Raw genomic sequence first — 71,370 nt, 5'->3', positions numbered from 1 at the left:
TTACCTTCACCGCAAGGGGCTGAACCAGTATAAACTCCATGTGTCCTTTGTCCCGTTTAACCCCTTTAATCTAACCTCATTGCGATGGCTCCACGACTAAGTCCTCACACTAGGACATCTGCCGTGACAATTCCACGACAGGAAAGAAATGGAACTTCAAGAAAGAATGGCAAGCAAGTTGCCACTGGCATGAAGAAACCCAAAGCTAGACCTAAGCCTGAAACTGAGTGCTTCTACTGCAAAGCGAATGGTCACTGGAAGCAGAACTACCCCAAATACTTGGCGGATAAGAAAGATGGCAAAGTGAACAAAGGTATATTTGATATACATGTTATTGATGTGTACTTTACTAGTGTTCATAGTAACCCCAGGGTATTTGATACCGGTTCAGTTGCTAAGATTAGTAACTCGAAACAGGAATTGCAAAATGAACAGAGACTAGTTAAGGGCGAGGTGACGATGTGTGTTGGAAGTGATTCCAAGGTTGATAAGATCGCCATCGCACACTCCCTCTACCTTCGAGATTAGTGTTGGACCAAAATAAATGTTATTTAGTGTTTGCGTTGAGCATGCATGAATATGATTGGATCATGTTTATTGCGATACGGTTATTCATTTAAGTCACAGAACAATTGTTGTTCTGTTTACATGAATAAAACCTTCTATGGTCATACACCCAATGTAAATGGTTTATTGAATCTCGATCGTAGTGATACACATATTCATAATATTGATGCCAAAAGATGCAAAGTTGATAATGATAGTGCAACATATTTGTGGCACTGTCGTTTAGGTCATATTGGTGTAAAGCGCATGAAGAAAACTCCATACGGATGGATTTTTGGAATCACTTGATTATGAATCATTTGATACTTGCGAACCATGCCTCATGGGCAAGATGACTAAAACTCTGTTCTCCGAAACAATGGAGCGAGCCACTAACTTATTGGAAATAATACATACCAATGTATGCGGTCCAATGAGTGTTGAGGCTCGTGGCGTGTATCGTTATTTTCTGACCTTCACAGATGATTTGAGCAGATATGGGTATATCTACTTGATGAAACACAAGTCTGAAATTTTTGAAAAGTTCAAAGAATTTCAGAGTGAAGTGGAGAATAATCGTAACAAGAAAATAAAGTTTCTATGATCTGATCGTGGAGGCGAATATTTGAGTTATGAGTTTAGCCTTCGTTTAAAACAATGTGGAATAGTTTCACAACTCACGCCACCTGGAACACCACAGCATAATGGTGTGTCCGAACGTCGTAACAATACTTTATTAGATATGGTGTGATCTATGATGTCTCTTACCGATTTACCACTATCGTTTTGGGGTTATGCATTAGAGACAGTTGTATTCACGTTAAATAGGGCATCATCTAATTCCGTTGAGACGACACCGTATGAACTGTGGTTTAGCAAGAAACCTAAGTTGTCGTTTCTTAAAGTTTGGGGTTGCAATGCTTATGTGAAAAAGCTTCAGCCTGATAAGCTCGAACCCAAATCGGAGAAGTGCGTCTTCATAGGATACCAACAGAAACTATTGGGTACACCTTCTATCACAGATCCGAAGGCAAGATTTTTGTTGCTAAGAATGGATCCTTTCTAGAGAAGGAGTTTCTCTCGAAAGAAGTGAGTGGGAGGAAAGTAGAACTTGATGAGGTAATTGTACCTTCTCTCGAATTGGAAATTAGCTCATCACAGAAACCGTTCCCGTGATGCCTGCACAAACTAGTGAGGAAGCTAATGATAATGATCATGAAACTTCGGATCAAGTTACTACCGAACCTCGTAGGTCAACCAAAGCACGTTCCGCACCAGAGTGGTACGGTAATCCTGTTCTGGAAGTCATGCTATTAGACCATGACGAACCTACGAACTATGAGGAAGCGATGATGAGCCCAGATTCCGATAAATGGCTTGAGGCCATGAAATCTGAGATAGGATCCATGTATGAGAACAAAGTATGGACTTTGATTGACTTGCCCGATGGTCGGCGAGTCATTGAGAATAAATGGATCTTCAAGAGGAAGACGGACGTTAATAGTAGTGTTACTATCTACAAAGCTCGAATTGTCGCAAAAGGTTTTCGACTAGTTCAAGGTGTTGACTACGATGAGATTTTCTCACTCGTATCGATGCTTAAAGTCTGTCTGAATCATGTTAGCAATTGCCGCATTTTATGAAATCTGGCAAATGGATGTCAAAACTGCATTCCTTAATGGATTTATTAAAGAAGAGTTGTATATGATGCAACCAGAAGGTTTTCTCAATCCTAAAGGTGCTAACAAAGTGTGCAAGCTCCAGCGATCCATCTATGGACTGGTGCAAGCCACTACTGGAATCAGGATCTTTGCCGTCAGCTGGCTCTTTGCCGTCAGCTAGCTGATGGCAAAGAAGGTCTTTGCCATAAGGTTAAATAAAACTAACGGCAAAGAAGAAGCTGACGGCAAAGATATTGTTTGCCATCAGCCATCTCTTTGTCGTCCGCTAGCTGACGGCATAGATGCATTGCCGTCAGCGAGCAGACGGCAAAGAGGGAGGGTGGCCCACTAGCGACAGCCACCTAACGGCCACTTTCTTTGCCGTCCGCTAGCAGACGGCAAAGAAAGTGCACAAACTCACGTTCGTTAGCTAGGCTCTTTGACGTCTGCTAGCAGACGGCAAAGAACCGTGCCCTAACTAAAAAGCAAACACACCCGTCCCGACCCCTCTCTCTCTGTCCCCTCTCTCCGCCCCGTGCCCGAGCTGCCGCCGCCCCGCGCCACCCCCGTCGCCGGCCGGCCCGACCCCGTGCCGCCGCCGCCCCGCGCCACCCACATCGCCGCGCCGCCCCGACGACCCCCTCTCCGCCCCCGCGCCAACCCCGCCGCCGCCCCGGTGACCCCCTCCTCCACCCCGCGCCACCCCGACCTCGACCTCGACCGCTCCTCGCCCTCAAGTATGTGTGCCATGGCAGAAGTACTTATCTCTTATTTTGTTGCTGATTGAAGCCATGGCAGAAGTTGTGTGCTGCTAATTTAAAGGAATCACTGGGAAACAGAACAAGAATCATATAGGTTTAGGCTTGAGAGGAAATTAAGAGATAAGTACTTGGAGATTAGTATTGCCGTGTGTTGTTTTAATAGGGGTCCAATTTGACACAGTAAAAAAACAGTTATATATGATTTTTATTTCATGAGCACCTTGATTGGTCTGGGACATCGAGATCTCAAGCCAATACGATCCATCATTGCCATGTGAGAGCTTTGCCTTCAGCAGCTAACCATGCGATAGCAACTTAGCAAGTGTGCTCGTAGAAAAATGCACCCAATGTCTCCACTTGCAGTTAATTAACATGTGCCCATCTCGAGACCAAGATTAAGATATTACTGGCACTTGTAGCAAGAAATAGTTATTTATTGATGCAAATATCGTTGTTTTCGTATCCAATGGTTTTTGGGTTCCAGGAAATCGGTCAAAGCATCTCTAGTAGCAAAATTTCCACTAACTAACTACCCAAAGTAGAGTGCCAACACTAGTGCTTGTTATTCTCTCTTCAAACTTGTTTCTCAGTTTTGTAACACATACCTGAGCAATATCATCCCTTGCATATTATAGTTAAATTAAAACCAAATGTTACTCCAAGTAACTGCAACTTGTTAATTTGGTTTACATTTTCAGTTTTGTCTCATGTATAAAGAAATCCCTAGTTTTGAAGGGTTCAAGTTGTTGCCATCATATGTCCACAAGTGCATTGCTTTTTGAATGTGAAATGATAACTTCGTGTAGTTGATTATCTTCTGCTCAAAACTTCTGCTGTTGTAATGTTGTATGATAATGTTGTAAGGGTAGTAATTGGTCTCTTCTGCTGCTTATCAGAGATGGGGGGAGGCCGCCACCGCAGGCTGCGCTCTGCCACACCAGAGTACGAGTTGGATGCTTTCGAGTTCTTCAGTATCATACTTGAGAATTCGTCCAGGAGGCAGGTATATAAAAGGAGAGATCTCCCCTTCACCCATCTCTTTATGATAACTCTGCTGTTTGCTACATTACTCCTTGTCCCAAACTGCGGAGGCTGCCTGACACTTTTATGAAGATGCTGGACGGCCATCGGCCAAAGAATGTGAAGCTGCGACAGGCTGGCAGCGGGCTTCGCAGGCATTGGGACGTGGAGGTGGTGATCAAGTACGGCCACATGTACATGTGTCGTGGCTGGGAGCAGTTCTACCGTGCCTACGACCTGCGGCACGTGTACTTCCTTCTCTTCAGGTACGACGACGACGCCATGCTCACCGTGAAGGTGTTCAACACGACTATGTGTCGCATGCGCTACCAGGACGACGACGATGCCAGTACGTTCTGCCTCTTCTTCCTGTACATTTGTCTTTGTCTCACATCGATTGTTAACGGTCATTGTTGCATTTGGTCAGGCAATGGGAGCAGCAGCAGCGACTCTGGCTACGGCCAAAGCAACATCGACTCTGGCTACAGCAAAAGCAGCAGTGAGGATGATCCAGAATGGAGTGGGGAAGAAGAGGAGCAGAGTGGGGATGAGGAGGTGCAGCCTATTCTGTCTGACGATGACCTTGCGATGGTGGTGGCTGACGAGGGCCAAGCGATGGTGTTGGCTGACAATGGGCAAGCGATGGTGGTGGCCAACGATGGGCAAGAGATGGTGGTGGCTGACGATGACCTAGCGATGGTGCTGCCTGAAGATGGCCTCGCGATGGTGGTGGTGCCTGACAATGACCTCGCGATCCCACAACTGGGCGACATGACCATGCCAATTGTGGTAGAAGACTACATCCCACTGCCTCGCCGCTCTAAGCGCATCAGGATGATGAAGGAGAAGGAGAAGAAGGAGGAGTGAAGTATGTCAGATCTCCAAAATGATCTATACTTAGCTTTGTTTCCTCCGTAATGACCTAAGTTAGCTCTAATATGCTTAGTTACCTGGGTTTGCTCAATAATTACATACACTTAGCTTACTTATGTAAAAAATGGCATAATTAGCTTACTTAGGTTTGAAATGGCATAACAATCTTGGTAACCTCATATATGTCATATAGTTAGCTTATTTTCCTCGAAAAATGACATAATAAGCCTAATTAGCTCCAAAATGATCAATTTTGCCTAAGTTAGCTCCAAAATGACCTAAGTTAGCTCTAAAATGCTAAATTAGCTCTAATATGCTTAGTTACCTGGGTTAGCTCAAGAAAGACCTATGCTTACCTTACTTATGTCAAAAATGGCATAATATGCTTAGTTAACTCATAATATGCTAGGTTAGCTCCAAAATGACCAATTTTACCTAGGTAGCTCCAATATGATCCATTTTACTTAGGTTATCTCCAAAATGACCAAGTTTACATAGGTTAGCTCCAATATGATCCATTTTACCTAGGTTAGCTCCAAAATGACCTATACTTAGCTTACTTATGTCAAAAATGGCATAATATGCTTAGTTAACTCATAATATGCTAGGTTAGCTCCAAAATGACCAATTTTTAGCTTCTAAATTGACCTACACTTAGCATTTTGTCCTACAAAATGAATAAATATGCTTAGTTAGCTCAAAAATGTCATAACTACGTAGGTTAGCTCCAAAATGACCTATTTGCCTAGCTTAGCTCTAAAATGACCCACACACTTAGCATTTTTACCTACCTTAGCTAAAAATGGCATTTTTATCTACCTTAGTTAGCTCCAAAATGGCATTTTTATCTTCTTCTTCTTTTTCTTCTTCTTCTTCTTCTTCTTCTTCTTCTTCTTCTTCTTCTTTTTCTTCTAGCTAGTCTTCTTCTTCTTCTAACTTTCATCTTTCCTAATTTGCAGATTTGCTTGAGATGAGGAAGCTAGCATTGATGGAAACTTGTTGCAAACTTTTACTTGTGCTTGTGCTTCCTTTTTATTAATGGAAACTTGTTGCAAACTTGGTGGATATGTTGTTGGAAACTTGTTGGATATGTTGTTGCAAACTTGTATGGAAATGTTGTTGGAAACTTGTATATATATGTTCATGTTGTTGGAAACGTGTATATGTTGTTGGAACTTATTTGTTGGTATGATTGTTGAAAATATTTTGAAATGTGTGTATATATATGTGTGTGTGTGTGTGTGTGTGTGTGAAATTCTATCAAATTGAATGAATTTAGGAAAAAACAGGAAAAACAGGGGCCTGAACTGCCACGTGTGCCATCCAGGCTCTTTGCCGTCTGTCAGCAGTCGGCAAAGCCCTCTGCAGCTTTGCCGTCAGCTAGCAGATGGCAAAGAGGCCTTTGCTTTAGCCTATTCAGCCGGGCCTGTTGCCGTCTGATGGCTGACGGCAAAGGACTTTGCCGTCAGCCATACATGCCTTTGCCGTCAGCCATGGCTAACGGCAAAGTGCCTGATTCCTGTAGTGAGCATCTCGGAGTTGGAATATACGCTTTGATGAGTTGATCAAAGCATATAGTTTTATACAGACTTGCGGTGAAGCCTGTATTTACAAGAAAGTGAGTGGGATCACTACAGCCTTTCTGATAAGTATATGTGAATGACATATTGTTGATCGGAAATGATGTAGAATTTTCTGGAAAGCATAAAGGAGTGTTTGAAAGGAGTTTTTCAAAGAAAGACCTCGGTGAAGCTACTTACATATTGGGCACCAAGATCTATAAAGATAGATCAAGACGCTTGATAAGACTTTCGATGAGTACATACCTTGATAAGATTTTGAAGGAGTTCAAAATGGACCAGTCAAAGAAGGAGGTCTTGCCTGAGTTGTAAGGTATGAACTTGAGTAAGACTCAAAACCCGACCACGGCAGAAGATAGAGAGAGGATGAAAGTCATTCCCTATGCCTCGGCCATTGGTTCTATAAAGTATGCCATGCTGTATACCAGACCTATTGTGTACCTTGACATGAGTTTGACAAAGGGTTACAATAGTGATTCAGGAGTAGATCACTGGACAGCGGTCAAAATTATCCTTAGAGGACTAAGGAAATATTTCTCGGTTATGGAGGTGATAAAGAGTTCATCGTAAAGATTTACGTTGATGCAAGCTTTAACACCGATCTGGATGACTCTGAGTCTCAATCTAGATACATATTGAAAGTGGGAGCAATTAGCTAGAGTAGCTCCATGCAAAGCATTGTAGACATAGAAATTTGCAAAATACATACGGATCTGAATGTGGCAGACCCGTTGACTAAACTTCTCTCACAAGCAAAATATGATCACACCTTAGTACTCTTTGGGTGTTAATCACATGGCGATGTGAACTAGATTATTGACTCTAGTAAACCCTTTGGGTGTTGGTCACATGGCGATGTGAACTATGGGTGTTAATCACATGGTGATGTGAACTATTGGTGTTAAATCACATGGCGATGTGAACTAGATTATTGACTCTAGTGCAAGTGGGAGACTGAAGGAAATATGCCCTAGAGGCAATAATAAAGTTGTTATTTTATATTTCCTTATATCATGATAAATGTTTATTATTCATGCTAGAATTGTATTAACCAAACACTTGATGCATGTGTGGATACATAGACAAAACACCGTGTCCCTAGTAAGCCTCTACTAGACTAGCTCGTTAATCAAAGATGGTTAAGTTTCCTAACCATAGACATGTGTTGTCATTTGATGAACGGGATCACATCATTAGGAGAATGATGTGATGGACAAGACCCATCCGTTAGCTTAGCATAATGATCATTCAGTTTTATTGCTATAGCTTTCTTCATGTCATATACATATTCCTTTGACTATGCGATTATGCAACTCCCGGATACCGGAGGAATGCCTTGTGTGCTATCAAACGTTACAACGTAACTGGGTGATTATAAAGATGCTCTACAGGTATCTCCGAAGGTGTCTTGTTGGGTTGGCTTGAATCAACATTAGGATTTGTCATTCCGAGTATCGGAGAGGTATCTCTGGGCCCTCTCTTTAATGCACATCATAATAAGCCTTGCAAGCAATGTGACTAATGAGTTAGTTATGGGGTGATGCATTACGGAACGAGTAAAGAGACTTGCCGGTAATGAGATTGAACTAGGTATGAGGATACCGACGATCGAATCTCGGGCAAGTAACATACCGATGACAAAGGGAATAACGTATGTTCTCATAACGGTTTGACTGATAAAGATCTTCGTAGAATATGTGGGAACCAATATGAGCATCCAGGTTCCGCTATTGGTTATTGACCGGAGAGGTGTCTCGGTCATGTCTACATAGTTCTCGAACCCGTAGGGTCCGCACACTTAACGTTCGATGACGATTCACGGACATGACGAGGAATCTCAAAATGGTCGAGAGGTAAAGATTGATATATTGGACGATAGTATTCGGACACCGGAATGTTTCGGATATTTGAGTACCGAGGGGTTACCGGAACCCTCCGGGGAAAGTAACGGGCCAACATGGGCCATAGGGGAGAGAGAGGGCAGCCCACAAGGGGTGGCGCGCACCCCCCCCCCATGGGCAGTCCGAATTGGACAAGGGGAGGGGGCGCGGCCCCCCTTTCCTTCTCCCTCTCCCTCTCCTTCCCCCTTTCCCCCTCCGAAAGAAGGAAGGGGCGACTAGGACTAGGAGTCCAAGTCGATTTCCCCCCATGGCGCGCCCCTAGGGCCGGCCTCCTCCCTCTCCTCCTTTATATACGATGGCAGGGGGCACCCCAAAGCACATCAACTGTTTCTTAGCCATGTGCGGTGCCTGTTGGGGATCGTAGCAGAATTTTAAAATTTCCTACGCATCACCAAGATCCATCTATGGAGTATACTAGCAACGAGGGGAAAGGAGTGCATCTACATACCCTTGTAGATCGCGAGCGGAAGCGTTCCAATGAACGGGGTTGATGGAGTCGTACTCGCCGTGATCCAAATCACCGATGACCGAGTGCCGAACGGACGGCACCTCCGCGTTCAACACACGTACGGAGCAGCGACGTCTCCTCCTTCTTGATCCAGCAAGGGGGAAGGAGAGGTTGATGGAGATCCAGCAGCACGACGGCGTGGTGGTGGATGTAGCGGGATCTCGGCAGGGCTTCGCCGAGCTTCTGCGAGAGGGAGAGGTGTTGCAGGGGAGGAGGGAGGCGCCAAAGGCTGTCGTACTGCTGCCCTCCCTCCCCCCTTTATATAGGCCCCCTGGGAGGGGGGCGGTGGCCAGGAACCCATCTACATGGGGGGCGGCGGCCAGGGGGAAGACTTGCCCCCCAAGGCAAGTGGGGCGCCCCCCCCCCCACCCTAGGGTTTCCAACCCTAGGCGCAGGGGGAGGCCCATGGGGGGCGCCCCAGCCCACTAAGGGCTGGTTCCCTTCCAACTTCAGCCCATGGGGCCCTCCGGGATAGGTGGCCCCACCCGGTGGACCCCCGGGACCCTTCCGGTGGTCCCGGTACAATACCGGTGACCCCCGAAACTTTCCCGGTGGCCGAAACTTGACTTCCTATATATAATTCTTCACCTCCGGACCATTCCGGAACTCCTCGTGACGTCCGGGATCTCATCCGGGACTCCGAACAACTTTCGGGTTTCCGCATACTCATATCTCTACAACCCTAGCGTCACCGAACCTTAAGTGTGTAGACCCTACGGGTTCGGGAGACATGCAGACATGACCGAGACGCCTCTCCGGTCAATAACCAACAGCGGGATCTGGATACCCATGTTGGCTCCCACATGTTCCACGATGATCTCATCGGATGAACCACGATGTCGAGGATTCAATCAATCCCGTATACAATTCGCTTTGTCAATCGGTATGTTACTTGCCCGAGATTCGATCGTCGGTATCCCAATGCCTTGTTCAATCTCGTTACCGGCAAGTCTCTTTACTCGTACCGCAATGCATGATCCCGTGACTAACGCCTTAGTCACATTGAGCTCATTATGATGATGCATTACCGAGTGGGCCCAGAGATACCTCTCCGTCATACGGAGTGACAAATCCCAGTCTTGATCCGTGCCAACCCAACAAACACTTTCGGAGATACCCGTAGTGTACCTTTATAGTCACCCAGTTACGTTGTGACGTTTGGCACACCCAAAGTACTCCTACGGTATCCGGGAGTTGCACGATCTCATGGTCTAAGGAGAAGATACTTGACATTGGAAAAGCTCTAGCAAACGAACTACACGATCTTTGAGCTATGCTTAGGATTGGGTCTTGTCCATCACATCATTCTCCTAATGATGTGATCCCGTTATCAATGACATCCAATGTCCATAGTCAGGAAACCATGACTATCTGTTGATCAACGAGCTAGTCAACTAGAGGCTTACTAGGGACACGTTGTGGTCTATGTATTCACACATGCATTACGATTTCCGGATAACACAATTATAGCATGAACAATAGACAATTACCATGAACAAAGAAATATAATAATAACCTTTTATTATTGCCTCTAGGGCATATTTCCAACAGTCTCCCACTTGCAATAGAGTCAATAATCTAGTTACATTGTGATGAATCGAACACCCATTGCGTCCTGGTGTTGATCATGTTTTGCTCTAGGGAGAGGTTTAGTCAATGGATCTGCTACATTCAGGTCCGTATGTACTTTACAAATATCTATGTCTCCATTTTGAACACTTTCACAAATGGAGTTGAAGCGGCGCTTGATATGCCTGGTCTTCCTATGAAACCTGGGCTCCTTCGCAAGGGCAATAGCTCCAGTGTTGTCACAGAAGAGAGTCATCGAGCCCGACGCATTGGGAATCACCCCTAGATCGGTAATGAACTCCTTCATCCAGACTGCTTCCTGTGCTGCCTCCGAGGCTGCCATGTACTCCGCTTCACATGTAGATCCCGCCACGACGCTTTGCTTGCAACTGCACCAGCTTACTGCTCCTCCATTCAAAATATACACGTATCCGGTTTGTGACTTCGAGTCATCCAGATCTGTGTCGAAGCTAGCGTCGACGTAACCCTTTACGACGAGCTCTTCGTCACCTCCATAAACGAGAAACATATCCTTAGTCCTCTTCAGGTACTTTAGGATATTCTTGACCGCTGTCCAGTGTTCCATGCCGGGATTACTTTGGTACCTTCCTACCAAACTTACGGCAAGGTTTACATCAGGTCTGGTACACAGCATGGCATACATAATAGACCCTATGGCCAAGGCATAGGGGATGACACTCATCTTTTCTCTATCTTCTGCCGTGGTCGGGCATTGAGCCGTGCTCAATTGCACACCTTGCAATACAGGCAAGAACCCCTTCTTGGACTGATCCATATTGAACTTCTTCAATATCTTGTCAAGGTACGTACTCTGTGAAAGACCAATGAGGCGTCTTGATCTATCTCTATAGATCTTGATGCCTAATATATAAGCAGCTTCTCCAAGGTCCTTCATTGAAAAACACTTATTCAAATAGGCCTTTATACTTTCCAAGAATTCTATATCATTTCCCATCAATAGTATGTCATCCACATATAATAAGAGAAATGCTACAGAGCTCCCACTCACTTTTTTGTAAACACAGGCTTCTCCATAAGTCTGTGTAAACCCAAACGCTTTGATCATCTCATCAAAGCGAATGCTCCAACTCCGAGATGCTTGCACCAGCCCATAGATTGAGCGCTGGAGCTTGCATACTTTGTTAGCATTCTTAGGATCGACAAAACCTTCCGGCTGCATCATATACGATTCTTCCTTAAGGAAGACGTTAAGGAATGCCGTTTTGACGTCCATCTGCCATATCTCATAATCATAGTATGCGGCAATTGCTAACATGATTCGGACGGACTTCAGCTTCGCTACGGGTGAGAAAGTCTCATCGTAGTCAACCCCTTGAACTTGTCGATAACCCTTAGCGACAAGTCGAGCCTTATAGATGGTCACATTACCATCCTCGTCTGTCTTCTTCTTAAAGATCCATTTATTTTCTATGGCTCGCCGATCATCGGGCAAGTCAGTCAAAGTCCATACTTCGTTTTCATACATGGATCCTATCTCGGATTTCATGGATTCTAGCCATTTGTCGGAATCCGGGCCCGCCATCGCTTCTTCATAGTTCGAAGGTTCACCGTTGTCTAACAACATGATTTCCAGGACAGGGTTGCCATACCACTCTGGTGCGGAATGTGTCCTTGTGGACCTACGAAGTTCAGCAGTAACTTGATCCGAAGCTTCATGATCATCATCATTAACTTCCTCCCCAGTCGGTGTAGGCACCACGGGAACATCTTCCCGCGCTGCGCTACTTTCCGGTTCGGAAGGGGTGACTATCACCTCATCAAGTTCCACTTTCCTCCCACTTACTTCCTTCGAGAGAAACTCTTTCTCCAAAAAGGACACGTTCTTGGCAACGAAGATCTTGCCTTCGGATCTGAGGTAGAAGGTATACCCAATAGTTTCCTTAGGGTACCTATGAAGACGCATTTCTCCGACTTGGGTTCGAGCTTTTCAGGTTGAAGTTTCTTGACATAAGCATCGCATCCCCAAACTTTTAGAAATGACAGCTTAGGTTTCTTCCCAAACCATAATTCATACGGTGTCGTCTCAACGGATTTCAACGGAGCCCTATTTAAAGTGAATGCGGCAGTCTCTATAGCATAGCCCCAAAATGAGAGCGGTAAATCGGTAAGAGAAATCATAGATCGCACAATATCCAATAGAGTGCGATTACGACGTTCGGACACACCGTTTCGCTGAGGTGTTCCAGGCGGCGTGAGTTGTGAAACGATTCCACATTTCCTTAAGTGCGTACCAAATTCGTGACTTAAATATTCTCCACCACGATCTGATCGTAAGAACTTTATTTCTCTGTCACATTGATTCTCAACCTCACTCTGAAATTCCTTGAACTTTTCAAAGGTTTCAGATTTGTGTTTCATTAGGTAGACATATCCATATCTACTTAAGTCATCAGTGAGAGTGAGAACATAACGATATCCTCCGCGAGCCTCAACACTCATTGGACCGCACACATCGGTATGTATGATTTCCAATAAGTTGGTTGCTCGCTCCATTGTTCCGGAGAACGGAGTCTTGGTCATCTTACCCATGAGGCATGGTTCGCACGTGTCAAATGATTCGTAATCAAGAGACTCCAAAAGTCCATCTGCATGGAGCTTCTTCATGCGCTTGACACCAATGTGACCAAGGCGGCAGTGCCACAAGTATGTGGGACTATCGTTATCAACTTTACATCTTTTGGTATTCACACTATGAATATGTGTAACATCACGTTCGAGATTCATCAAGAATAAACCATTGACCAGCGGGGCATGACCATAAAACATATCTCTCATATAAATAGAACAACCATTATTCTCGGATTTAAATGAGTAGCCATCTCGAATTAAACGAGATCCAGATACAATGTTCATGCTCAAAGCTGGCACTAAATATAATTATTGAGGTTTAAAACTAATCCCGTAGGTAGATGCAGAGGTAGCGTGCCGACGGCGATCACATCGACCTTGGAACCATTCCCGACGCGCATCGTCACCTCGTCCTTTGCCAATCTCCGTTTATTCCGCAGTTCCTGTTTTGAGTTACAAATATGAGCAACCGCACCGGTATCAAATACCCAGGAGCTACTACGAGTACTGGTAAGGTACACATCAATTACATGTATATCACATATACCTTTGGTGTTGCCGGCCTTCTTGTCCGCTAAGTATTTGGGGCAGTTCCGCTTCCAGTGACCACTTCCCTTGCAATAAAAGCACTCAGTCTCAGGCTTGGGTCCATTCCTTGGCTCCTTCCCGGTAACTGGCTTACCGGGCACGGCAACTCCCTTGCCGTCCTTCTTGAAGTTCTTCTTACCCTTGCCCTTCTTGAACTTAATGGTTTTATTCACCATCAACACTTGATGCTCTTTTCTGATCTCCACCTCCGCTGATTTCAGCATTGAATATACCTCGGGAATGGTCTTTTCCATCCCCTGCATATTGAAGTTCATCACAAAGCTCTTGTAGCTTGGTGGAAGCGACTGAAGGATTCTGTCAATGATCGCGTCATCCGGGAGATTAACTCCCAGCTGAGACAAGCGGTTGTGTAACCCAGACATTCTGAGTATGTGCTCACTAACAGAACTATTTTCCTCCATTTTACAGCTGAAGAACTTGTCGGAGACTTCATATCTCTCGGCCCGGGCATGAGCTTGGAAAACCATTTTCAGCTCTTCGAACATCTCATATGCTCCATGTTTCTCAAAACGCTTTTGGAGCCCCGGTTCTAAGCTGTAAAGCATGCCGCACTGAACGAGGGAGTAATCATCAGCACGTGATTGCCAAGCGTTCATAACGTCTTGGTTCTCTGGGATGGGTGCTTCACCTAGCGGTGCTTCTAAGACATAATCTTTCTTGGCAGCTATGAGGATGATCCTCAGGTTCCGGACCCAGTCCGTATAGTTGCTGCCATCATCTTTCAGCTTGGTTTTCTCTAGGAACGCGTTGAAGTTGAGGACAACATGGGCCATTTGATCTACAAGACATATTGTAAAGATTTTAGACTAAGTTCATGATAATTAAGTTCATATAATCAAATTATTCAATGAACTCCCACTCAGATAGACATCCCTCTAGTCATCTAAGTGAAACATGATCCGAGTTAACTAGGCCGTGTCCGATCATCACGTGAGACGGACTAGTCAAGATCGGTGAACATCTCCATGTTGATCGTATCTTCTATACGACTCATGCTCGACCTTTCGGTCCTCCGTGTTCCGAGGCCATGTCTGTACATGCTAGGCTCGTCAAGTCAACCTAAGTGTATTGCGTGTGTCCCGAGGCCATGTCTGTACATGCTAGGCTCGTCAACACCCGTTGTATGCGAACATTAGAATCTATCACACCCGATCATCACGTGGTGCTTCGAAACAATGAACCTTCGCAACGGTGCACAGTTAGGGGAAACACTTTCTTGAAATTATCATAAGGGATCATCTTACTTACTACCGTCGTTCTAAGCAAATAAGATGCAAAACATGATAAACATCACATGCAATCAAATAGTGACATGATATGGCCAATATCATTTTGCTCCTTTGATCTCCATCTTCGGGGCACCATGATCATCTTCGTCACCGGCATGACACCATGATCTCCATCATTGTGTCTTCATGAAGTTGTCACGCCAACGATTACTTCTACTTCTATGGCTAACGTGTTTAGCAACAAAGTAAAGTAATTTACATGGCGTTATTCAATGACTCGCAGGTCATACAAAAAATAAAGACAACTCCTATGGCTCCAGCCGGTTGTCATACTCATCGACATGCAAGTCGTGATTCCTATTACAAGAATATGATCAATCTCATACATCACATACATCATTCATCACATCTTCTGGCCATATCACATCACATAGCACATGCTGCAAAAACAAGTTAAACGTCCTCTAATTGTTGTTGCAAGTTTTTACGTGGCTTGTATAGGTTTCTAGCAAGAACGTTTCTTACCTACGTAAAACCACAACGTGATATGCCAATTTCTATTTACCCTTCATAAGGACCCTTTTCATCGAATCCGTTCTGACTAAAGTGGGAGAGACAGACACCCGCTAGCCACCTTATGCAACTAGTGCATGTCAGTCGGTGGAACCTGTCTCACGTAAGCGTACGTGTAAGGTCGGTCCGGGCCGCTTCATCCCACAATACCGCCGAAACAAGATAAGACTAGTAGCGGCAAGAAGAATTGGCAACATCTACGCCCACAACTGCTTTGTGTTCTACTCGTGCATAGTAACTACGCATAGGCCTGGCTCATGATGCCACTGTTGGGGATCGTAGCAGAATTTTAAAATTTCCTACGCATCACCAAGATCCATCTATGGAGTATACTAGCAACGAGGGGAAAGGAGTGCATCTACATACCCTTGTAGATCGCGAGCGGAAGCGTTCCAATGAACGGGGTTGATGGAGTCGTACTCGTCGTGATCCAAATTACCGATGACCGAGTGCCGAACGGACGGCACCTCCGCGTTCAACACACGTACGGAGCAGCGACGTCTCCTCCTTCTTGATCCAGCAAGGGGGAAGGAGAGGTTGATGGAGATCCAGCAGCACGACGGCGTGGTGGTGGATGTAGCGGGATCTCGGTAGGGCTTCGCCGAGCTTCTGCGAGAGGGAGAGGTGTTGCAGGGGAGGAGGGAGGCGCCAAAGGCTGTCGTACTGCTGCCCTCCCTCCCCCCTTTATATAGGACCCCTGGGAGGGGGGGGCGCCGGCCAGGAACCCATCTACATGGGGGGCGGCGACCAGGGGGAAGACTTGCCCCCCAAGGCAAGTGGGGCGCCCCCCCACCCTAGGGTTTCCAACCCTAGGCGTAGGGGGAGGCCCATGGGGGGCACCCCAGCCCACTAAGGGCTGGTTCCCTTCCCACTTCAGCTCATGGGGCCCTCCGGGATAGGTGGCCCCGCCCGGTGGACCCCCGGGACCCTTCCGGTGGTCCCGGTACAATACCGGTGACCCCCGAAACTTTCCCGGTGGCCGAAACTTGACTTCCTATATATAATTCTTCACCTCCGGACCATTCCGGAACTCCTCGTGACGTCCGGGATCTCATCCGGGACTCCGAACAACTTTCGGGTTTCCGCATACTCATATCTCTACAACCCTAGCGTCACCGAACCTTAAGTGTGTAGACCCTACGGGTTCGGGAGACATGCAGACATGACCGAGACGCCTCTCCGGTCAATAACCAACAGCGGGATCTGGATACCCATGTTGGCTCCCACATGTTCCACGATGATCTCATCGGATGAACCACGATGTCGAGGATTCAATCAATCCCGTATACAATTCCCGTTGTCAATCGGTATGTTACTTGCCCGAGATTCGATCGTCGGTATCCCAATACCTTGTTCAATCTCGTTACCGGCAAGTCTCTTTACTCGTACCGCAATGCATGATCCCGTGACTAACGCCTTAGTCACATTGAGCTCATTATGATGATGCATTATCGAGTGGGCCCAGAGATACCTCTCCGTCATACGGAGTGACAAATCCCAGTCTCGATCCGTGCCAACCCAACAAACACTTTCGGAGATACCCGTAGTGTACCTTTATAGTCACCCAGTTACGTTGTGACGTTTGGCACACCCAAAGTACTCCTACGGTATCCGGGAGTTGCACGATCTCATGGTCTAAGGAGAAGATACTTGACATTGGAAAAGCTCTAGCAAACGAACTACACGATCTTTGAGCTATGCTTAGGATTGGGTCTTGTCCATCACATCATTCTCCTAATGATGTGATCCCGTTATCAATGACATCCAATGTCCATAGTCAGGAAACCATGACTATCTGTTGATCAACGAGCTAGTCAACTAGAGGCTTACTAGGGACACGTTGTGGTCTATGTATTCACACATGCATTACGATTTCCGGATAACACAATTATAGCATGAACAATAGACAATTACTATGAACAAAGAAATATAATAATAACCTTTTATTATTGCCTCTAGGGCATATTTCCAACAGTGCCCCCCTCCACCGTTTACTCCTCCGGTCATATTGTCGTAGTGCTTAGGTGAAGCCCTGCGCGGATAACTTCACCGTCATCACGTCGTCGTGCTGACGAAACTCTCCCTCGGCACTTTGCTGGATCAAGAGTTCGAGGGACGTCATCGAGCTGAACGTGTGCAGAACTCGGAGGTGCCGCACGTCCGGTGCTTGATCGGTTGGATCGAGAAGACGTTCGACTACATCAACCGCATTAAGCTAACGCTTCCGCTTTCGGTCTACGAGGGTACGTGGACACACTCTCCCCCTCTCGTTGCTATGCATCTCCTAGATAGATCTTGCGTGATCGTAGGAATTTTTTTGAAATTGCATGTTACGTTCCCAACAAGAAGATCTTTGTGCAACACACATGGTCTTTCCATTATATTAACCAAGGATTATGCAATACTCATGATCTCGCCAGAATGGAAGGAGTATAAGTGGTGACACTGAGAGGTCGTAGTGTTGATATAAAGGGCATAGACCTATGAATGGTCTCGAGACATGCTTATCGGGCTATACGGACATATGCTATTATTTTCTTCTGTTGCAATGCAAGTCTTTTTGCTAGTAGAAGATAAATAAAAAACAAAGCAAAAACCAAGGACCGCCATAGCTGGTGAACAGGCGGCCAGCAGTGATGGCATTTGCGAACGTTGGGGGATGTAGTTTATGTGGCTGGTGCAGAACTGTCATGGCAGTTTGTTTAAATCGTGGATAAATTTTTGCAAAAACTGCCACCGTCTGATCTGGATCTGACGGCTCTGGTGGCGTTCCCTGGGATCCCATCCCAGCGAACGTTCGCCAGATAGCATTTCCCAAAACCAAAGCTGACTGGTAGAAACCTCGATGAACCCTCGGCCCTCGCCGCTCTACCATTCCGTGTTCCTCCTCCCTTGCCCCGGCCCGGCCAGGCGGCCGCTTCTTCCTCTTCCCACACCTCCGTGCTGCCGCCCGGCGGTCCTCCCCGCCTCCCGCTTCTGCCCAACCTCTCGTCCCCGACGCGCCACTCCCCTGGAGTTGTGCTGCCGCCGATCCCAACCCTAGACGCCCCCCTCCACTGAAGCAGCGCCGCCGCCGCCCAGGCCCCTGACGCCGCCCTCTACCTGCTGCGCCGCCACGCAGCCTCCACACCGAGGCGTGTAAGGCTATTCTCACTCTTTACTTTTTGGCCACTCTAAGATTGGATGGGTTGTGTGTAAAGAATACAATTTGGTTGATTCTTTTGCTTTTCACTAACTGGACTGGGTTTACCGATCTTGGAATTAGAGAGATTTAAAATTTAATTTAGTGGTGTGTGTTAGAATGCAACTAGCACTACATTATTGGATTCAAATGCCTTGCATCATGTTGTCAACCATAGATGTGTCCTCTAATTCTGCTGATGCATCCACATTTTGAGTTGACGAGGCTGCTCTTGCTCTGCTGCCATTGCTCCTGAGCCACCACTACTTGTGGGGGACAAGCCAAGAAAGCTGCTCGATGCCGTCCTAAGAAGTGGTACTATACTTACTACTACTGCGTTGGGACTAGGGGATTCACGCGGAACATTGGTCAGGACGCTGTTGCCAGCGGCATAACTATGTGCTTTCAAAGATCTCAACACTTTTTTTGAGTTGAAAGCTTAGTTTAGTTTCATTGTTGTAACTTCATGGTCGATTTTGAATTGGGAGTTAAAATTCAGTGTGTTGAATTTTAGTCTTCCCGCACTGAACATTTAATCCTAGAAATCAAAAGTAGTGCCTGAATGTATTGATATTTGTTCGGACTGGAATACAGCCTGTCCTGCTCCCGTGTTTGACCTCCAGAGTAAGTGCACACACAGTTCAGAAGCAGGTCGCCCCTTGCCTGCTAGTTGTAATGCTCCAACTGTAAATGTGTTGTTAGATTGGAACTGGGTAGAAAAATAATCCAAATCGAAGTCTACTATTCCTTACTTGTATTTACTTCACAATCTGAATAGATTCCTTTTTTTCCTTTTGAAGGTTGAAGACCACATTCCTTGTAATCCTCTTATTTGAAGGCTAATTGGAGTTGGATCATTCTCCTAGGTCTACTACTTCTGTTCACCAATGGTTTACTGTACTCACTGTGCTGATTATTGCCCATACATAAAGGATCCTGACAAAGGATATATGTGAGATCCTCTTTCCTGTTCTTTCTTTGTTATTCTTATTGCATCTGCAATCAGGCCGTATAATTGTTTGTATACATGATTTTGTTGATCAGCCTGTTACTTCTTGCTTAATAGATTTCTATTAAGCAGCTTCAGCGATTGTTCATGTGTCTTGTCATGTTTGATGGTCAGATGTTGTGGGACGTGTGGAAAGGTTCTTGATCAGGAGATTTACACCGATGAGCCTACTTTTGTCAAGGACAGTTCCGGAGCGGTTGGTCTTATTATTGTGCTTCTCATTATTCACTTTCTTAATTTATCTGTGTAGTTTGTGAGGTTGACTTTCTTGGATGTGTGCAGAGCAGGCTGGCTGGAAACATACTGAGCAGCATCGAGAGTGGGAGTTCATTATCCCATGAAAGGACTTTAATGAAAGGTATGGCTTCTAGGGCACTCCTTTTTTGTATTGATTGTTCTTCCCACTTTGTGAATTAAGCCTGTGATTAATTTCTGTAGGGAGAGACGAGATTTGGCAGATTGTCACTAGCTTACATGTTGGTGGTGGAGATACTATCATTGATATGGCTCATAAATTTTATACAGTATGGATTTTTGTTATCACTCAGTAACTATCTTCTCTGAAATAGTTATGGTAAATTATGAAAATGACATTTCTTTTTGTTGAAGTGTAGCTAGCTGTGGACCATAATTTTACAAGGGGCCGTCGAACAACTCATGTTGCAGCAGCTTGTCTTTACATTGCCTGCCGGTACGCTATCACCTAATTAACAGTTTGTCTCTTGTTGCTTTATTGTAAGCCTTCCTATCCATTTTGCTCTTGTTCATATATGGCCTTGTCCTCCCCCATTTTGGGTGGGGCTAGGAATCTTCCTTAGTTTATTAGTCATTGATTGCTTCATTGCCGCAAGTCTAATTTCCTCTAAAGAAACTGCAAAACCATCTTTACTATATGGTTTATAAAAATCGCAATACATTATTGGCGCATTATGTTTTACTTTCATTATATATCTCTGGTTTCTTACTAGAAAATTAGATGCTTGATCTAGATAAACTTCTGTCCTGGTGAGTTCGTAAAACAACAAGCGAGAAAACCAAGAGACAAGCGCCTAAGCTGTATGAACCTATGGGACAACCAAGCTTCTTCTATAGACATGCACGGCGAATCCATGCCTCTCAGATATACATCTTCTATATAGTAAGGAATGGTCTACTCTCAAGACTGTTTCCTAAATTCTCTAGTTCAGAGCTCTTCTGAGTAGCCCAGTGATGTTAGTTTTTGTTTGTTTATTATTCTTAAAATACTTCCTGCAAATGGAAATACCTATCCTCAAATATGTGCTAGTAATAAAAAATTAACTTGGTCATCTATCTATGTATAAAAAAGGGCATCTACATCGTCCACTGAAACGGATATTACTACTTACTAGACTAGGTATAGTCTGTGGGTGTATAAATGGACTTATTATATGTGCAGCAAGCACTATCACCACACGTCATGATTTATTGCTGTGCTGAAAAAGTCTTGTTTCCCTTTTATGTTCTTTGTGGTTCACCGAAATCTGTTCTCTTTAACCCAATGGTTGTCACTTGGTTTCAGCAAACTATATGGTTAGTACTTACATCCATGCTTAATTACTTCTCTTGTCAGGCAAAGTAAAAAGGCTTATCTCCTTATCGATTTCTCGGACTATTTGAAGATTAGCGTGTAAGTGAACCATTCTCTTGCCATTTATCTTGTAATCTGTAGTAAAAAGGCTCATCTATATATTTTTTCAGTTATGTCCTAGGTGCTGTTTTTCTGCAACTTTGCCAAGTCTTGCTACTTGCAGAACATCCAATTGTTCAGAAACTCATAGATCCCAGCCTTTTCATCCATCGTTTTACAGAACGTAAGTTAATCATATATTTCTATGTACCTCTTTGTTTAGTTGAGATTTTTTTCTTTTGTTCCATAGATGTACACTCTTGTTCTACACATGAATTCATTTTTTCGTCTTTCTCAAGCCTGCCCGCCTCTCCATGTTTCCGCTAACTACCCCAATACTGGTCTGGTTTTTGTTGGTTCAGTTTTTGCGTGAATTCTAACTCCAAACAACATAATCTCATGAGTACCTGACAAATCGTATCAAAAAGTCTAAAAATGAGTTCCCCCTTCTATTGTAACTGTGCTATTTCTTTTTAGTATCTTAGACTAAATTATAATGTTCCAAGATTCTGAATCATACTTCAACCCTTGTTTTTAAAGATATGTTTCTCCTTTGAGCTTTCCTCCGGGATCTCATTCATCTTCCAACTCTTCTTCTAGGCACAATAAACTTACTGGAACTGTTGCCCTTGCTTCTTCCTTCCTTTCACTAATAGTCCGACTCAAATCTCCTGGCCACTAGATTACCGTTGCTTCCGCTACACCCTCTCGATATGACTGGCTTCGTATGAATGGGTGCAGTGACTCTCCTGCCGTCGAGATCTGCCCCTGATTTGGGGGTTTGGTTTTGCATGCGAGAGCCTAATTGATGCAGAAAAGTTATGTTCTTTTATTGCAAGATCACTTCGATTTCGTATGAATGAGGCATCACCCTGTCTTGATTCCAGTGCAGTGGTTTGTTAGAAAATGCCTCAATTGAGAGTTTCTTGGACTTGAGGAGTTCCTTACCTGAATTTTCTAATTGTCATCCTATGATCCATCTAAGCTCCTAGCAGCACCGTGGCCGCAACTTTCACAGTGACATGGAAGCATGCGGGAGTAGGTGGCCGCAGGAGCGGGGCATCTACTGTATATCCAATGCGGGAACAACAATTAGACGCTGGCTCTGCAGTAGCAGATAAAAGAAGAGAAGGGGGATAAAACTATATTATTTAGTTAGTAAGGATATATATATATTTAGTGCGGAACGAGATCGTCTTAGTTAGGAAGACAAATATATGGTTTGTTAGGGAAGTTGAGATTTTATGCATTTATATTCTGAGGCGTCAAGTTGAGTCTACTATATATAAGGGACACAATCGCCATGTACCAAGGAATGTGAATAAACCAGTAAAGATCTAATCCACATCCAACGTTCTCTCCCTCTCATCTCCAGCGCCATGGCCGCACAACCCTTAGTCGTTTGATCCATGCCTGCAGCGTACGATGAACCTCTGTCCCGGTCATTGGACCGCTATCCACCATAATACTGAGAAAAACTCATGGCATAGGGTCTAGTGGAAGGCCGGCGGGGCCAGTGGCACCTCTGTTTAGATGGTGACAGCAAGAGATCTGTGGGAAATGAAGATCTGTGTAAGAGGAAATGTTTTTGTCACTGAAATGTGCGGCCCATTGCACAGTACATGGGATAGGCTTACAAGGATCCTGTGAGTGCCATGTTAGACTGCAGCCAGGGTGCTTAGGGCAAGGGATAAACGGTACTGAGGCTTACAAGGGGCCAAAGATTCTTCATGAATAGTTGAGGGGCAAAACTAGAGTTTTGCTACTTAATACCTGCATGGCTTACTGGTCAGTTGTAGTTAATTGTTCAGTTGTACCGTATGCCATTGCATGGAAAGAAGAGATTTACTGCATCTTATGGTGCGAAGAGAAAAGGCTACACAAAATAAGAGCTAGTGACATGCTAATGACAGAGAATATGTGTCCTCGGCTGTATATGTAGATTTAACGTTAATAGGCTACAGAGGCTATGAAGTATGTGTAATCGAAAGTTGGTCACATGCGAGCTAATTTGGCTCTTGAATGAGCTTTTCCTTGCCCACATGGGTGTTTTTGCTTGTAAGCACGATTAGGCGGACAACTGCACCTCTTGGCAAGAAAATTAACCATGTTTTTATTTATTTGTTTGTTTGTGTTTTTGTTCTAATTAACTGGTTTTGTCTGCAGGTTTACTTGGGAAAAGGGACAATGCTGTCTCAGACACAGCTTTACGCATCGTAGCTAGCATGAAGCGAGACTGGATGCAGGTTAGCATCTTCTCCCTTTTAGTTTTGTTTAAGGTTCGTTTGTAAGATTGTAATAGTTTGTCACGTGTTGCAGACTGGGAGGAAGCCAAGTGGTTTATGTGGTGCAGCATTATATATTGCTGCACTTTCACATGGCTATAATTATACCAAGTCAAATATCGTAAGCTCAGATTCTCAGGACAAATCTACTTATTCGAGAATTGTGTTCTAAATGGCTTCCTTTTTGTTAATCAGCATTTATTGTGTAAATCCAGTACTTTTGATGCACAATGTAGGCTTGAATATGAATTGACACATTTGTGCTATGTTTGTCAGGTTGCGGTTGTGCATGTATGTGAGGCGACACTAACTAAGCGCTTGATAGAGTTTGAAAATACAGATTCTGGCAGCTTAACGGTATGTATATGGTTTTCTTGAAGTTGTCTAATGGGGCTGTGTATTCATCCGATGACTTCAGTTTTACTAGATATTACTCACTTCTCCAAGTTCAAACCCTTTGGCGAAGATCAATCCACTTAGGTCGCTCCTCTCACTTCTATAAAACCATTTTCTACAGAATACAAAGAGAAAAAACATATCTAAGCTGGATAAAAAATTTCTAATCTTTACAAGAAAAACAAGTACCTAGGCTAACCCCTAAAAAGTACTGAAACAAATAGAACTAAAAATTGCATTAAATGTTCACAGAAAGTGCATATTACTTATGCACTGCAATTTTAGGCTTAGTACTGTGAAGTTAACAAAAATCAGGCAACTGAAAAGTGAAATTTAGCAAAATTGTTATTTGATGTTGCTACACTAGAATGGTCAACGATCAGTCCGTGCAAATTGTTTGATTATCACCATCTTGTGGAAGTCGTTCTTAAGCTGTCCATTCTGAAGCATACCAAGTGATTATCATCCAGCAGTGAGTGGGGCAAGAATTGGACTGCATGTGATATCACTAAAGCAAATAATCTTTACTTTTTAGCCTTTCAGACAGCAAATTATAGGTGATAATGTTTTTACTCCCTCTGTTTCAAAATATAAGGTGTATTAATTTTCCAAAAGTCAAACATCTCTCTGTTTAACCAAGATTGTAGAAAACAATATCAAAATCTACAATACCAAATAGATAAAATATGAAAATATGTTTCACGATGAATCTAATGATACTGATTTGGTATTCTAGATATCCAATATTTTTCTCTCTTTTTTGCGATGAGATATTGACATTTTTCTCAATGAACTTCGTCAAACATAGATAAGTTTGACTTTTGAAAATATCGACACACCTTATGTTTTGAAACGGAAGGAGTATCTGCTAGAGCATTGGGACATGCCATTTCATGTCGCTACCTTCTCTTATCACATCTACTACAAATGTATCATTATCTGTCTTGACCTTGGATATCATGCCAAGATAAATGCTTGGTGTATGCTATACTGTAAATGAAAATGGTCCCTGAGGATTGGGACAGGAGGGCTTTTGATCAACTCTATGTACTGCTCACTTCTTATTTTTACATACAACATATTCATAAGCACTTCTTCATGCCCCTTTGCTAGATTGAAGATTTTTTGGCAAAGGCTGATGAAGAGCCTCCTGTTTCAAAATTTTCACCCATATCTGGAGAAGTCCTCTGCAAGCACAAGGATAAAGCTGCTGAGCATTTTGCTCATGGACTTTGTGAGAAGTGCTACAACAAAGTAATACACATTTACTATGTTCAGAATGCTTTGGTTTTAATACTCCATTCACCATTGACACATGACTTGATTATTCAGTTTACTAAACTGTCGGGTGGACTGGAGGGTGGTGCTGACCCTCCAGCTTTCCAACGAGCTGAAAAACAAAGACTGGAAGCTGCTAAGAAGGCCGAGGAAGCTGCTGCTATTAAGGAAGCAATGTTAGGAGAGTCAATTTGTGAGATGCAGAATTCTGATGCTGAACATAACATCATGAGCACTACAGAGGTAATAATCCTGTCCTGAACTTACTCAAACTCGTGCTTCATACCCTATCTGCTCAACAAATCAAGAGGCGGTACTGCAGTGCACCTTCTCTGCCTTCACTCACCTGGGACGTCACTAAGGAGGCCGCCCGTCCTTTGGGAGATGGAATTTAGGTGAGAAGAAGATGGTGCTGTTTCTTAGTGGGGTAGAAGAAAACTTCACTGACACTGGATTCTTGCAAGATGGAAGATCTGTAGTGGCGTTGACCTCTCCCTGTTCCCCTGCTTCTTCTTCGGCTCATTCTGCTTGCCAAACAGCCCGGGTTCCAGTCTGGCTTAGACCTAACCCCATTTGGGTTGGCCACACACTACAGACAACTAACCATTTCCATTTTTCCAAACTCAACTCATGCAAAATGGTTAACCCATGGCTTACATTTTAGTGGTACTCTAGTTCTCTAAGCAATGTAGGGCTATTCTCCCAAATGTGCTCATGCATGCATGCATCACTAGTAGGGTGCATCTGGTCCCTAATTCCAACTGGGGCAATTAGTCTACTTATCCGAACAGACACATGACATGCAGCTTAGAAGAAGCCAGTAGTTTTATATTGAATCAGGGGAAATAAGAAACTTTACTAGTGGCTTTGTCCCCACCATTTTTATGGCACCCATGTTGGCAGTCGAGAGGGAGCTATGCCCGCTGTGGCCCCGAGATCCCACTATCCCAGTGAGGATCGTATCTAAGAACTGCTGCTGCTGTTGGGATCAGGCTGACAGGCTGACATCTGTTTGTGGCTGCTACATGGAAAACAACTATGCAACCAGGGTAGTTTAGGACACGGTAATTTGTATTGGTTTTGAAGTTTGATTGTGTCAGTTAGTCAGTTGTATAGTTGTGGGTGAAAATTAGACTATATATGGAATTGATTCCATTTATCCAATATTTTTGTTGTGTAGCTGTAATGCTTAACTACATATGGAATCGTTATACTATCCGTTTTATAATAATTTTGTAACATTGCTGCATGGTTATTTCCATTCTTGAAACTTCCAAGTTCCATCTTTATTTTATTAGTCTAGTTTTTATATTACACTCCTCATTCTAGATTGGGGGTCCACAGCGAGGTTTTAAATTAGACTCAGATTTTTCCTTGCATCTGGTATCACAAGTTTGCAACAACACTGTTTTCTGCCAATTTAGCTTCTCTTAATTTTTTTCAAAAAAGTTACATGCTGCCTCATCTGTTGCACTTGGAGGACGTGAAAGACAAAAATATAGTTGTATTCTGTTTGGCATGGTACCAGACTACCAATCGCGCTGTGATATCTTCTGATGGAATATTTGAACTGCAAAATGTACTTGTATTGCTGAACTATTGTTTTATTGCATTGTGATGTATGCCTATGCCATGTATGTTACCTCTTCACTGCATCTGCGTTCGCTCTTTCTTTTATTATCCACTATGTGTGTTGTGTGCCCTATATGTACTTGTTTTTGGAAATTCAGTTTGCCTTGTTTGAAACAGGATTCAGTTGGAGATAAATCTGCAGCAATTGGTTCTGGGGAAATTGGAAAGGATTATGTAACTTCAAAAGATCCTGAAGTGGGAGGTTTGTTAGTTGTAACATGCAATAGTTTCAGTTCAGTACCAGGCCACTTTTGGGTTCATAGTGTCAACTTGATTGTTGCTGATCAACTTCTGAATGCTATTTGCATCCTTAGGTGAAAATGGTAAAGCTGATGCTGATCCAGAAAGTTTTTCTGATATTGATGATGTGGAGGTACCTTTATCCATCCATCTGTTCAGCACACTTTCAGACTAATTTGTTGCGATCTTTGTCTGAAAGATGGCCAGATATGTTATTTGTGATATCTAATTCTCCATTAATTTGGTAGGTTGATGGGTATCTTCACAATGAGGAAGAGACGCAGTACAAAAAGATAATTTGGGAGGAAATGAACAAAGAATACCTAGAGGTAGGTATTGTAACTCTAGCAACACCAGGCGGTTCTTATTCTCACATGGGGTGCTAGTGTAACTGTCTGCTGCTTTATTTGGCAGGAACAAGCCGCAAAGGAAGCTTTAGCAGCTGAATTGGCAGCTAGAGGTGTGGGCGTGGGAGAGGGACAACAGAAAGTATGAAATCTTACTAGTGTAACACAAGCCTCCTGTGTATGCTTAACATTTTCGATTGGGTTCATGATTGCCCATGCATTTTTCATGTAGAAACGGAGACGTAATGAAGACACAAAGAACTCAACACCTGCTGAAACACCAGCGGAAGCGACATACAATATGTTAAAACGAAAGGTAATGAACATATTGTTCAGCCATAGCGGCCCAAAAATTGCTTGTCCTGTGAGCATTGTAATACGTGTTAAGCTAAGCATGCAAACAAACTGGCATTTAATATATAACGTTGTTTCTTGCAGGGACTTGGGTCAAAAATCAACGTCGAAGCAGTTGGTGGATTGTATAATGTATGTTTTATGAGTTTATGTTACTGAATTTATGGTTTTCTTTGGTTCTGTGAGGTTAATTGATTATTTATTTACAAATTACGCTTAGAATATCACCTGCATGAAATTACAATTGCTACTCATATTTTTTTTTAAATCTGGTCTAATTTGTTATGTTTCCTGCAACCCAAATGCTTACTGCGAGCAGACTAAAGATGAAGCTAGCGAAGCAAATGAAAAAGGAGACATGGGCTTTGATGGAGAATATGCACATGACACTGGTGATGGTGAAACAATAGAAGGTGGCTATGACTATGCTGATTACAACAACGATGGCTATGCTGATGGTGGTGATGCTGGAGCCTACGAGGATTACGATGGGATTGATTACTAATATAGTACTAAAATTCTGAGAAAACAGCCCAACAAAATAAGTCTTGGTCAACCGGAAGGGGTTTATTTGGACAATGTATTATACTACCTCCGTACCAAAATATTAGCTGTTTTTTTAGGCGAGTTTTGTAGCACAAAGAAGTTCCAATTAATGATATACCGAGGCACTGCACAGTGAAGTACTCCCTCCGTCCCACAATATAAGAGCGTTTTTCATTGCACAGTGAAGTACTCCCTCTTATATTATGGGACGGAGGGAGTATATCGCTAACTTCAAATCTTGCACTATGTTCTGGTGAATATGGCAATATTCAATTCTGTTTTCCTCCCTTAAATCGAAGACATACCTTCAGTCTAATGGACGCCGCACAACAAGGTTAGTGTTGTGGTCTGGTGAATTTGTTAATATCAGGTGTTCATATTACTGAAAGAAATATAACTATGGGGGCTCTGAGTTGACAAAAATAAATAAATTAGGATGACTAGGGAAACACTTCTTTGGATTCTTAAATCGAAAGAGAGATTGAGAGAATTATATCGAACGATAAGTCGTGAAGAGTTTAATCATATGTAATACCTTAACAATCCCACCGAATAAGCGGATGATTCATTAGACAGTGAAATGTTATCCTGCCAATGTCAGCTGAGAAGGGACAAAAAATATCGTATACAAAAGGTAGGGCCAAATCATGTGAATCTCTCTTTGATAATAATCTATAAAGGTTCATCGTTCCCAACGGAACAGATCTATAACTGAGACATAGAGCTTATTATATGCAAGTATAATCAGAAGTGCTTGGCTTTCAAAAATGGAATCACTTTTTCCACCTGAGCGACTAATCGGACTATAGTGCAGCAGAATGAGCTTTTGGATGAACTGGACTATTATTGGAAAATCTTATTGGGACTACTAAGGGCTTTCCTGAATATCCAAAGCAAGTTTTGAATACATGTTTTCTCTCTCTTGTTTGCTCTGTTGTGAACAAAGGTAGATGTTTCTTACTCAACCAGTTGAGAGGCCACCCCATCACCATGCCCCGTGTTTTGTAATGCGATACTATTTGACCAGTTTTATTCAGAATACTTTTTTTTTCTGGAGATTTTTTATTCATAACCCTGGCCGGAAATAAGATCATCGAGGTTACTAAACATGGTCAGTTATATCCGAGCAGGGATGCCCAGGAGATTCAGGTCCAGAAGGCCAAATGGAGCTTACAATTTGTATGTTTCCCTTGTTGATCCTGGGTCCTGTCTACGGCGGTTGAATTAGTTTGGAAATTCTAATGGCTCTGTTTGGATACTCTAACACAGTTAGAGTTAGAGTTATTTTCTAACCCACTCTAACTCAAATAAGCACCTCTCCACCGGGATAGTTGGGTTAGATGGAACTAACCCACTCTAACCCTACTTGTTTGGATACTTTTGGGTTATTTAAGCCTCCAACTAACCCAAAGTAGCTCTAACCCCATGATCCAAACAGGGCCAATGAAGCCCTGAGTTGTTTGTGTCTTTTTATAAATTTGTTTGATTCCTTTCCGATCCACAACACTGATAGTTGCTACCAGACTACCAGTAGGTGGTACGTACATAGTTGCATATGTTTCTTTTGTTGAACACGGATGCTGAAACTCTCTGCTCCGTTGTCACTGAGATAGTGGAACCTAGCTTTTGATCTTATGAAAAAAAAAACCCCGAAACAGTTATAGTCGATGCTTTCATCGAATTGGAAGCGAATGAAAACCCTGAGAATGAGATGTGGGATGACTCTTCTGAAATTGTGTCAATCTTCTGTTTCAGATTATTTTATCAGTGCCTCCTGATTTGTTAAGAAACTTCTCCGCTCAAAACACAACAGATGAAATCACTGCACGCTAAGGCAAAAACTTGATGAGGTCAGAACCAAGCCTTCTTGAAGGCGCTGCTGTGGGATTCGGCGGCGGTGTGCTCTGTGGTGGTGTAGGGAGCAGCGATTCGCAGTCTACCGGTGCTCCTCGGAGGTGGTCTGCTCACTTGGGCGAAAGCCACTGCTCCTGCCGGAGCCGGCGATGGTGACGCCCGCGGGTGCCGCTTACCTCCTTGGAGGCATCGCTGTCATGGTGACTTCCCCTTCGAGGCTCCTGGGGAAACCCATGTTCCTGGTCCGTCTGGAACGGCCGATGGCGGCGCTCTTCGCGTTGCATTCCTTCCTGAAGGCAACAGCTTGGTGGATTGTGTGGTAGCTGCTCACTGCGGGTTGGACGGTGGTGGTGGCGCGCCGGCTTGCACTGGTGTGCTCGGAGAAGCGATCCGGGTGTAGACTCGGCTCCTTGATGCCCTTCGGCTTCGCCGGCGGTGCCGCTGTTGTGATGTAGACTTAGCCGCATGTGACTCTTCGTCCGGGTGTGGACTCGGTCGCTCGTTGCCTTTCGGCTGTACCAATAGCTTTGAGGCATCATGGATGGTCTCGGTTGATTGGAGCTCTTCGTCTACGGTGGTGGTGTTCTCGTGCGGCTCAGGTTCGTAATGGTTGCTCAAGACCCTCTCATGGTTACCGCTGTGTTGCGGCGAGCTTGGTGCTCTTGGTGTTGTCTCGACTCATCTTTGCTCAAGGATGGCGCAAGATGCCTCTCAAACTGCTATTCGTTCCGTTCTTTCTGTGGCGGAGCCCCATTCAAGGTTCGTGTCCGGGATGACACTCATTGATTGTGGATGCTCCTGAGTTGTGCCATGGGGCCGGTATGCCCGCCGATGCGTTCGGCTGTTTGCAAAGTCCTGGTATTGTGATCTCTCGACGACTTCCCACATCTACTTGTGTCTCTCATGGTGATGGTCTTATGTCTGCCAGCTAGGCCGTGCCTTGTACGGTTTTTGGCCCGGTTTCCCTTATAAACGGGGTCAATTTGTTAAGGTTTTCGGTCCGGTTTTTCTTATAAACTGGATCACCACTCTGGCAATTTGGCCACTTTGAGTAATATATTCAGGTGGGGAAACTCCCCCCCGGTGATTCTCAGTCGTAAATCCAAGTCGGACCATTCGAAAAAATGTCGTAAATCCTCTAAGAGGGCGAAATTTTCTAGATCTCCTATTGTTTCCTCATGAATGGCATGTTCTTTAATAGCAGAGGTCTTGGTGACTTGGCTAAACATCTATTCATTGCGGAATGTAATAGGGAACACAATTTAGACTTTTTGGCTTTATCTGAAACGGGGAGACGTGATTTCTCAGTAAGTCTTCTTAACCGTCTTTCTGGCGGGATAGACTATACTTGGATTTCTCGGCCACCTCGAGGTCGTTCTGGGGGCATTTTACTTGGCGTAAACACGGGGACTATGGATGTGTTGGCTAGTTCGGATGGTGAGTTCCACATTAAACTCCATATCCGGAACAAAGCCGACAACTTTACATGGACCCTCGTCGTTGTGTATGGAGCAGCCCAGGATGAGTTCAAGGCTGATTTTCTCCGTGAATTGGTTAATCTGGCGAAGGAGAATCCCTACCCCATTCTTATCGGTGGGGATTTTAATTTGCTACGATTTCCAAATGAGAAAAGCCGAGGTAGGTTTGATAATCATTGGCCTTTCCTTTTCAACATTGTCATAGACAGTCTAGATTTGCGAGAGGTTTCCATGATTGGAAGACAATTCACTTGGGCGAACAGTCTTCCAGAACCGACATATGAGAAACTAGATCGCGTATTAATGGATACCGACTGGGAATCCAGATTCCCTATGGTTTCTGTACGCGCTCTACCTCGTATAGAGGCTATCTCAGACCACGCACCCATCCTTTTAACTACTGGATTGCCACGACCGCAACACAGACGCAAGTTCAAGTTTGAACTGGGTTGGTTGCATCGGGATGGATTCCATGACATGGTCAAGAAGGTGTGGGATAAATCGGTTGCCGGGCTTACCCCAATACACAAATGGAACAACAAAATTCATGCATTACGTAAGTTCCTTAGTGGTTGGGCTAGGCACACTGCGGGTATCCTCAAAAAGGAGAAGCTTTGTCTTTCGTCTATCATTGATGAATTAGAAGCCTTGGCAGAGGTTAGACCTCTATCTGAGCATGAAATCGAGATCAAGAGTCATTCGAATGCACAGATAGCTAGCATGCTGCGTGAGGAGGAACTCAAATGGTACCAACATAGTAACTCTCAATTTATCCTGAAAGGTGATTCGAATACTAGATTTTTCCATGGAGTTGCCAATGGCAGACACCGGAAGAAAATTATTCATTCCCTACAACAGGATGAGGGCATGATTGAGGGACATGAGCAACTTAAATCTTATATCACTAATTATTATAAAAAATTGTTCGGAGCCCCAGAGAAAGGTAACTTCTCAATGGATGAGTCCCGAACGGATGACATCCCCCAGGTCTGATGAGGAAAAGGACCTTCTAACAGCCCCATACTCCGAGGAGGAAGTTAGAAAGGCGGTTTTCCTAATGGAGCACAACAAAGCCCCAGGTCCAGATGGTTTTCCCGCTGAGTTCTACCAGAACTTCTGGGAAGTCATCAAGTCGGATCTCCTACTTTTGTTTAGCGACCTACATGCTGGCCATCTGGAATTGTTTCGCTTAAACTTCGGTGAGATTATTTTATTACCTAAGGTTAGTGAGGCTGAAAGGATACAACAATATAGACCTATTTGCCTCCTTAATGTTAGTTTTAAAATATTCACGAAGGTTGCGACTATTAGGCTAAATTCGGTTGCTGAACATGTGATTCGTCCTTCACATACTACTTTTATGCAAGGAAGAAACATCCTAGATGGAGTTGTTATCCTTCATGAAACAGTCCATGAATTACATCAGAAAAAGTTAAATGGGGTGGTACTCAAAATAGACTTTGAAAAAGCGTATGCAAAGTCAAATGGCCATTTCTTCAACAGACTCTCAGAATGAAAGGATTTTCTGCAGAGTGGTGCGCTATGGTCCATAGCTTCGTTTCTGGAGGTAGTGTTGCCATTAAGGTCAATGATGACGTTGGACACTATTTTCAAACAAAGAAGGGATTGCGACAAGGTGACTCGGTATCGCCCATGCTATTCAATATAGTGGCGGATATGCTAGCGGTCATGATTGAGCTTGCCAAGGTTGTTGATGGCCAAATTGTTGGAGTAGTAAGTCATCTAGTTGATGGTGGTCTCTCTATACTTCAATATGCCGACGATACGTTCTCTTCATGGATCATGACCTCGAGAAAGCGAGAAATCTGAAATTAATTTTATCAGCATTCGAGCAACTCTCGGGTCTGAAGATCAACTTTCATAAAAGTGAATTGTTTTGTTTTGGCGAGGCTCAAGACGAGGCCCACCTGTACGCTGAACTGTTTGGATGTGGGTTGGGCCAGTTTCCGATCACATATTTGGGAATACCGATACATTATCGGAGACTCACAAATGCTGAATGGAAACATGTCGAGGAGAGGCTGCAAAAAAGACTTAGCAGTTGGAAAGGTAAATTGTTGTCTCTAGGTGGAAGATTGGTCCTCATAAACTCAGTACTAAGTAATATGGTACTATATATGATTTCCTTCTTCCAGTTGCCAAAAGGAGTTTTACATAGATTGGATTATTTCCGATTAAGATTCTTTTGGCAAGGAGATAGCGAGCGAAAGAAATATCGACTGGCTAAATGGAGTGTGGTTTGTCGTCCCAAAGACCAAGGCGGGTTGGGCATTCATGACCTTGAAGTTAAGAATAGGGCCCTCCTCGGCAAATGGTTGTTTAAATTACTGACCGAAAATGGTGTATGGCAAACCCTCCTGAGGAGGAAATATGTGGGCTCCAAGGCGGTATCCCAAGTATACTGGAAGCCTGGGGATTCTCACTTTTGGGCGGGTCTAATGGCTACGAAGAAATATTTCTTCTCCTATGGATCCTTCTCGATTAAGGACGGCTCGGAAATTAGATTCTGGGAGGACAAGTGGCTAGGAAATGCCACACTCCGGGAACAATATCCGGCTCTATACAACATTGTGCGTCACAAGGGTGATACTATTGCCACTGTAATGGAATCATTTCCGCCAAATGTGACGTTCAGAAGAGATTTAATTGGACCTAGACTCCAATCGTGGTACATCCTGCTTCAACGGTTGTCCACGGTGCAATTGTCACATGGGTCTGATGTATTTCGATGGAACCTACATGAGAATGGAAAATTCTCAGTGGAGTCTATGTATAGAGCGTTAATCCAGTCTGATGTGCCAGTTGATAATAATAAGAAGATCTGGAAGATGAAGATACCTCTTAAGAATAAAATATTTGCATGGCATCTTCGTCGCGGAGTCATTCTTACTAAAGATAACCTTATCAAGAGGAATTGGCATGGAAGTCCGCGATGTGTTTTTTGTCATCATGATGAGACAATAAAACATTTATTCTTCCAATGCAAATTGGCTCGGTCTATATGGTCAGTCATCCAGATAGCTTCTGGCTTGTATCCTCCTTGTAGTGTTGCCAATGTATTTGGCAACTGATTACATGGGATTGATCACAGGTTTAGAACTCTTCTTAGGGTGGGAGCGCTAGCCGTCGCTTTGGCTATGTAGAAATGATAAGGTTTTTAACGATAAAAGTACTTCTCTAATGCAGGTTATCTACAGATGTACCGGGACTCTTCGTTTATGGTCCTTTCTACAACGCGTGGAGAATCAAGACCTATTTACGGAGGTGTGTACACAATTGGAGGATACGGCGAGGGATACTTTTATCCAACATGGGTGGCAACATGATCATAGGATTGGCCCACCTCCGCTTTAGGCGTTATACAGACTCTATATTTGTATTCCGCCTATCTATTTTTCGTTCTTGCAGAGGACTTTGTGTGGCCGTGTGCATCTTAGTTATGCAGAGGCTGGGTGTAATGTTTAAACCTTTTAAGTAATAAAGCGCCCCTTTTCGAAAAATGAGAACTCCAGCAGAACACTATACCACCTCCAATGATGAGCAAAATCCATCTGGAACAGAAAATTAGGACCAATGGAATGGTACACAGTACGTAACTTATTTTCATGATTTTGATAGGCACGACAGTCAAGCATCCGACCAATAATAACCTTTTAATGAACAAATATAAAGTTCTGAAATATACCCAGAGAAATTAAATGATTAATCTCTATTTGGCCTGACAAAAACTGAACGTAAGTATATATACTGACAGACAAAACACATTTTTCAAGAAAAGTATAGATTTCAATTGTACTTTTTTCTAATGAAATCAGCATAACAAATGAAGATGTGAGAAAATATCAACACTCTGCAGGTGATACCTCTTAAGTGAACTGTGAAATATTAGTAAAGAAAATAGCAACGGCGAGGAGAAACTATTCAGCTCTTCAGCGGTTAATCAGTTCTCTTAAGAGTGCATTCAGTGTACAAAAACCAATTGGAATGCACTTTCAGTTTATGCTTCAGCCTCAGAAGCCATCACCAATAGTCACCACAAGAGCACACACCATTCTTAAAATGATGGAAGCGACTGGAGTCCCGCACAATGATCTCATGGTCAACAATCTTTGAGATGTAGGTGAAAGCACTGTGGCAATCACCGCAAACGCGCAGGTTCTTTGTGATCCTTATTGGACAACCAGGGGAAGTTGTGAGGAGGCCATATGCGAGAGCAAGCTTCTCGCTGTGCTCAGCAAGCAGGTTATTTTTCTCCTCATCATCGACATCGTGGAGTGCAAAATTTGTCTCAGGGACATAACCCATAGATTTGATGCGATCAATCAGTCTCTGCAGAAGGGCATAAATCTGAGGGGATAGAGAATGCGATCGATCTCCAACGAAGAAAGACGCAGTTCCTTTCTTACCCTGGACCCAACTACAACCGGGCCTCTTCTTAATCCCGGAGTTCTTCATCAGGTTTCTGATTCTGGCTACATCCTTCCAACGCCTTGCATTAGCATATATGTTGGAGATGAGCGTGTAAGATCCATCATTCTCTGCATTCATCTCAACTAGCTTGTTAAGAGCATATTCAGCAAGTTCTACATTTGAATGTACTCTACACGCACTAAGCAATGCAACCCAGACTACTGCAGTAGGCTCCATTGGCATGTCTTTGACCATATTCCATGCCCTATCTATCTGCCCGGAGCGGGCCAGCAAGTCAATGACACAAGCATAATGCTCTGCACCGGCAGCCACACCGTAATCTCTGCTCATGCTGTCAAAGTAATCCAGGCCTCGATCAATCATTCTAGAATGGCTGCAAGCATATAGAACAACCAGGAATGATATATCATCAGGAACAAAGCCTGCCATTTGCATCTTGTCAAATATTTCCAGGGCCTCATTGCCACGACCATGCATCCCATATCCTGCCATCATTGATGTCCATGAAATGTCATTCCTTTGTGACATGCCATCAAATACATACCTAGCTGTATCGACATCACCACACTTTGAGTACATGTCAATAAGACAGTTTGCCACAAAGTATGTAGATGCTTCATATTGATGTTGACGAACCACATAAGCATGGATTTGCTTACCAACACGCAGGGCTGACAGATGTGCACAGGCCATCAGAATGCAGGAAACCGTAAATGCATTCGGGGCAACTGCGTGTGGTTTCGAGAGCATCTGTGAGAAAAGCTCGAGGGCATCATTAGAGTCCCCATATTGTGCATACCCACCTATCATCACAGTCCAAGTCACCACATTACGTTCCTTTCGGGGTATAGAGTCAAATATAGAACGTGCAGCTTTGAAGATTCTGCACTTTGAGTACATATCTATTAAAGCATTGTGCACCATGAGATCCTCCTCATCGCCAGTACCACCAAAATGGTTATCCAAAGATAGAAGACGATTCTTCAGAGAGTAGGCATGAGTTTCCATACCCTGAGAATATGCTCCCAAGGAAGCACAAGCAGACAGCACAGAGATGATTGTGATAGAATTTGGCTCTGAACCAGAAAAGAGCATTTGTCGGAAAACATTGAGTGCCTCTTGGCCACATCCTCTCTGAGCATACCCAGCAATTACAGCAGTCCAGGTCACTACATCTGCTGAGATGTTTTCCTTGCGCATATTCTTAAAAATCTCAAAGGCTGCCTCAAAGTTGCCACTTTGGGAGTAGCCAGTCACGATTGCATTCCAAGAAACAACATCTTTTATTTCCATCATATTGAAAACCTTTACCGCATCCTTCATTGAACCACATTTTGCATAAGTACCAACCAGAGCATTGCCTACAAAAACATCTGGAAATGTACCATGCCGAATGGCATTTCCATGAATTTCTCTAGTTCGGGGTAGTGCCTTCAGAGAAGCACATGCAGGAAGAATGTTGACAATGCTAATGATGTTAGACCTATCATTTGTAGCCTTCTCATGGACAATCATTGACATTTTCGAGAACATATCCAACGCAGTCCATGGACTATTATGTTTAACATGGGCTGCAACAATTGAATTCCATGATATGACATCATCAATTCCCCTCTGAGCTATTTCCTGGAAAACCTGGCTGGCTTCCTTCAGTGAACCACAGCGGGCATACATCGCCACCAATGCATTGCATACAAAGACGTTTGACTCAAAACCATTGCAGCATATAAGTCCATGGAGTGTGATACCACAACGGTACGAGGGTAGCTCTCCACAGGCCTTTAGTATATGCGGCAGAGTAAAATGGTCCGGTCTGGTTCCAGCACGCAGCATCCGGCAAGATACTGCAATGGCATGTTCAAGGTGGCCCTCTTTGATGTGTTCTCGGATGAGTAGATTCCACCAGACAGCTGGAGACGGCACAACATGCTCCAATGCTGTGAGAGCCTCATCTTTGGAACCACACGCAAGATAAGCAGCTACGACACCAGTACCCAAAGATCTTGGTGATAAATACGGCTGAGATGGCAAAGGTGGAAATGATACTTCCAACAACGACGCTGGATAAGAAAGAAGACCCGAAGAAATGAGCTGCTGGTGAACTTGATGGACTGCATTCACCGACCTGCATTCCTTTAACAGGGCGGCGAAATGAACAGGAGAAACATCTCGACCAAAGCCTGCTGCATTTGCAACTGAGATGAACCACCGTACAGCAATTGGTGTTGTGACTCTTGGCAAGTTGAAAAGCATAATATTGTGCAGACTAATCCCTCAGAGCAGTCATCGCATCACTGTGCAATGAAAAAGAACAAATTGAGAAGAAGGTGTCATACACATAGTCTTTCAATTAATACATATTGATGTAAGGAGCAGAAAAGAAGAGCAGGCAAAGATCAAGAGAACCAATGGACACGCCCTCGAGCCTTACTGTGGCAGAGCTACACTAGAATGTCAGCAGGGGCAAAGTCCGGATCAGAACCTGTCTTTGCGTGCGTAAAACTACTCCCCCGTCCCATAATATAGGACGTTTTTTGACACTAGTGTAGTGTCAAAAAACGTCTTAGATTATGGGACGGAGGGAGTAGCTCACAGGCAATCTAGTTGTCCTTTCGTTCAGAAGCTTGTTAACTTAGACTGTCCTGGGTTTAGCATTCATGCTGTACAATGTATCTGAGCTCAGTTTGAAATGAAATTTGGCGCATTGTGCACCTCCCCCTTGTAAAAAAAAGAAGCTACAGTAGAAATTAGCATTTCTATCTCTTGTCCATATTGCTACAAAATAGGATAGGAGTACTGCATGCCTGAGTTGAATAAGCTACTCAACCATGGCACTCTCCAGTCTCCAGTACCCCCCTGCCCCTCTCTCAATCCTAATAAAAGCAACTAAGAATGAATGAGAAGAAAAAACTGCAGTGCAAATCAGTATGGACTGCCATTTAGTGCTTAATTAATTCCAGACACTCGAATTAAATTCAAGATCGAGGACACATCCATCTCACACATGAAACATGGACTGACGGACATCACAAGCGAGCAGAGAGAGGCGAGGAAACACAAAATTACCAGCAGGGAGAACGCTGAATCACACGCACGCCGCCGCTTCCGGTGCTTGATGATCGACCGTCTCTGCCTACTAGCCCAGCCCCGCTGCCCACTTGGCCGCCGGCCACGGCTGGGTCGCTGCCGGCTGGAGGAAGAGGAAGGGATTGATTTTTGCTCCGGTTACTAATGAGTTCCGTTCTCCAGGGAACGGCCGAGCGGCGCCGCGCGGAGCTATGCTGGCCGCCGGTCGAGGTTGAAGCGCTGGTTGGAGCTGGCGAGCAGGCGGAGTGCGGCGCCGTGCTAGGGCGGCGGAGGAGGGTGAGCACAAAGAAAGAAGCAGAGCAGAGAAGCGCGCTGGAAGGAGGAGCGAGCGGGCGTGGCCCGCGTCCACCAAATCTTTGCGTCGGGCTTTGGTTGGGCCGGGCTGCAGAAGAGCGGAGTCTGACGGAAGCAAACTGGTGGGCTCGGGCTCACCTCCGCGCTCGACTTCCCTCTCTCTCAAAAAAAGAAAAAACTCCGCCCTCGACGTCTCGCCGTCGTCGCCGGCTCCGCCGATTCGGTCGGTTGCCGGCGTCTCTGACTCTGGCGCCAGGATTTGCCCATTTACTCCTTCTGGCCCTCCCGCACTCTTCAACACTTGATCCACCGTTAGTCCGGCCAACCTAGCCCCTCCACGCTGAAACCCCAAATCCAGCAAACTCTTACCCGTCGCCATCGCAGAGCGAAACCGCGACCCAAGGAGAGAGCACAACGAACTACTACTACTGCTGCTGCTGCTGCTACTATTTTTTTTTTTGAAATAAACGCAGGAGAGCTGCGTATTTCGATTGATTAGAAGAAGCGGTAAAGAAACCGATGCTCGGTTAATTAAGGGAAACCGAGCTAAAACCTTTACAAAGAGCACACCACACCTAGGCTCGGGCACAGGACATACAGGAAACGCCTAGAGGCCAAAAAGACCACCACGAGCATGTAAGACGACATCACCGTCGCCGGAGAGAAACGACATGTCCGACGAAAGAGGAGCGAACATGTGCCTCTCCGATCCCGAGAGGGCGCCCAACCTGACTCGCCAGGCGCTGCAAGCATGTCGTGTGCGCTCCAAGTGCCCACCACCATCGTCCCCGACGGACATGTTGCCGAGAGGAGCTCCTCTCCTGCCGACCAACGACCAGCCCAGACGGATGCACCACCAACGGCACCAAGCACACCAAAACGCTGCCCGCTTCAGATCCACCGCGCCACCACTACCAAGTGCTCCCGGCATCCAACTTGACTCCAAGGCAATGCTTTCAACAAAGTAATAACGCCAATGGCGCCACCATTACACACGGTTTTCACCGGGAGACAAGAACTTGAAGCAGGGAGAGGTGTCGGATCCCCTCGATGGCGCCTCCAACAAGGCAAAATCACACCCGAAGGCATCATTCGCCACCAGCCCAGACCGAAGTCGAGCATGACTTTCGTCAGGGAGCCGAGCACCTATGCCGAGACGGCGTCTCCAACACACCACCACCAAACCGGAGCAGCAGACGCCACCTGCTACACCGACTACTACTACTACTGCTACTGCTACTGCTGCTGCTACTGCTACTGCTAATGGCTTCTTGCCACCAGGTAAGCAGTGAGCTCATGCATCTTGGATTCTTGACAGTGAGCTTCTACCATGTGAGTGATTAACAACGACTCCTGACAACGAGTGTCATTAGGTTTGCACCCTAGCTGTAGCTAATGGCTGGGCATTTCAGTGCCGGTCTCTTTCTGCTTTGTCACCCAGGGAGCTTCTACCTGTTACCTGACACCACCTAAAACTGCATCATTATCATTGTTATTTTCTGATTATCCTTTTTTTTCTTGAACACTTCTGATTATCTTCTCTTTCTGCTTTGTCATCCCAGAGAGCTTCTACCTGTTACCTGACACCACCTAGAACTGCATCATTATCATTGTTATTTTTTTATTATCCTTTTTCTTTTCTTGAACACTTTTGATTATCTTCTCTTTCTGCTTTGTCACCCCAGGGAGCTTCTACCTGTTATCTGACACCACCTAGAACTGCATCATTATCATTGTTATTTTCTGATTATCCTTTTTCTTTTCTTGAACACTTATGATTATCTTCTCTTTCTGCTTTGTCACCCCAGGGAGCTTCTACCTGTTACCTGACACCACCTAGAACTACATCATTATCATTGTTATTTTCTGATTATCCTTTTTCTTTTCTTGAACACTTCTGATTATCTTCTCTTTCTACTTTGTCACCCCAGGGAGCTTCTACCTGTTACCTGACACCACCTAGAACTGCATCATTATCATTGTTATTTTCTGATTATCCTTTTTCTTTTCTTGAACACTTATGATTATCTTCTCTTTCTGCTTTGTCACCCCAGGGAGCTTCTACCTGTTACCTGACACCACCTAGAACTGCATCATTATCATTGTTATTTTCTGATTATCCTTTTTCTTTTCTTGAACACTTATGATTATCTTCTCTTTCTGCTTTGTCACCCCAGGGAGCTTCTACCTGTTACCTGACACCACCTAGAACTGCATCATTATCATTGTTATTTTCTGATTATCCTTTTTCTTTTCTTGAACACTTCTGATTATCTTCTCTTTCTGCTTTGTCACCCCAGGGAGCTTCTACCTGTTATCTGACACCACCTAGAACTGCATCATTATCATTGTTATTTTCTGATTATCCTTTTTCTTTTCTTGAAAACTTATGATTATCTTCTCTTTCTGCTTTGTCACCCCAGGGAGCTTCTACCTGTTACCTGACACCACCTAGAACTGCATCATTATCATTGTTATTTTCTGATTATCCTTTTTCTTTTCTTGAACACTTCTGATTATCTTCTTTTTCTGCTTTGTCACCCCAGGGAGCTTCTACCTGTTACCTGACACCACCTAGAACTGCATCATTATCATTGTTATTTTCTGATTATCCTTTTTCTTTTCTTGAACACTTCTGATTATCTTTTCGTGCCCTTTTCACGGCAAGATCCAGGTTTTGATTCCCCAGGGCTTTAGGTTTGCTACTTCTAACAGTCTGTCACTCTGTTTAATCTAGGACTAAATAAACATTATAATTCAGTAATCGCAATGTGATGACAGCAATTTCACACCACGCAGAAAGGGGAAATGGAAAAGGAAAAAACTGTGATGGGAAATGAACAAAAGGTGTTAGGAAACTTGCAACATCGAGCTGAAACCTTTGGTCACCAACTAATGAAGTGGCTTTTCAGGAAAAGAAAGTGCCCTTATAGCTAAACTCATGTGTTCTGAAGGGTGGTAAGTGCTAGAGTGCTGCAGAATTTTTTAGATGCACAGATCCAAGTTTCCTATTCAGAATACATCAGTTCTTAACAAGTTTCGCAGCAACAATTGACATATATATTCAATCTGATTAGAGGAGAGAAAGAAGACCTGACAGAGTTAGACTGCATACTTTCTTCAGAAAAGAATTTCACTAGTAAAACAAGTTGTGAAGCAGCAAATAATCACAACACTGAGAAGCTATCACCTTCATTGCAGCAAATGCTAGCGTACATGAAGCTGAAATTCACATGGCCAAATGTAGTCCCAAAAACTCAAAATCTATACATTGACAATTCCTACCAAACAGCTAACCAAACAAAAAAGGGAAAACGAACTAACTCAAACTGACATGCCGAAAAAAGAGAAGCGATAAAAATCGGAAGGCAGGCGTATCTGTGTATGGCCACATAGCAGTATAGCAGAACCCGTTAAATGAGGAACCAGATCTGAACAGATCTTATTCAAGCCTCTGGTGATCCATAACCCATGACCCGGTCTGCTACTCTGCTGATCCGTAACTATATATAGCCTTTATCTCCACATGCACAATGTACACAAACTAGGTCTTCAAACTCCTTATGTCCAGTCATCTGAATATTCATCTTGTCGAGACTGGAAGCTGGACAGAACATAAAAAAACTCACCTATTGCTACACTGTGAGTGTGTCTCAAAATCTGGTGAAGCACCATGCTCACTCATACTACCTCTCGACAAGTTTCGCATTCTCTGCCAGAACTTCTTGTTCTTGCCTGTCATCAGAGGGCCAGAGCTGGACTGCATGCGGAAAGAACCTGAATCAGCAGCTGGAGTGAAGACAGGTGTTGAGCCAAACATCTCAGATAACAGCACCCTCTCCGCTTCCATGCCAGTTACATCGTGAGCCGCTGTCGTACGAGCCGCCAATTCCTGGCTGAAACTTCCCGAACCAAGGCCCTCATCACCCTCGCTGCAGACAAGTTTCAAGGCCTGCACAACTTCGCTCATGCTCGGTCGGTGTGCAACCTCAGGCTGTACACACATGGATGCGATGGCAGCTGCTTTTGCCACGTTGTCCAGTGGCACATTAGGGCCAAGAAGTGGATCAACAGCTTGACGCAAGCCCACCACATTTGTCAGATATGGGCGAGCCCATGCGACTAGGCTTTCTTGGCCTGCAGGCTGAGACATGTCCACAGGCTTCCTACCTGTGAGAAGCTCAAGTAATACGACGCCATAGCTGTATACATCACTCTTGACAAGAAGATGGCCCGTCATGGCGTACTCCGGTGCAACATAGCTGAGAAGAAAGACAGAATATCATACCATGTTTAAAACTATATCGAGACGTTGAGGAGGAGATAGTCCTTACCCGAATGTTCCCATGACACGAGTGGAGATGTGCTGGTTCCCCTCCCCCCTCGCAGTCCTGGCCAGTCCGAAGTCAGATACTTTTGGTGTGAAATCATGCTCTAGCAGTATGTTGCTTGACTTGAAATCACGATGAATCACACAAGGGCTTGAGTCTTCATGTAGATATGCTAGTGCCCGCCCTGCCCCCAGGGCTATCTTCATACGTGCATTCCAATCAAGTGGAGCTATCTCGCGATCGGCTCCTACAGTGAGCCAACACATTAAGTAATTAGTTTCAATCAACTGCTGACACCACTTCCATATGCTGGCGGAGTTAAATCTGCAATAACATACTTACCATGCAAATGGGACTCAACACTGCCATTTGGAATAAGTTCATATACCAGACACCGAGCGTTCTCCTCTACGCATATGCCCAACAACTTGACCAAATTTCGGTGATGCAAGCGTCCCAGCATCTCAACCTCTGCCAAGAACTCTCGTTCACCTTGGCCATCAAATCTTTTCAGAACCTTTACCGCAACTGTGGTTCCATCTTCAAGTGTCCCTTGGTACACACATCCGAAGCCACCTTCCCCAACTATCGACGAATCATCAAAGCCATTTGTAGCCTTTTCTATCTCAGCAAATTTGAATGTCTTTGCCTGCCCTGTGTATGCTGCCATACTTGATCCCAGTGAACTTGATGGACCTGATTGTGTACTACGGCGACCAGCTAAAAGTGTGTTACACGTCCCTGCAATCATGAGGTGTTTCAGGATGGAAACTTGTTGCTGGTAAAAATGGACAGATATTACTTTAACAACAAAATGATACAGACGTTCAGAAGTGAAAACGCCTCATCTGAAATGCTACCATAAACGTTGTGGGTTAGCAGTTGAAATGTAGACTATCTTTTTACTAAAAGTTGGCTGTGTGCATCACAATAATGCAGAGGCTGGGGTTATCCCCTTTTCGATCTTTTGAGAAAAATAATAAAATTGATTTTTCCATTCTGACCTATTATTATCTGAAAAATATGCTTGGCATATGCAGATTTGATATTTGTCACTCGTCTGAGTAATTGTTATTTCTGGGTCAACTGAGTTGCACATCATCAAGTCTACGGTAGCACAAAAACGTTTGTGCAACTTTGTGTCTAGAAATGTTTAACTGACCAGCTGCACATCTCTAAACCTATTTTCTAACATTTGCAGCTAGTGAATTAACCGTTAGATTAAGAATCAACTTTCAAAATCATCCACTTCATGAAGGATGATGCCGAGGCCGGGGATAACGAAGCTTCCATTTTCTATAAAGACAGACCCAGTGCTAGAAGCTCCCACATCAGGTGGGGTCTGTGGAAGGATCATACGAGGACAACATCGTGGCTTTACATGTCTATTTTATAAGTACAAATTAGTGTCTACGACCAGGACAAAATATTAAAAATATCATTATGGGGTGCAGTTTTTCTATACGGGATGTTCGAAAGCATGTGCTGCATCGAAGGCCAAGGCTGTATCTCATGTGGCACAGTAAAATATGCCAACAATACGGTATTCCCTCCCAAAGGGCATTACTGGAAATATTTGCCTATAGGACACATTGAATTCAATAGCCAGTTGGAACTGGAGACACTTGGCTGAAAATGTGCAGCTATTGTTCTGTTGTCAATCGAACAGCTAAGGCAAGTAACATCACAATATAATATGATTATAGATATTAGAAGGACATGTACACATACCGGAAGACCTGGAAATTTTTGGAATTGCACTATGTGGATATCCTTGAGCCATGTCATCTGAATCCCTGAATCTGAGTATCAGCAACCATGCAGCCACAGTGCAAATAATCAATGCTATAACAGTGGATAGAACAGCAATAGCAATTACGCTCCCATTCACTTTTTTGGGGGGTTTTCCTACATCAACCCCCAGGGGCTTCATTGCCCTTGCATTTCTGCTGTTGCCGAATGCACCAGCTGGTGCTGAAGGTGGAGAAGGAGGAAGCCCTGAACAAAATACAAATCTTTGGTGAAACTCTTAGTGCAGAAGTTCAAAATGCTTAACAATGAAATATGATGAGCATGACGCACTGAATCCACTGATGTTTATGAGATCAATCAAATGACTACAGTATACTGAAAATAGCTGGTAGCATTGACCAACTACAAATAACCAAATAAGAGAGTCCAAGGACACAAGCAGCGAATACATACCTGGATAGACAACATAGAGAATCTCATAGTCCCCGAAAACTGACGGTTTGAGAGAAATCTTTTTGCTCCACAAGCTTTGAAATGTCAACAAGGCAGTAGCTTTATCAAAATTCACATGCATTGGTACCAGATGCACAAGAACTACTGTCTTGTCAGGTTGATCGCCAGCCACATTTGCACCCATAACACGAACCTGCCGCCGTGCCATGTTTACCCCAGATCCCACTTCGTCAGCAAAATCCGAAACTAACGGAAAGAATGAATAAAGGTCCACACTTAAACGGATTCCAACTTTAATTGGTAGAACACAAGCACATGGAGCTCCCGCAGGTGGATCCGTTAGAGGCTCTGGGCACACTAACGATTTGCAATCTGCATGTTAACGCTTCACTAGGTAAGAATCATCAGTATTACCCAATATGCACCGATCCAGTATATAAAGTTTGAAAGGACAAAAGTATGAGAATACATAAAGAAAAATGTACCTAAATTAGGTGGTGGTGGGGGCAACGCCCAAATAGGATGAGTTGATGGTGCTTTGGGTTCTGTTTCAGGAGGAACTGGTGGAAGAGTAGGAGAAACACCGTGTCCTGAAAATGACTGAAGCTTCAAAGATCTGTACTGAAATCAGGAGACAAATACTAAACAAGGCAAAGCAAGAAGGCTTGAAAGTACTTTTGCTGCCATTAGAGGGGCCCTTTGGTGACACTGGTGGAGGAGATGGAGGATGCACATGGAGGTTTGGATGGCCTGGACAGGAAAAACAATGAAAGTCTTAGTACTATGAAATGAAACAATGTTTTTTTTTCAAGAAAATGAAACCAATGTCTTATAGAAGGAACAACTACCATTACCTTGAATCATCGGTGGAGGTGCATGATGATTTTGCCTTTTAGCCCCAACCTGCTGTGGAGGTTGAGCTCGCGAGACCTCGGGACCTATAACACTGAACTTTTGAGAATCTTAACACTCACAATAGATAATAGCTAGGTTTTTCAAGAGGCATTATGCTGAACCTTGAGCATGGGGTGGTGGGTAAGATGGGGAAAATGATCGACGTTCTCCTTTCGTTGGTGTCGGAGGATGAGATCTGCTAGTGGGTGCTGGCTTAGGAGCTACCCCTAACGATGGGGGTTCAGCATGTGGAACCGTTGATGCATTCCTCGGGAGTGTAGGCATATTTGTGTTGTGGGGCAGAGGACTAGCTGCAGGCGCAAACCCTGAAATCAGGAATTTCAGTAGTCAAGATACATTGTCTTTCACAAACAAGCTGCCAATTTTATTTAATTTTTTGAGATTACCTCTAATTGGTGATTTGTGAACCGGTGCAGTACTAGGTTCCTTTGGTGGAGGTGCACGTTGAATGTCATGGTTCTTACCACTTGCAGGAGGGGAAGTATTTGCTGGGGGTGCCGTGTTTCCTACAATAAATATGAAGTTCAATATCAAAGAACAAATGACAATTGTCAAACAAATAGCAACAGAATTTTTTAATACTCACCATTTTTATGCTCGGCATTTGGAGCTTGTGCTTGTTGTTGAGGTGCGTGTGCGATAATAGGTGGTGAAATTGGAGGTTTCACATGTTCTGGAGGAACTACTAAGAAGAACGGTAAATGGTAAAACATATGCAACCTGTCAAATTTGATCTATCCCATGGAAGTGATTTACCTGAAGTGGAAGGAGGAACTGCCGGGAAAATGCCTTCAGGTGGTGGATATGGAGGGATATCGTTACCTGGAGAGGGAAAATGCAGGAGTGAATAATGAGGGAAGGAACATATTTGCACATTTTTTATGAACTTCCTGTACATCAAGAATTCGGGAACCTAAGCTTATGAATCGTTACCAGCAGAATGTATACCTGATCCAATTGGTCTACCTGGTTGATTGTTCACAGAAGGCGGAGGCGCTAGTGGCACATTAGGCTTCACAGCCACAGATGGAGCAGGAGCTTGAACTGAAGATAGTGAAGGAGGAGGCACTAGTGGCACATTAGGCTTCACAGCCACAGATGGAGCAGGAGCCTGAACTGAAGGTATTGAAGGAGGAGGTGCTAGTGGCACATTAGGCTTCACAGCCACAGATGGAGTCGGAGCCTGAACTGAAGGTAGTGAAGCAGGAGGTGGTAGTGGCAGATTAGGCTTCACAGCCACAGATGGCGCAGGAGCCTGAACTGAAGGTAGCAATGCAGGTGACCCAGGAAGTATTGGTGCGGGGTTTCCAGCTGCAGCTTGCGGCGGAGGAGCTGCTGCCGGGGGCACCCCCTCAATGACAGCAGGAGGAGGAGCAGGCTCAACTGGAGGAGACAAAAACACAACCGGAGGAGGTGCAGACACGACTGGAGGCGGCGCAGACACGACCGGAGGCGGCGCATTAGAACCTACATAAGATTCAGTTAGTGATGCACACATCAGGACTGGAAATGCCATATCTGACTGAATGTGAGCTACCTTTATGGGGGGCTACCGGAGCCGGTGCGACCTGCGGCTCCGGCGGAACTGCAGGGCTCACAGCCCCCTTCTGGAGGGGAGGGCTTGCTGATGGGGTAGGGGGTGCTGCAACAGATCAATGTAAGGAAGGGCCTGCACATCAATGTTTGCTGATGATCTTTGAAAATTCAGAGCTACCTGCTGGAAGAGTTACTGGACCGAGGGCGGAGGAAGGTCCAGGAGGACTAGAAGCATGTCCTTGATCGACAGGCGAATTACCAACCGCAGGAGCAGGCGCCAGATCAGTACCTAGAGTAGAGTGAAGAACACAGGTTCAGGGAGCAGGTAAAGTATGTAGTGTACACTACTAACTGTGTAATGACTAAGCTCTGAGTTTAATAATATCAGACAATCTGCAGGTTGCTATCGGAGGCAAATCTCCAGTGTCTTTTCACCACAAAAGTTGCAAAGCAAGAGCAATTATTGAAAGCTTGGAACATGAAAAATGGCACATAGTGATGCATCATCCGGCGCATGCGGCCAAAAATTATTAATTGTTCTTGCGATATCACGGCCAAAACACACAGGTAGATGAGGCAGCAAGCACATGCGACGCAATTAAAGTGGCTCGCAGTTGCAGTGACAGCCAAAGACAGGGGAACGGGAAATGCCCAAGACGCCGACATTGCGCCGTCACTCTTGATGAGAATTCAGAAGTAAGGAGCACATGCGCTTAGTCCTGCTACCAAGCTTGACAAAACTCTCCTATGGTTTGCTCAAATCCTGAATAAAAAACGGTGAAGCGCGGTTTCCTGGCAGCAGATCAGCTAGCCAGCCTGCGCATTTGGAAGAAAAATTGTGGAATCCACAGGTCTCCGCCTCAAATTGCTCAGCCGAGGCAAAAAAAAAGGGGGGGAAATGTCATGGAGAAACAGCCAAGAATTCGCATTGTCCGGCAGCTGCACATGAGCTGATCCCCAATTTCCCACCCCAAACAAACCACGCCATGAAACCCGGGGAGAAGAGGAGGAGAGAGCTGAAAGCTGCGCAATGCTAAAACATTTCTCACCTGTGGATCCAAGGAGAGAAGCGAGAAGCAGCACCACCACGCAGGCAAGACGCCACATCTCGCCGTCGCTCGTAGCAAGAGCCGCAGCCGCAGCAGCAGGAGGAGGGGATCAGAGCCGCGTGGGTTCAGGCGCGGCGCCGCACCCGCAAGAAGCCCCTAGAGCGGCTGAAAAGGAGGGAGCCTGACCGCCATTCGGGTAGCACGCCATGAGCAATCGCGGGCCCATGTGGGGAGGGTGTAGGGAAGAGCAGCGCGAGGGAGGGGGAGGAGGAGGAGGAGGGGGAAGGTGGCCGAGGCACCGAACACCACTAGTACTCGTACAGTATAGTACCAGTACTTGAAGGCCGCAAGGGGAAGAAACTGTGTACTAGTACTGGAAGTGGTAGCAGCTGCTACAAGTAAATTCACACACCCTAGAAAGAGAACCCTAGCAGAGTAAATAAAAAAATTAGAAATAAAGGAGAAAGCAGCGGCGATCCTGGACGGGCGACGGACGGCCATGGCCGGGTGAGAAAACATTCGTTGCTTCCTGCCCGTGCCCTCGCCCACGCACCACCACCGCCGTTGCTCGTGATCTTTGGCCTGGTTTAGTTTAACCATGGACGCTAGTACCACGAACTAGTAGTGGTACCGCCGCGAGATGCAAATGCAAATGCAAATCTTTGGGAGTGCGCTGCAATTAATCCAGCTAGCCCGTAGTCCGTCCGTCCCTCTCGCTGTGGGGCTTTGGTTATCCTTTGTCCTCCCGCCAGCCTGGTCTGGTCCGGGAAAATTACCGGCTCCGGCCACCCCAGCTTGTCGCTTTACCACTGTGCGTACGTACGTACACAGTGCAATGTAGTAGTGGCCGTGGCCTTGCGTTTGGATGGGAGCAGCACGAGCCCCTGGAGAAATTCGGCAGGCCCGGTTCCCCTGCCCGTGTGCGCGCGCGGGCGGTGCCACGGACACGGACGCGGACACTGTGCCGGTGGATCACGGGGCCGTGTCGGCCGAGCGCGGCCGCCGTGAACGAGCAGGCGGGCATCGGATGCTGCGTGCCCTGGGCAGAGAACACGCGGTCTGGTCTGGCCCTCGGATGCAGATCAGCACATGAATGTGTGCATGCAGACGGGAGGCTATGTTTTATCGGGTAATCCTGATCCTGACACGGAGATTTGTCGCTGTTTGCTCTGCCGCGACGTACGTCGGTACGCTAGTGCTAGTCCGTTCGTTTTCGGGAATCGAGGCGTTGTGGAGTCGCCGTCGCCGAGGGAGACCGCCAAACCGGCGGCGATCTCGCGTGTCAGCCTCGATAGCTGGCCGTCTGCTGTAGTAGTAGTAGGAGGTTGGTTCTTCTTCTTTTCTTTTCATTTATTATTTTGGAAAATGGGTTAAATGTGGGTTTTCTGTTGTTGCGAAGTTGGATTAAACGTGGCTAGCTAGGAGGAAGGCCGCTAGGGTTTTCTGCCTCCTGTCACGCAGCCGCCGAGCTGCCTCGTCTTCAGTGGCCTTAGGAGCATGGCGATGCGGTGATCTTGCGTGTCAGCCGAGATAGCTGGTCAGGATGAAGGGGTCACATTTCTTAGGCCAACTCCACCGCGCGATCCTATCCTGTCCGCCCTCGTCCGTTTGAGGTAAAACGGACAAACGAGGCGGCCCAGCGCGCGGGAGCAAACGGACTTTTGTCCGTTTTGTGTCCGCTTTCGACCCATCCGCGGCCCAAGTTTGCGCCGCTTTGGGGTGAAACAGACACCACGCGGACGCGCGGGCCGTCTGCGCGTGTCCTTCCCTGGCCCGCCCATCGATGGCACAGGGCGGGCTTTTTTCTATTAGCCCCCCTCCCTCCCTCCGGTCGCACCCCCCTCCACTCTTCCCCTCGCTGTCGCCGCCCCTTCCCCTCGGCGCCGCCGAGCTACCCAACCACGGCCACCTGGTTTGCGCACCCGCCGGCCGGATTTGGGGCGGATCCGGTCGGTCTTGAGCTCGCCCGGCTGTGGGAGGTCGGGCCGCGCCATGGACTGGCCGGGCACCTCGCCGGAAGGCCCTGGCAGGACCGCAAGGCCACATGCAGGCAGTGGCTCATCCTCTAGCCGCTCGGATCTGCACCGTCGGTGGTCCGCCGGCAGATACACGAATGGCGGTCGGCCGGGCTTGGTGCTTGCCCAAAAGCTCGTCGGCGCACCGTTGCCACTCATTAAGCGCGACCATTGCCCAAGGATGGTCGTGCGCCGCGTGCCTACAACGCCGGAACATCCCGGATGGGTGTTCATCAAGTGCTTAAACGATGGGGTATGTGCTCTTTTTAGCTTCGGTTTGTGCTCTAGTTTTGACTGGTTGTGCTAACTACAAATTTTATTGTGTAGCGTGGATGCAAGATTTGGTATTGGGAAGAAGAGTACATCGATATATTGATAGAGCGAAATTTAGTACATGTTCGTGCACATTTAGCTAGCATAGAGGCTGTAGATGAGACAAGTGCACTTGTTGCTAGATTAGGGGCTAGACATGAGACTAGGTGTGAGGAAGCAACATCGACTTCTGGCTTGAAGAAGAAAGAAGGATGCCAGATCGAGCCTCCGCCACAGATCAACAATGAGTGCATCGAGAAGGCCCTAACCCAACTCAAGGGAGCAGTTATGGAAGTTGGATATCTTCTAAAATGTATTCTTGTTATTTTTGTTATTTTTGTCTTGCTTTACTAGTCAAAATGTGATGATGTATTTTTCATGTACCGAAAATGAATGATGAAAAGAAGTTAAGAACTTGTAAAGAAAAATGTACGCGGACAGGATGCGGCCAGGATGCGTCCGCGCTGGGCGCACGGCCACCGCATCCCAGGACAGGCCCGGACACGACCCCATCGTCCTACCCAAACGGATAGAATCCGGACAAAACAGACGTCCGTTTGGGGTCGCGCGGTGGAGTTGGCCTTAGTATCCAGGTTCACGATGGTGGTTTGCGCACACATGTATACGTGCACGAAAACTCGGCTAGTAGTTGGGTCCTAGCAGCGTTTAGTCCGATCAATCGATGCATACAAATGCTCCAAGAATCGTACTGATAAAAATAATCGGGTGGGTCGGCATAAGGAGTGGCGATATCCTACTGGTACAGTGATCCTGCTTGTGATCACGGAAAACGGGCAGTTGATAGGCGCCACGGGCCAAGAACCAAACATAAACTGTCGCTACTGGCGAGCTGTGAAGCACCACAGACTAAATCATGGAGCTGGCGACGTACAATAATTAATCACTTAATGCACAGAATGATAGGATCCGTTAATTAAGCCCAAACAGCTACTATGCTCCTGGCATCGCCTCAATGTTAGCAGACGACAGTGCTGTCTACAGACAAATTAAGTATGCTTCCCGAGTTGATAATGTTTGGACGTATTGTACACATGCACAGTAGTGTCGAGCAGCAACTGATTGAAGCAACAAAAAGGAACAAACATGTGTGCGCACGTGTCCACGTGCCGTGGTCGCTTGACCTACCACGACCACTTTGGCTTTTCTTTTGGCGCGCATACAGATACTGAGATTGCGTGACATGCAAAGCTCAAAGTTACTACCGGCTGGCTGGCCGGACACATGCCACCTTTGCTTTGCCAAGTCGCCATGCGTCCACATGGTGATCCTACATAGACACGTCATTTTTGTTCAAGTAATCAAGCCCCATTTTCCAAAGTTTTTCTAATTCTCCATGTCATATACTACTTCCTCCGTCTCAAATTATTTGTCTTAGATTTACCCAGATACAAATGTATTTAACACTAAAATGTGTCTATATTCATGCGTATCTAGACAAACTTAAGACAAGTAATTCGAAATGAAGGTTGTACTACACTCTTTTGATAGACATTGATGGTTTATTTCGAACAATGAAATTCTAGGTGTAAGTAGGACGCCCTACTCGAGATGGTGCAACCAATTAGTGGTTGTTTCGAAAGCATAGGCCGGTCCATGTATGCATGTGTGCAACAAGCATAAGCAACAGACCCTTTCATGCGCATGCGTGTGTGATTTGTCCTGGACATCAAACTCAACATCAGCTTGCCAGAACACCAGCTAGTGCCCAGTAAAGCCGTCGATCTTGGCAATGGTTAGCGTGCAAGGAGGAAGAAACCCTTGTACAGCAACACAAGGACGTTCTACCGGTCCGTTGAATTAATATACTGCTGCAGATTAGACCAGTTGTACCCGGCAAGAAACCCCAGTGGTGTTGCTTGCACCTCAAAATTACCTAGATACGCTCTGAGGTACACTTCTGCTTAACCTAGGCATTCCTATCCACATCCATCAGTCTGGTGGACGGAACTCCGTATACGTGCATGCCATGTACAGTACTGGTGTATATGCATTGCGTCCTCCTTGTCCTCGCATTTGCAATAACTGTTTTAAAACCAGATGATACCTCATACGTTACTGCAGGAACCTTGATAAACCATATGCATAAATATATGCTACTCCCTCCATCCCGAAATGTAAGACGCTTTTTATCATAGTGTTAAAAAACGTTTTACATTTCGGGACGGAGGGAGTAGAAAACTAAAAGTATTGCAAAAATAAATTTAACGCTCTCAGGATATATTTTGAAAATAATAAAGTATATGAAACATGTGATAAAACGTTGTATAAAAAGAGAAAATCTATCGGGGTTGAAAGTCAAACGGGTTGCTATTTTTAACAAATATATGTAGGTCATGCGGCAAAAATGTGTAGCATGACCGTCTACCCGCAAAAAATAAGTGAAACCAATTAACATGCATGGTTGCTGAGGTGGCGTGGTTGCATGAATAGATCAGTGCACAAATTATAACTTACGACCATATGCATGACTTGATAATGTGGCATAGTTGCATGAAGAGAAAAAAAGATAGTAGGTTACTTACAACTATTTAAAAATAGAGGATAAGTTTTGCCAGCACACGGTTGCTTAGAATCTCGTAGATTCCTGGCGACTGCCCACCGTCCGATTATCCAGTTCTTGCAATCCGGCGTAGTCAAAGTGGCAAGATGGAGCTACCGTTGTGGTTGTGTGCCATTGGTTAGGGTAGACAGATCCCGTCGGAGAGGTTAGGGGTAGGAGATTATGGTTAGCATACTTAGGGAAAACTTGTCGTACTCAGCACAAACTTCCTTCTCGTGCTTAAATTTAGTTAAAAATTATGCATGGACATGAACAAGCAAACAACAACATACAGATACTACTACTAGTAGACAGGACAACAATTCCCATACCGACTCGTAGCGCGTGGCAGTTAGCAAGTGGCATCAACTGTCACTTGAATGCATGATGAGTCTAATTAGAGGCTGCCATGACGGCATTATCGATCAATCAATCTTGTAGGGAAAGAGGCAGCTATGATTCTGATCACATTATTATTGTTATTAGTGTTAGCACTAGATCATTAGCCCAAAAGCCACCTTGATGATCGATTAATTCCGTACGGCTCGTTAGATCTTGGTGATGATGCGGTATATATTCCTAGCTAATTCCATACGCGATCGAATACTAGCCATGCCCCCTTTTCCTACAACCAGAAGGCAGAATATATACGGTCAGGTGCTCCGTCACACTTTTGTTTTAGTTCCAAAAAAACCCATCTGTATTGCATAATTGCTTCATAATCTGCGTGACACGCGAACCGCATCAAATTATTCATGTGCTCTTCGCCAACTCCCACCATTTTTCAGTCAGTCGGCGAAGCGTAATGTAAGCAGTATATATATATATATATATATATATATATATATATATATATATATATATATATATATATTCTCGTGATTGGACTTGCTGTCCGTAGTAATGCATGATTGGGCGTCACTCATGGCCGATTTGACTCGTAGAAAAAGCTAGAGGGATTAGCGAAAAGGTGGTTTTGGACCTCAGTCGACAAGAATGGCACGGTGGTTAGTGCTGGGCGCGGCCACCCCCGCTGTTTCTTTGGTGCTGTAAAGCGGGTCACTTGCACGTGCAAAGGTCACGAGCCAGCTTTGTGGTGAAAAAAAAAAGCCCGTCGCTTGCGAAGGTGGTATTTGGTTCTCTAGTCCTACGACATTTTTTAGTTTCTAGCATTTTTGAAAAAGACTCTTAAAAAGGTGCTTCTAAGGCTTTTTGCAAAAAGTCCAAAAAAAGTACCTCCCTATTTGGTTTGCTAGGGACTTTTAGGACTTTTTTAGTCCCAACACAAAAAAGTCCCTGGAACCAAGCACCCCTAAATTCTTGCACAGATCAGAGCAGTAGCAGGCTTATCCAGACTGGTCCGCATCGCCATGATCTGGTCCGCATGGATCGATTGATCAGGAAAGATCATAACCGTATAGCCATCTCCGGTGGTCCTTGCTGCATCTACGGCCGCCGGGTGCCTTAAACCCGCCTCATACGTTCGGGCAGGCCATCCGATCATGATTTTTCAATCCAGACGGATTTCTTAAACGGGGTTCAAACATCCGGGCTGACTGGCAGCCCTCATATCCAACTCAAATATATGATAAATATGGAGGCACCCGGGCGCGCATGGGTACGCCCGTCAGGTCAGACTAAGGCAGGGTCCCATGCGAAGACGCACGGAAACCCGGCGGCCCCAAGCTCGTCTTCTCCGTCGGACCGGTGGCGCCACGTGGCGCAGCTCCGGTGGACCGCGTAGAGCATAGCCCCCCTATTTCAATCGACCGCGGCACGAAACCCTACCATCAATCCATATTTTCCTCCGCATGTTCGCTGTCCCGCCACTTTCCACTCCACTCATCCGCCTAGTAGCCATGCGCCCACGCCAGTTTCTGAGCCGGAGCGCCATCTCGAGCTCCTTTAGCAGATCCGGGCTAGGCGCGAAGTCCGGATCGCCGCGGGGCTATCTTCGGATGCAGTGGATCCGGAGGAGGAGGAGGATGTGGGCACTAGTAGAAAAAGGGTCAAATGTGAAGCACATTAGTGCCGGTTTGATTTTGAGCCGGCACTAATGTGTCCATTAGTGTCGGTTCCAACGGCTAGGCGGGAGGAGCTCTTTAGTACCGGTTCGTGGCGAACCTTTAGCACCGGTTCGTGCCACGAACCGGTACTAATGAGGCTGTGGCCCCACGAGCACCTTTAGTATCGGTTCGTGGCATGAACGGTACTAGAGTTTCTTACTAAGCTGTTTTTTAGTCTCACCTCGCGAAGAGAGAGGCACTAGGAGCGGTTTATAAGCCCTGAGTGCAGAGACGATGAAGAAGAGGCGCAATGCTCACCTTCACGTTGCTTAGCTTCAAGCCTTGAGGAATAGGGTAGACTGCATGGAGCTATGTGCAGTGCAGTCTACACTATTCTGAAAGGCTTGAAGCTAATTAACGAGCATTGTGCCTCTTTTTTATTTTTAATAACTTATTATAACTCCGGACTTCTTGTTGTACGGCAAAAACTGGATGCACTTCGTGTACAAACTGGAGAATACGGCAAAAACTGGATGCACTTCGTGTACAAACTAGACAATCTCTTTCGAAGTATCAGGGCCGGTTTCGGACGAAAACTCATCTGTTACACCGGCACTTCATTTTTTTTAAACTTATTACAACTCCAGACTATTTTTGCGTTCAGTACGCATCATTCAAAGCGACGTCATCAATTTTCAACACTTTCTGACATCATTTGCTATTTTTCAGTCATTTACCGATTTGTTTTCAGAGCTAAATGACCGTGAAATTGAAAATCGTTACAAAATGAACTCTGAAAATGTTGAAACTTGGCATGGTATCATCATTTCACCCACATAGCATGTGCAAAAGAGTAGAGAGGGTTACGGCAAAAACTGGACGCACTTCCTGTACAAACTGGACAATCTCTTTCGGAGTATCAGGGCTTCGGACGAGAACTCATCTGTTACACCGGCACTTCATGTTTATTAAACTTAATTGAACTCCAGACTATTTTTGCGCTCAGTACGCATCATTCAAAGCGACGTCATCAATTTCCAACACGTTCTCACATCATTTGCTGTTTTTCAATCATTTACCGATTTGTTTTCAGAGCTAAATGACCGTGAAATTGAAAATCGCTACAAAATGAACTCTGAAAATGTTGAAACTTGGTATGGTATCATCATTTCACCCACATAGCATGTGCAAGAGAGTAGAGAGGGTTACGGCAAAAACTGGACGCACTTCGTGTACAAACTGGACAATCTCTTTCGGAGTATCACGGCTTCGGACGAGAACTCATCTGTTACACCGGCACTTCATGTTTTTTAAACTTAATTGAACTCCAGACTATTTTTGCGTTCAGTACGCACCATTTAAAGCGACGTCATCAATTTTCAACACTTTCTGACATCATTTGCTATTTTTCAGTCATTTACCGATTTGTTTTCAGAGCTAAATGGCCGTGAAATTGAAAATCGCTACAAAATGAACTCTGAAAATGTTGAAACTTGCGGTGAAGCCTGTATTTACAAGAAAGTGAGTGGGAGCACTACATCATTTCTGATAAGTATATGTGAATGACATATTGTTGATCGGAAATAATGTATCATTATTCTGCAAAGCATAAAGGAGTGTCTGAAAGGAGTTTTTTAAAGAAAGACCTCGGTGAAGCTGCTGACATATTGAGCATCAAGATCTATAGAGATAGATCAAAATGCTTGATAAGTTTTTTCAATGAGTACATACCTTGACAAGATTTTGAAGTAGTTCAAAATGGAACAGTCAAAGAAAGAGTTCTTGCCTATGTTACAAGGTGTGAAATTGAGTAATACTCAAAACCCGACCACGGCAGAAGATAGAAAGAGAATGAAAGTCATTCCCTATGCCTCAGCCATAGGTTCTACAAAGTATGCCATGCTGTGTACCAGATCTATTGTATACCCTACCATTAAGTTTGGCAAGGGAGTACAATAGTGATCTAGGAGTAGATCACTGGACAACGGTCAAAATTATCCTTACTGGAATAAGGATTTGTTTCTCGATTATGAAGGTGACAAAAGGTTCATCGTAAAGGGTTACGTCGATGCAAATTTTGACACTGATCCAGATGACTCTAAGTCTCAATCTGGATACATATTGAAAGTGGGAGCAATTAGCTAGAGTAGCTCCGTGCAGAGCATTGTCGACATAGAAATTTGCAAAATACTTACGGATCTGAATGTGACAGACCCGTTGACTAAAATTATCTCACAAGCAAAACATGATCACACCTTAGTACTCTTTGGGTGTTAATCACATAGCGATGTGAACTAGATTATTGACTCTAGTAAACCCTTTGGATGTTGGTCACATGACGATGTGAACTATGGGTATTAATCACATGGTGATGTGAACTATTGATGTTAAATCATATGGCGATGTGAACTAGATTATTGACTCTAGTGCAAGTGGGCCTGCTGAAGGAAATATGCCCTAGAGGGAATAATAAAGTTATTATTTATTTCCTTATTTCATGATAAATGTTTATTATTCATGCTAGAATTGTATTAACCGGAAACATAATACATGTGTGAATACATAGACAAACAGAGTGTCACTAGTACGCCTCTACTTGACTAGCTCGTTAATTAAAGATGGTTATGTTTCCTAGCCATAGACATGAGTTGTCATTTGATTAACGGGATCACATCATTAGGAGAATGATGTGATTGACTTGACCCATTCTATTAGCTTAGCACTCGATCGTTTAGTATGTTGCTATTGCTTTCTTCTTGACTTATACATGTTCCTATGACTATGAGATTATGCAACTCCCGTTTACCGGAGGAACACTTTGTGTGCTACCAAACGTCACAACGTAACTGGGTGATTATAAAGGTGCTCTACAGGTGTCTCCGAAGGTACTTGTTGGGTTGGCGTATTTCGAGATTAGGATTTGTCACTCCGATTGTCGGAGAGGTATCTCTGGGCCCACTCGGTAATGCACATCACTATAAGCCTTGCAAGCATTGCAACTAATGAGTTAGTTGCGGGATGATGTATTACAGAACGAGTAAAGAGACTTGCCGGTAACGAGATTGAACTAGGTATTGAGATACCGACGATCGAATCTCGGGCAAGTAACATGCCGATGACAAAGGGAACACCGTATGTTGTTATGCGGTCTGACCGATAAAGATATTCGTAGAATATGTGGGAGCCAATATGAGCATCCAGGTTCCGCTATTGGTTATTGACCGGAGACATGTCTCGGTCATGTCTACATAGTTCTCGAACCCGTAGGGTCTGCACGCTTAACGTTTCGATGACAGTTACATTATGAGTTTATATGTTTTGATGTACCGAAGGTTGTTTGGAGTCCCGGATGTGATCAAGAACATGACGAGGAGTCTCGAAATGGTCGAGACATAAAGATTGATATATTGGAAGCCTATGTTTGGATATCGGAAGTGTTCCGGGTGAAATCGGGATTTTACCGGAGTACCGGGAGGTTACCGGAACCCCCCGGCAACATAATGGGCCTTAGTGGGCCTAGGTGGAAGAGAGGCGAGGCGGCAAGGGACTGGGCCGCGCGCCCCTCCCCCCTAGTCCGAATAGGACAAGGAGAAGGGGGCGGCGCCCCCCTTCCTTCTTCTCCCTCTTCTCTTTCCCCCCTCCCAAGTCCTAATCCAACTAGGAAAAGGGGGGGAGTCCTACTCCCGGTGGGAGTAGGACTCCTCCTGGCGCGCCCCAAGGCTGGCCGCACCTTCCCCCCTTTTGATCCTTTATATACGGGGGCAAGGGGGCACCCCATAGACACAACAATTGATCTCTTGATCTCTTAGCCGTGTGCGATGCCCCCCTCCACCATAATCCACCTCGATAATATCGTAGCGGTGCTTAGGCGAAGCCCTGCGTCGGTAGAACATCATCATCGTCACCGCGCCGTCGTGCTGACGAAACTCTCCCTCAACACTCGGCTGGATCGGAGTTCGAGGGACGTCATCGAGCTGAACGTGTGCTGAACTCGGAGGTGTCGTACGTTCGGTACTTGATCGGTTGGATCATGAAGACGTACGACTACATCAACCACGTTGTGTTAACGCTTTCGCTTTCGGTCTACAAGGGTACGTGGACAACACTCTCCCCTCTCGTTGCTATGCATCACCATGATCTTGCGTGTGCGTAGGAATTTTTTTGAAATTACTACGTTCCCCAACACCTGCGAGACCTAGGGTGTGCAAATTCAGGCCCAGAAGGGCCAACAGGCTCACAGGGCAGCGCGCCATAGTTAGGCCCAAAAGCCTGCTATATAGAGAAGTTCGAAGGAGCAGCCGCGACTAGGTTTATAAACCAGTGCGGCTGCCCTTCGCTCGGCGAGGTGGGACTAAACATTGTGCACCCCGGTGGCAGCGCACAACCATTAGTACCGGTTGGTGGATCCAACCGGTATTAATGCGTGGGCCTTTAGTACCGGTTGGTGGCTCCAACCGGTACTAAAGGGGGCCGTTTCCCACCGCTTGACCTGGCGAAAATTGGCCTTTAGTACCGGTTGGAGCCACCAACCGGCACTAAAGGCCCCTCCTATATATATGGCACTTCCGAAAAATTCAGTTTCATCGACCACCACTTCTTCTTCAACTGCTTCGCGCCGCCCGTCGCCGCCGTCTCGCGTTGCCGTCCCCGTCGTCGCCGTCCCCGCCGTCCCCGTCGTCGCCCCCGGCCCGCCCACCGTCGTCGCGCCGCCCCCGTCGCTTCGCCGTCTCGCGCCGCAGCCCGTACGCCGCCGCCCCCCGCTCGTGTACACACACACACAGTACAGACACATATTTTTTACTTATTTTCTGTTTTCTGTTGTTTAGATTAATGTTAGATGAATTACGTAGATAAGAATGTTAGAATGTTAATGTTAGATGAATTATATGGAAAAGATGTTAAATATTAATGTCAATTTTAGATGAATTAGCTAGATATATATTAATTAGGTATATATATGAGATTTGAACTAGTTGAATTAATATAACTATTTTATTTTTAGTATGAAAATTAATAGAACAAATTTATTTTTAGTAAGAAAATTTAAGTGTATGAGATTATTTGAACTAGTTGAATTAATATAACTAGTTTATTTTTAGTAAATGCTTAGTTGAATTAGTAGAACTAGTTTATTTTTAGTAAATGCTTAGTTGAACTATTTGAATTAGTAGAACTAGTTTATTTTTAGTAAGAAAATTTAGGTATATGAGATTTGATGATCTAATTAAAATATTACTATATATAGCTACTTTATATATTTTAGTAAGAAAATTAATAGAGCTAGTTTATTTTTAGTAAATTCTTAGTTGAATTATTTGAATTAATAGAACTAGTTTATTTTTAGTAAGAAAATTTAGATATCTGAGATTTGATGATCTAATTAAAACATTACTATATAGAACTAGCTACTTTATTTTAGTAAGAAAATTAATAGAACAAATTTATTTTTAGTAAATGCTTAGTTGAATTAGTTGAATTAATAGAACTAGTTGAATTAATAAAAGTAGTTGAATTAGTTGAATTAATAGAACTACTAAGTGTTTAATGTTTCACCTATATGAACATAGGAAATGTCGTCTGACGACGAAAAAGATTTCATTAAGTGTGAATACTGTGAAGACCAGCGCGACCTGTGCGACAGAAATTTCCTTGTTGATGATAGGCGCTTCAGCATCAAGCTGGATGAGACCTTCGAAGTGGATACAGTAAGTCACAACGACAAGTCTTTTTTCGTAATTAAGCATGACTTATATATGCTTCATTTGCTTCAACTTATAATTTTAAATTTTCACTATTCTACTAGCGCATCCCCTGCCATGCAAGAATTTTTGTCTTGGATAAGATAGGTTTCAGTGTTATGGAAACTATGGAGGTAAAGAGAGTTTACCTGAAGACCGAGCATGGTTATACTTTCAACGTCAAATTATACAATGCAGACACGTACACCTATTTTGAATGCAAAACTTGGCAAACAGTATGCAAGGCTTATGCATTTGAGCCTGATATGGTTATCACCTTTGATATTCGTCCGGAAGATGATATTGAAGGTAATAAAGACATTTGGGTCGATGTGCAGACGCCTCCAGTTCTACCATTATGTGAGTTTCTCAACCATATTTAAGTCTTTGATATTGTTTATTCAAAAATAGTTGACAACTAATTTCTATTGACAGCTTGTTTCCATTCAAGCAAATATGTCCGGCGCTTGGTAGACAGGACCTACTACTGTCCCGGAGCTGAATTAAACCGTGAGGAGATAAGTCATTATGTTTCATGGCTTGAGGATCTTCATACTGTCAAGACAAATTTTCTTTTTGCACTTAGAAATGTTAGTACTCAAAACGTGCGACCAATAGTGATCGTATTGAACTACGGTCACATCTATTTACGAAAGATGGTAAGATTTTTACTATTTATCCTCAGTGCATCTTTTGCATACACTATTTTTTTCTAAACTTTCATTGCTAAGTATATTATTTACTATATGATGTTCTTTAACAGGGACTCCCGATGACAGTTGTGCCTCAATGGATCGAGACTAAAGGTCACATGTCAATGGTTAGCTTACACATGAGTGCATTCAGGATTTCTAATAGCGATGAATACTTAATAGTGAAAGATTGGAGTAAAATTGTTAACGATCCCAGAGAAGTACTAGGGGGCAGCAATGAGAAGCGCAGCCCATGATTAGGAGACAGGTTCATCTGCATGCTCCAATATGATGAATCGGGAGAGCTATACATGTTCTATGCTATTTTACCTGAGAGAGAGCAGCATGAGTGGTTTAGCTAGTTCATGCTCTTAGTACTTGTCCTCTCATGTCCGTGTTCTTCGTCCTGAACTTAATCTCAAAAGGTGATTTGCTTTTGTGGTGTTATGAATGCTTATAATATCATGACCATGTTGAACTCGATGATATCTTTGCTTCTGGTACAAGTGAATGTTTTTTTTAAGCTAGTGTTGGTGGTGATTAGATAGCGGTAATGACTATGATGATTAAACAGTGGTAATGACGACTATGATGATTTTTAGCTAGCTAGTATACTGTTGTTGATGATATGATGCAAGAGTTTTTATATTAATATGATGATGATGATGAGTTATTATATCATTTATGAAAGAAACCGCAGATTAGTTTAAGCTGGATGGATCCTAGCTAAGTGATCAAGTATATGCCATATCCATATTATACTTGATCACTTAATATTATACTTGATCACTTAATTATAGGTGATCAAGTATAATATGGATATGGCATATACTTGATCACTTAATTAGCTAGCTAGGATCCACATGCATCCAGTTAAAACTAATCTGCGGTACTTTCACCTAATGATTTAACAACTAAAATAATCACTAAATTAAATTGAAAACACAAAATTAAAGGAAAAATAAAAAATAATACCAAAACACCCCCCAAACATTTAGTACCGGTTGGTGTTACCAACCGGTACTAAAGTCCTGCACGCACACGGGCCTGGCTCGTGCCACGTGGTGGCGCTTTAGCGCCGGTTCATGATGAACCGGTACTAAAGGCCCTTACGAACCGGCGCTAAAGCCAGGTTCTGCACTAGTGGGGGGATGCTGGCGACGCGGATCTGCAGGCAGAGCAGCAGGCCATCCTTGATCCCCTTCGGTCGGAGCCGGCTGTGGAGGCCAGACGCCGTCGCCGGTAGGAGATGGAGGCGCAACAAGCCGCAAAGGAGGCGAAGATGCTCGCCTACATGGATGAGGTCGAGCAGGAGGAGGATGAACCGAAGCCCTCCAACCCGCCCGTCCAGCCGGCGCCCGGCACCACATCTCTGGCGACGAAGAATAGCTAGGGTAGTACGTAGCATGTAATACGTAGGATTTCTTTTGCGTGTTTTGTATGGATCCAGGGATCGAAATATATATGAGAGTGGCGAATATAGAGTGGCTAATTTAAAGCGTGACCGGTCACTGTCCACGGACGCGCTCGATCACATCCGCGAGCGTTTAAAGGACCGGATTTGCACGCCGTTGCTCTTAGACTTAGAGCATCTTCAGCCGTTGGCCCCCCAGGAGGCGCTAAAAATCGCCGCCTGGGGGCGTACCGGCGCTAACCGCGTGCTGAGGGCGTGATGCTCCCCAGTTGCCGCGCCCACTTTTTTTTTTGAAAAACAAAATCCGGCCCCACATTCGCACAAACAAGGCGCAAATTCAACCAAACTTCGGCGAGTTCATAACATATATATAATATTAAAAAAAAAAACACTACTAGACCCGCCGTCGCCCTCGCCGTTCCTCGCCGCCCGCCGCCCTTGAAGCTCTACATGCCGCGGCCGCCTTCCTTGCTGCTCCCCTGCCCAGGGCCGCTGACGCGCGGCGGGTTGGACAGTCCGAGGGCGTCCACGTCCTCGTCGCTGTCGAGGATCACCACGCCGTTCTCGTCCTCGCGCCCACGCTGATGGGCGGCTATCTCCTGCAGGGCTCGGCGCTGCCGGACCCTCTCGTCGCGGAGGTAGTCGTCCTGCGCCCACTTTAGGGCGGCCTCGTCGGAGAAACCGCGCCGGACTATGGCCTCGTACTCCGCGGGAAGGTCGGGCTCCACCTTCGGCCTGACGAGCCGGGCAGAGGTGGGGGAGGACTCGGCGATGCGGACGCCGGAGCTGCGGGTGCGCTGGCTGATCGGCGCGTCCTGGGGCTCCGGCTTGACGGGGAGGAGGGAGGAAGAGCCGGACGAGCGACCGGACGAGGAGGAGGACGCTGGGTCCATGCGTCTCGGCGTCCACGAGCTCCCACGCCGGCGGGAGAAGGTGGGGCAGCGGGGTACTCAAGCCTGGCATGTTGCCGCCCTCGATGTACTCGAGGACGGCCTGCAGCGTGCGGCCGGGCACGCCCCACCATCGGCGGCGGCCGTCGGTGTTGAGCCTCCCGGAGGGCACGACGCCGTTGGTGGCCTCGAGCTGCTCGGCGTGGCGGCGACGGAAGTACGGCTCCCACAGCGTGCTGTCGGGGGTGTACCTCGGCCCTTCTCTCGCCGCTTGAGGCAGAGAGGCACGGATACGGGCGATCTCCGCGCGACGCGCCGCCCCGGTGGGCGGCGGTGGCACCGGGACCCCGCCGGCGCTTATCCTCCACGCCCCGGGCACCCGCATGTCCGGCGGGACCGGGTACTCGGCCTCATAGAGAAGCCGGGCTTCGTCCTCGTGAAGGTGGCGGCGGCCGAAGCCGTTCGCCGCCGCGCCATTGCCTGGGAAGCGCTCGGCCATTGGGTGAACTGGAAAGGGCGAGAAGAGAGGGTGGAACGGGGGCGTCGGCGGTGGAGAGCGAGGTGTGTGCGTGGCTCACCGGTGCGGGAGGGGGCGGCTTATATAGGCGGCGCTCGCGTGGCGGGCGAGTGACGCGCGTCGCCCCGTCTTCACTGCGCCGCCCGTGAGGCATCAATGGAGGAGGCTGACCGGCGTGGCAGCGCGCGACAGCTTTGGCATTGATTCCCCCACGGGAACCGAGGCGATGAGGACGACGAAGCGATGAGAAGAGCCAAGTCGCTGCCAAGGAGGGCCGGCCGATTTTCGCTCCAAAAACGATTCGGCCGACGCCCCCAAGCGCCCCAGCGCGCCGGGTGATACGCCACCGCCAATTTCTGCCTGGGCCGGCGGAAAAAGGGCCTTTAAGGGTGCGACTGGGCTGGTTTTTCGGCGTGGTCAAATCGCCTGGGGGGCCTTGCTGGGGCGCGGCTGGAGATGCTCTTAGCAAGAGGATAGATGGGGAGCTCTGACGATCTTGGCCGGGCCGCCACAGGAAAAGCGTATGACTCCGGCGGAGCGCAGGGCGGTTGCAACGCGCGGTACAAGTGCAACCCTGGCAATGGCAGTGGGAGGCAGGGGGGCATGCACCAGGCATGTGGAGAGCGAGGAGGGAACGCACGCACGTCGCTTTGCCTCGAGCAATCACCGCGCAAGGTCGCGGCAACTTTTCCTTTTTGTCCGCTCCATCCAAGAGGCAGGCCGCCCGCAATGATCACCGTCTCAATGCCTTGCGTCGCAATTCTACCACGCATGATCGACGCATCGATGCATCACGGTGCTGGCTCCTGGCTAGTGCGAGTAGCAGACAGGCGACCCTGAACCCAAGGGGCTTGGCCAGCAAGCTTCTCCTCTCCATTCGCAGGGGGAAAGGAGCGACCGAAGAACACAAGAAGCAAAGGAACCTGCCATGATAAGGCCTTTGATGAAAGAAAGGTCTGATAGATCCATCCCGTGCTTATCTATATTATCCCCCGCCTTTGCTCTTTTGCGGCACTGATGATCTCTCTCATCTCATCTGCTGGACCCAAAGTATGAGACGCCTTGAACCCATTGGTTCTCAGGGCCTTTTGGTTGATAGCGGCAGCCTAAGCTAGATTCACACGGAACATTAGTAGAAGAAGACATTAACAAAAGGGCACCGGGTCACAGCAGGCAACTTTCTTCGGCTGCACTCTTTATCTTGCACTTTAAAATGTCAGGTGGTGGTGTCCATTTCTCTTGTTCCAGCTGCAAAACAAGTACTCCCTCCGTCTAGGTGTATAAGTCACCTTACGAAAATCAAATATTAATCTTAAAACACTTAGGCACGGTGCATTAACTCCTTTCTTGTCTCTTGACATATCAATAATTAAGAGATGCGGGGCGTGCATGCTTTCAATGACTTGAGACTATCAAACACGACATGTAATAAACAACACAGAAATTGCCATGTTACATGAAAAAAAAGGGATATGGGCCGGCAAATGGACCCAGTCGCCCTTTCACACGAAGTAGGAAAGAGCAGAAGAATAGTGGGCCAATTGCAAAAAAACAAAAGTATAGTGGGCCATGTAAAAAAAGATTACAGTGGGCCCAGAAAGTGAGGGGCCATACCGCCTGAAGAGTCTCCACACGGGCCTCATTTGCCGCTGCCCATGAACAGGTACTATTTTCTAAAACCGCTCAAAAAAAGGTACTATTTTCTAAAAAACATTTTGTTCACAAAACAATTTTTTATTATACATACATATATTTATTTCTTTATAATAATTACTAATCGGTCAGGAACATGTTCAAACGTTTATGTGTTGCAAAAAGAAATGCTCACGTGTAGCAAAATAAATGACTTATATTCGAAAGAAATGTTCATGTAGTTAAAGAAAACATACTTTGATACCCTCCGGCCCAGAATATAAGGTGTATTATTTTTAAAAAGTCAAATTATTTTATGTTTGACCAAGTTTATTGTAAAAAGTATGAACATCTACAATGCAAAGAAACAAAAATATATTTGTTAATGAATCTAATGAACATGATTTGTTATTGTGGTTGTTGATATTTTTGCCTATAAACTTGGTGAAATATAGAAAATGTTGAATTAAAAAAAAAAGACAATAAATTTTGAAATGGAGAGAGTATTTTGAAAACACATTCATGTTTTGAAAAAAAATCCTATATTAGTGTACTTGCCAAATAAAAAGGTAAACAAATTAATAGTTTATTAGATTTTAAGAAAATCAAAAAAAAATTCAAAAAAGTCACCGGTGAAGCCTTCATTATACTTAGAAAATATTTATATGTTTCCCGAAAAGCTAAACTGGAAAATGATAAAATTAAAATAAATAAGTTAGTGAATATAGGTACATATAAATGAAAATAAAACTAGAACAAAAATAGTGAAAGAAGAAAAACACAGAAAGAGAGAAAGAAAAGAAAAAACAGCAGAATGAAAACAAAAGAAATAAAGCTCCGGCTTTGTTGGGCCGGGCCACCCCGGCTCCTTCTTTGCGCGATGATCTGTCTTTGTGTGGCCCCTAAAAATAATCTGTCTCTGTGTGTTGGTCTGCTTCCACCCAAAAACAAAAGTCTACCGCTCAAAAACAAAAGTCTTGGTCTGCTGATAGGTAACGTACTGACCCGTGTAGCGAAGAAAGAAGCAGCACTGACCCGTGATGCTTGTGTTCGGGTTTGGATCCATACATTTATTTATATATATTTCCCCTAGGCGCGAGGACAAGCCTCACCACTGTTGCTGACAGTTAAAGGAAGCAATATAGTAGTACACGCACGGCATCAGCTGGACTGTTGGTTCCAGTACGAAGATGTCACGTATCAATGCATCTACCCAACGGCCACAGTGGCGATACTCTCACCCAGTCCCTACCCTACCCTCTCTAGGGAGGTGGCCTGCCGACAGGAGAGGGCACTTATTCGAAAAAAGAAAGAAAGACAGGAGAGGGCACTGGAGGTACTACACCGCACAGACGCGTGCATTCATCGAACGAACGAACTGGCCACATGCACGGTGAAGCCAGGCCAAAGCCACCCGGCGCCGTCTGCATAATCATGATCCACACCACACGTACGTACGTACGTATCGGCCGGACGGGACGAGTGCATGTTCTTCTGTAGCGAAAAACATGAAGCACGGCGGCTAGACCTGGCTAGATAGATAGTGGTGGTAGCTGCATACATGCATGCTTAATGAAACGTGCTGCCTTTGACATGTGCTGTGCTGCGGCCTGCGCCCGAAGCCTGAAACCACTACAGTGAAAGTAAGTAAAGCCTGCACTGCGCTGCGCTGCACTATCCACACAGCAGGCTGCTTGCATTGCATGCAGTCTGCCGCGGAAGCTGATGATAGCCTGAAACCACAGACCACCGAGCCCCGCGCTCCTCTGTGCTCGCTCGCTCGCGGATTCATGGCTATCCATGTTGCCTGCTGCATCTGTTTCGTACCGTTGCCTCTTGGAATCTAATGCGTCCAGACCACGAAGGACACGAACGCACTACTACATGTACCGGTGGAAATTAGTCCATGCTCCGGCCGAGACGCACGCCTACCAACACGACTCAACTTGGCTTAGATAGTTAGGTCTTCTTTCCTCGGGACTCTGAGATTGGTTACCACAGACTGATTGTACACCTACTAGTAACTCTCACTACTATTTGAATGTGGGTTGGGTAGGTTGGCGAAAGAGAAAGAAGCACGCACGGAGGAGTACGATCGAAATCGAATTCAAACGCCGCTCGCTATCGGCCAGTCAAGGCGAGAAAAAAGGTTGCATGGAACAGGACAACTGAGCCATAGTAGAAACCGGACGCAAAAGCAGGCAAGGCGACAAGGGCCAGCCAGCCGGATCGTGCCGCCAGCAAGCACCATTTCCATTTCCTCGCAACCTCACCCCTCAACGCACCACACAAGACCGACCGCATTGATGAACGGACCGATCGCTGCCCGCCCATGCCGCGGAAGAAAGCGATGCGACCGATCCGGGCCGCGCCAAAACGAACCACCGCCCTTTTTTTCCTGGCTTTTCCCTTGCCCGCTGTACAACCGTCCGAAAAAGGAAACGCGCGTACGCTTACGCCTTGGCTTGCCTACCCGAGTGCTGCGCCCTACCCTACTCCTACTCTACCTCCAGCGCGGGCCCGCCGCCGGTCAGCAGCTCCACCAGCCACTCCTCGTCGACGAGCTCCGCCATGTCCGCGTCGGCGTCGGCGTCGCCGTGCGCCGCCGCCGCCGCCGCCTTGGTGTCGTCGTCGGGCTCGGGCCACGGCCAGGGGATGGCCGTCGGGGGCGGCGGCGCGCCGGCGCGCGTGTCCACGGAGGCCATCACGCTGGACGCCGCGGCGGAGAAGGACGGGCCGCAGCTCTCCTCGTTGCCGTTGATGGTCACGAACCCGTCGTCGCCGCCCTTGCCCGGCGAGGAGGAGATCTCCAGCTCCAGCCACCGCATCACCTCCTCCACCGACTCCTCCGCGATGCCCTCGTACTCCTCCCCCTCCTCCTCCTCCATCTCCGCCTCCTTCCACGAGAAGCCGCCGCCTCCCTCGACGAGCCCCGCCTCCCCGCCGGACACGGCGAGGACGGCCTCCCCGCCCCGCTTCCGCTTCCTCACGCCGGCGGCCTCCTCCTCCTCCATCCACCCTACCACCCCACTCCCACGAACTCGACTCAGAGAGATTGCGCGAGCGGAGGGAACCGCCAAGTGGAACTGAAAACAGAGGAGGAAGATAGGAGAGTGAGGCGTGGTGGAGGATAGCGCGGTGGAGCGCCTTGCCGCGTCCACGTCGGTTTATATAGCGCGTGGGGCGGGACGTGGCTGCGCGGCGCGGGGCCGTCGGATCCGCCTCGGGGGCACGCCCCGGCGCGCATCCGGCGGCCTCAGGCGTTACGCGAGGAAAAGGACGTGTTCGCGTCGCGCGGCGTGGCGTGGCCGTGACGCGTAGCGCGCTCTCCTCTCCTCTCCTCTCCTCCTCTGGGGAACCGCGTCCTTTTTGGACGCGACGAGTGGGGAAAGAAACCAAACCCTTTCTTTTTCTCCGTTCGTCGGTGCTGTTGACCGTCGTCGCTGGGTGGCTCGGCCCGTGGTGGATGGGGGATGGGGCGTGGGTGGGTGCCAGTTGGGCTCTTGCCAAAAAACGAACCCCAATCTCGCGCTCGTGACGGAAGCGCGGCAGGCCCAGAGCCCCGCGCCGCGCCGCACCGCACCGCCGTTGTTGTGGCGTGCGGGGAGGACGGACGGACCGCGAGGGTTCGGGTAGCATTTCTCTGGGTCGTACGTAGTATTGATTGTGGCCAGCTGGTGCGTGTGTTCCGCTCTATCTGCGGCGGTTTTCGTTGGCGCCTTTGTTGTTGCCAAAAGCTGCGGGGCTGTTTTGGTCCGTCGCCGATCTCCTGCATGCCATCACCTTCGTGTCTTGCACGACAAGGATTCGTGTCTCCGGATTAATCGTGTGAGCTGTACGGGCGCGATACGCTTTGGGTAGTTCCTTCCGGGAGAGGTTTTACACGAGTGTCGACGAGCGCGCACGTCTATCTCTTGCTTTTTTTTTAGGAAAGAAGCTGCACACCGGGGAAGGAAGGGAGCAAGAAAAGGGATTCTCTGGGGCAACTGGACTACTGGGTTACTGGCCCAGTAGCAGGCCATTGGGGGATAGCGCTG

General features: G+C 45.8%; 3 protein-coding genes across 9 annotated transcripts; 1 reads left to right on the top strand and 2 right to left on the bottom strand.

Annotated features, from left to right (window-relative positions):
• The first annotated feature begins 18,263 nt into the window (after positions 1 to 18,263).
• LOC109747635 (transcription factor IIIB 60 kDa subunit) lies at positions 18,264 to 28,496 on the top strand. 2 transcript variants are annotated; one of them, XM_020306665.4, is made up of 20 exons: positions 18,264 to 18,578; positions 19,422 to 19,573; positions 19,745 to 19,826; positions 19,913 to 19,988; positions 20,069 to 20,154; positions 20,245 to 20,321; positions 21,222 to 21,278; positions 21,350 to 21,462; positions 23,445 to 23,524; positions 23,598 to 23,684; positions 23,840 to 23,920; positions 25,073 to 25,213; positions 25,292 to 25,480; positions 26,987 to 27,071; positions 27,184 to 27,242; positions 27,358 to 27,438; positions 27,524 to 27,598; positions 27,689 to 27,772; positions 27,895 to 27,942; positions 28,130 to 28,496. In XM_020306665.4, the coding sequence occupies exons 2-20, from the start codon at positions 19,509 to 19,511 to the stop codon at positions 28,313 to 28,315; spliced, it is 1,752 nt and encodes a 583-aa protein (XP_020162254.1). In that variant the 5' UTR covers positions 18,264 to 18,578; positions 19,422 to 19,508; the 3' UTR covers positions 28,316 to 28,496. The 2 variants fall into 2 exon arrangements, with proteins under 2 accessions (XP_020162254.1, XP_020162255.1); XM_020306666.4 differs by having other exon boundaries at positions 18,306 to 18,574.
• Positions 28,497 to 35,435: 6,939 nt separating this feature from the next.
• On the bottom strand, positions 35,436 to 39,587 carry LOC109747634 (pentatricopeptide repeat-containing protein At5g16860). Its single transcript, XM_020306664.4, has 2 exons — positions 39,207 to 39,587; positions 35,436 to 38,434 (listed from the first exon to the last, which is right to left on the bottom strand). Exon 2 carries the CDS (start codon positions 38,391 to 38,393, stop codon positions 35,730 to 35,732), a length of 2,664 nt encoding a protein of 887 aa, XP_020162253.1. The 5' UTR covers positions 38,394 to 38,434; positions 39,207 to 39,587; the 3' UTR covers positions 35,436 to 35,729.
• Positions 39,588 to 42,685: 3,098 nt separating this feature from the next.
• Positions 42,686 to 49,869, bottom strand: LOC109747633 (receptor-like serine/threonine-protein kinase ALE2). Of its 6 annotated transcripts, none has more exons than XM_045234662.2 (16): positions 49,558 to 49,869; positions 48,687 to 48,797; positions 48,510 to 48,614; positions 47,921 to 48,439; positions 47,729 to 47,794; positions 47,559 to 47,657; positions 47,359 to 47,478; positions 47,074 to 47,277; positions 46,912 to 46,995; positions 46,733 to 46,807; positions 46,543 to 46,647; positions 46,058 to 46,429; positions 45,584 to 45,850; positions 44,195 to 44,593; positions 43,856 to 44,099; positions 42,686 to 43,783 (listed from the first exon to the last, which is right to left on the bottom strand). In XM_045234662.2, the coding sequence occupies exons 1-16, from the start codon at positions 49,613 to 49,615 to the stop codon at positions 43,147 to 43,149; spliced, it is 3,465 nt and encodes a 1,154-aa protein (XP_045090597.2). In that variant the 5' UTR covers positions 49,616 to 49,869; the 3' UTR covers positions 42,686 to 43,146. The 6 variants fall into 6 exon arrangements, with proteins under 6 accessions (XP_045090597.2, XP_073366120.1, XP_073366121.1 ...); XM_073510019.1 differs by having other exon boundaries at positions 47,559 to 47,654; XM_073510020.1 differs by having other exon boundaries at positions 47,939 to 48,439.
• Between the last annotated feature and the right edge of the window lie 21,501 nt (positions 49,870 to 71,370).

This window comes from Aegilops tauschii, chromosome 3 (assembly GCF_002575655.3).
Source record: "Aegilops tauschii subsp. strangulata cultivar AL8/78 chromosome 3, Aet v6.0, whole genome shotgun sequence".
Classification (NCBI taxonomy): Eukaryota; Viridiplantae; Streptophyta; class Magnoliopsida; order Poales; family Poaceae; genus Aegilops; species Aegilops tauschii.
Note: the sequence above shows the minus strand (reverse complement) of the source record. Positions and strands in the feature narration are given on the sequence as shown.

Bases quoted from the DNA above. Each gene is read 5' to 3' on its own strand.
- LOC109747635 (XM_020306665.4), top strand. From the start codon at position 19,509: ATGGTTTACTGTACTCACTGTGCTGATTATTGCCCATACATAAAGGAT. The intron at 19,827-19,912 runs GTTGGTCTTATT...GGATGTGTGCAG, and splicing joins TCAAGGACAGTTCCGGAGCG to AGCAGGCTGGCTGGAAACAT. The intron at 27,243-27,357 runs GTACCTTTATCC...TTAATTTGGTAG, and splicing joins CTGATATTGATGATGTGGAG to GTTGATGGGTATCTTCACAA.
- LOC109747634 (XM_020306664.4), bottom strand. From the start codon at position 38,393: ATGCTTTTCAACTTGCCAAGAGTCACAACACCAATTGCTGTACGGTGG.
- LOC109747633 (XM_045234662.2), bottom strand. From the start codon at position 49,615: ATGTGGCGTCTTGCCTGCGTGGTGGTGCTGCTTCTCGCTTCTCTCCTT. The intron at 48,615-48,686 runs GTAGCTCTGAAT...GATCTGTTGCAG, and splicing joins TCCAGTAACTCTTCCAGCAG to CACCCCCTACCCCATCAGCA. The intron at 47,658-47,728 runs GTAAATCACTTC...CGTTCTTCTTAG, and splicing joins AGTTCCTCCTTCCACTTCAG to TAGTTCCTCCAGAACATGTG.